The 71,275-nt window shown below is 42.2% G+C and overlaps 2 protein-coding genes and 1 long non-coding RNA gene across 9 annotated transcripts in view; 2 read left to right on the top strand and 1 right to left on the bottom strand.

The window, feature by feature from the left end:
• Positions 1 to 18,757, top strand: part of GSN (gelsolin) — a 68,094-nt gene extending 49,337 nt beyond the window's left edge. For all 6 annotated transcript variants that reach the window (XM_064378387.1, XM_064378394.1, XM_064378388.1 and 3 more), the window contains 11 exons: positions 2,683 to 2,815; positions 4,013 to 4,101; positions 4,271 to 4,486; positions 6,885 to 7,018; positions 10,428 to 10,518; positions 12,525 to 12,695; positions 13,307 to 13,481; positions 14,872 to 14,996; positions 15,218 to 15,295; positions 17,353 to 17,413; positions 18,355 to 18,757. In XM_064378387.1, coding sequence (XP_064234457.1) covers positions 2,683 to 2,815; positions 4,013 to 4,101; positions 4,271 to 4,486; positions 6,885 to 7,018; positions 10,428 to 10,518; positions 12,525 to 12,695; positions 13,307 to 13,481; positions 14,872 to 14,996; positions 15,218 to 15,295; positions 17,353 to 17,413; positions 18,355 to 18,524 — 1,443 coding nt within the window. In that variant the 3' untranslated portion in view covers positions 18,525 to 18,757. The remainder of the gene's footprint in view (positions 1 to 2,682; positions 2,816 to 4,012; positions 4,102 to 4,270; positions 4,487 to 6,884; positions 7,019 to 10,427; positions 10,519 to 12,524; positions 12,696 to 13,306; positions 13,482 to 14,871; positions 14,997 to 15,217; positions 15,296 to 17,352; positions 17,414 to 18,354) is intronic.
• Positions 18,758 to 24,899: 6,142 nt separating this feature from the next.
• Positions 24,900 to 56,719, bottom strand: STOM (stomatin). The gene is made up of 7 exons (XM_012458221.2): positions 56,610 to 56,719; positions 42,208 to 42,311; positions 40,878 to 40,950; positions 39,440 to 39,522; positions 35,186 to 35,389; positions 34,066 to 34,200; positions 24,900 to 27,213 (listed from the first exon to the last, which is right to left on the bottom strand). Exons 1-7 carry the CDS (start codon positions 56,668 to 56,670, stop codon positions 27,013 to 27,015), a joined length of 861 nt encoding a protein of 286 aa, XP_012313644.1. The 5' UTR covers positions 56,671 to 56,719; the 3' UTR covers positions 24,900 to 27,012.
• Positions 56,720 to 56,974: 255 nt separating this feature from the next.
• Positions 56,975 to 68,628, top strand: LOC105721241 (uncharacterized). Of its 2 annotated transcripts, none has more exons than XR_001108280.3 (3): positions 56,975 to 57,257; positions 61,640 to 61,750; positions 68,513 to 68,628. It is a non-coding gene; the product is annotated as an uncharacterized LOC105721241 (long non-coding RNA). The 2 variants fall into 2 exon arrangements; XR_001108281.3 differs by having other exon boundaries at positions 56,995 to 57,180.
• Positions 68,629 to 71,275: the final 2,647 nt, after the last annotated feature.

Here is a 71,275-nt window from a genome sequence, read left to right as displayed (position 1 = left end):
AAGAAGAGCAGAATGGTCTACTTTGCAGAATTTCTGGGAGTCCACAGAGAAAACAGACGGGAAAATAGCTTATAAAATACTTGGGGAAACACTACAGAAATGGTGTGTATGTAGGAAGGTTGGGGGTGTGGGTTATGGTTAATGAGTTCATTTATAATTTCTTCCTTGTGATTTTCACAACTGAATGGAGGCTTAGCTCCAGCTAAGGAACCCTCTTGGCTGAGCTCTGGGAGGAAGCTCAATCATCTCATGTTGTGCCCCAAGCATTTTCAGTAAAACAGCTACGAAATCGGGATGTCGATTACCACCACTGCCAAGAAACACCACTGCGTTATTGATTGTTTTCTGATTATGAAGTAATATGTGTTTATTGTTTAAAAAAGTACTCAAAAATATAAAACGAAAAGTCCATGTAATTTTACAAGTTTAAAAAAACAGTATTATTTTTAAAATGTGTTTTAATTACAAAAATGACAATATCCAGTTAAAAAATCAGCCTCTCTTCCTCACCAGAGAGCACATCTTTGTCCAACCACAGCTTTCTGTGCCTAATTAATTTTCCATATTTTATTGTGAGACAGAGTCTTGCTCTGTCACCCAGGCTGCAGTGAAGTGGGGGCACAGTCACAGCTCACTCTGCCCACCGGGCTCAAGCGATCTCTCACCTCAGCCTCCTGAGTAGCTGGGACTGCAGTTGTGTGCCACCACGCCCAGCTAACTTTTGTATTTTTTTGTAAAGACAAGATTTCGCCATATTGCCCAGGCTGGTCTCGAACTCCTGGTCTCACGTGATCCACCCGCCTCAGCTTCCCAAAATGCTGAGATTACAGGTGTGAGCCACCGTGCCCGGCCATTTCTATTTTATATAACTGGACCCCAACTATTCCTGCTGTTCTGTGGTCTTTTTTTTTGCACTCAACATGGTCAGGAATATCTTTCTATAATAAATCTCAACTTGACCCTTTATAACAGCTGTATGGTATTCTATTTTATGAATGTAAGCATTTAAGCAAATCCTAATTGATGAACATTAGGATGTTCCCGCCTTCTCCAATTGAAGACAATCCCTCTTGGTGTGCCAAGTACAGCATAGCACTAGGGCAAGTTCCTAGACAAGGCACTGCTGGTCACAGGCTGAAGAATGAATCAGCGGTTGAAAATACTGCTTATGGGCTGGGCATGGTGGCTCACGCCTGTAATCCTAGTACTTTGAGAGGCTGAGGTGGGCAGATTACCTGAGGTTAGGAGTTCGAGACCAGCCTGGCCAACATGGTGAAACCCCATCTCTACTAAATATACAACATATTAGCCAGACACGGTGGCAGGCACCTGTAATCTCAGCTACTTAGGAGGCTAAGGCAGGAGAATCGCTTGAAATGGGAGGCAGAGGTTGCAGTGAGCCAGGAGTGTGCCACTGCACTCCAGCCTGGGTGACAAGAGTGAGACTCCATCTCAAAAAAAAAAAAAAAAGAAAATACCAGTTCTGGAGTCAGACTGCCTGTGTTTGAATTCCAGGTCTGTTACTTTCTAGCTGTGCAAGTTACTTAACCACTCTGTGCCTTGATTTCCTTGTGAATGAGACGGGGATAGTAACAGAACTATCATATGCAAGGATTAAATGGGTTCTATAATTATGTGAGTTATAGAAATTGCTTAGAACAGTGACTGGCACAGAGTAGTAAGTACTCAATTAATGTGGAACAACTCTCACCAGGGATCTTGAGTCTGTTTACCCAGAGCCTTGCCAACTGGATAATTTAATATTTGGATTTTATCTTATAAGACATACTTTTTTTTGGAACTTGAATGAACTTTTTATTTTAGAATAATTTTTAAGTTTACAGAAAAATTGTAAAGATAGTCCAAAGAGTTCCCATATACCATTCACTCAGCTCCTCCTTAGCATCTTAGCATAACCAGGTACATCTGTCAAAACTAGGAAATTAACATTGCTTCAATACTATTAACTAAACTATAGACTTTATCGGACTTCCTCAGTTTTTCATTCCAGGTTCCAATCCAGGATACAAGATTGCATTTAGCTCTTTTTACTTTTATTTTTCTTTTCTTCTATTTACTTATTTATTTTCGAGACAGAGTCTGGCTCTGTTACCGAGGTTGGAGTGCAGTGGCTCAGTCACAGTTCACTGCAGCCTCGACCTCCCAGGCTCAGGTGATCCTCCCACTTCAGCCTCCCAAGTAGCTGGGACCACAGGCAAGCGCCACCACGCCTGGCTGCTTCTTGTGTTTTTTGTAGAGATGGGATCTTGCCATATTGCCCAGAATGGTCTCGAACTCCTGGGCTCAAACCATTCCCCCACCTTAGCTTCCCAAAGTGCTGGGATCAAAGGTGTGCGCTGCTGCACCCGGCCTCTTCTCTTTTTTTAAATGATGAAGTAGAATACATTTTCAGCAAACTGTGCACCCAGTTCCCTAAATGTTCCTGCATTTTATCCAGCCCTCCCTTCCCATGTGCAGTTTGTGTTACCCTTGAAGTTAGGTCAGCAGATGTGGTTCTGGCAAAGGAGAAAAGGAAAGAGAAAGTCTAAATGTGTGCAAGAGAAAGCCCAGGTGTTACTCTGCAGTGCCATTCAGGGTGGGGGGTGGGGCAAGTTGGTGGAAGTCTCAGGGCTGGGCAGCCACAGACACTCACGTGCTGCTTCCCTCTGCTTCGTCCCTCAGGTCTCCAATGGTGCAGGCACCATGTCTGTCTCCCTCGTAGCTGATGAGAACCCCTTCGCCCAGGGGGCCCTGAGGTCAGAGGACTGCTTCATCTTGGACCATGGGAAGGATGGGAAAATCTTTGTCTGGAAAGGTACTGGGGACAGTGGAAGGGTCCCAGTTGGCCTGTAGGACCTCGGGTGGGATATCCTGCAGCTCCCGGGATCTCAGCTCTCAGGGAGCGTGAAGTAGAGGCGCCTGGTGCAATGGAAATCAGAAGTCTTGGGCTGATGCCTTGGTTTTGCAGTTGACCTACTGTGTGATCTTAGGCACTTTACTTACCCTCTCTGGGCCTCAGATTCCTGATCTGGGCTAAAATGGGTGTTCCCCAAGTGGATTATAATGTCAGTTTTCTGAGAGGTTAATTGGCATCATGTAGAAATTATGTAGAAAACGTCTAACTGTATGGTCCGATAAGTTTATGGGCAACAACGGATTTTAAAATGTTCAACAAGTTTGTTTACCGTAGGATTTCTAACTTGCTCATTTATAGGGCAGGGGGGCTTTTCATGAAGATGATCTGGGTTGAGAAATGCTATGCCAGAAGTTCACAAACTCTTTGGATAATACCTTGTGGGAATTCTCTTGGAAACTGTTGGCCCAGATTTTTCTTAGGGGCCCTGAGATGTTCTGAGAGGACCCATCAGTATCCTTCCCTGATTCACTAAGGCTCATCCTGGGGAACAGGACAGAGGAGACGTAGGTGGTAGGAGGACAGAGAGAGGGAGAGAGTGGGGAGAAAGAGAGAGAGAGACTATTATAATGATTACTCTCTAGGCCCCTTGGGTCCTGGACCAGCTGATCTGGACCTTGGCCTTGGCAGTGGAAAGGCTGGGGACTGAGAGCCAGCACTGTCTGGCCAGGAGCTGGCTTGGCATGGGAATGTCCTCAGGGTGGCAGCTTCTCACCCACTGAGTGACCTAGGTCAAGTAATTTAATCTCTCTAAGACCCTAGTTTTCTTATAGATACTCAAACAAGGTAACTTTTTAAAAAATCACTTAAGACTGTTTTGTAGATTAAATAATCTACGTATAGTTCTAAATACAAAATACATGCTCAGTAAATGGACCACAATAGTGTTGTGATTGGTGTCATCAGCCAGCCCCCAGGCTGGACTCCAGAAGCTCTAGTGAGTGGTCAGCTCCGGGGGAGTCTCTGGTCTTGGCTGTCCACAGTCTAAGAAGAGCAGGGAGGGAAGTTTGGCTGCTCCTTCTCCTGGACCATTGGAGGTCAGGATGCAGCAGGATCCTGGGCCCCTAACCCTCCATCACTCCCTCTGGCTGCTGACAGGCAAGCAGGCAAACTCAGAGGAGAGGAAGGCTGCCCTCAAAACAGCCTCTGACTTCATCACCAAGATGGACTACCCCAAGCAGACCCAGGTGAGTCTTGGAGGCCAGGTAGGATGGGAAGGAGTGGGTTCTGTTTGGAGGGGATGGGCCAAAGTAGGGTGGGTGTCCTACCCTCAGTGTGGATGGGGTATCTGAGGCTCCCCTGGGAACCCTGCTGGGCGGCCCAGCCACATCCTGCTCCTCCACCTCTCCTCCCCAGGTCTCGGTCCTTCCCGAGGGCGGTGAGACCCCACTGTTCAAGCAGTTCTTCAAGAACTGGCGGGACCCAGACCAGACAGATGGTCTGGGCTTGTCCTACCTTTCCAGCCACATCGCCAACGTGGAGCGGGTGCCCTTCGACGCTGCCACCCTGCACACCTCCACTGCTATGGCCGCCCAGCACGGCATGGATGACGATGGCACTGGCCAGAAACAGGTACCTTTAGGGGGTGGGTGGGTGTGTCCAGGCCCCTCCTTCGCTTTCCCCATGCACTGCCTCTTGCTTCCCCGAGGAGGTTTCTCTCTGAGGCTTGCACAATTTTGGTAGTTGTGATTCTTTGGTGTTACTTAGTTTTTACAGCCAATACACCCTGAGCACCTACTGTGTATCAGACCCTGGGCCAAGTATCTTGGCCCCACCCTGCCCTGAGGAATGCCTGATCTGAGGCGAGCTGACCGCAGCCACAGACCTGTGCGATCAGTGGAAGATGGGAGGGAGCACAGGGGATTGTGGGGACACAGGAAGGGCAGCAGGGGTGGTTGGTCAGAGCAGTCTGCACAGAGATGGGGACCCTTGGGTGGGGTCTCAGAGTAGGAGTAGGGCTTTGCTGCCTGAAGGGAAGAGTGGAGAGTGGTGGACATTCCAAGCGGGACTCACTGTGTTCGGGTAGGAGGGAGCTGTCCCAGGGGGCTAGTGCTGATGGCATCCCCAGGGAGGGGACTTGAATGCCAATTTCAAGAGTATGGACATGATTTTCTAACCAGTGGGTGCTAGTGAGGGGTTTTTCTTTTTATTAAATCAGAAATGCAACAGACTCAGATCTATGCTTTATCTTTTTTTTAAAATTTTTTAATTTTTATTTTTATTAGAGACAGTGTCTTGCTATGTTGCCCAGGCTAGTTTCAAACTCTTGGGCTCAAGCAATCCTTCTGCCTCAGTCCCCCAAAATGTTGGAATTAAAGGTGTGAGCCACTGCACCTGGTCATGTGCTTTAGAAACTCACCGTGAAAATGGGTTGGAATATGACTCCAGGATATCATTAGAAGAAAAAAATCAATTACAAAAAAAGAAAAATGAAAAGAAAACTAAGAAAATGGGCTGGAGGCAGGAAGACAAAATTAGAGAGCTTATGAGGAACTTGCTCTAATAGTTTAGGGGAGAGAAGATGGTGAGCTTGAGACTAAGGGTTACAGTGGAGATCACGGTAAGTGGGGTATGGGGAGGTGTTTAGGAGGTAGACTCCGCTTCAGGCAAACTTGATTCCATTCCTAATGATAGGAATAGTAAAAGTGCTCATTTGTATGTATTATTGTTTTTGGTTTGGTGTTATTAGCATTCATTCATTGCTTCAGTGGATAGGGAGCATGCAGTGAAAATACTCCGGGTAGGGCAGTGTGTTAAGAGCCCTGGCAGTCTGCCTGTGAGACTTTGGGCGAGTTACATAACCTCTTTGAGCTTCACTTTCTCACTTGTAAAATGGGGTTTCATCCTACTCCATCACCTTCAAGAATGTTTAAAATCCAGAGATTCTGGGATTCTGTTTCCCGGGACTCGGACGACTCTGTGTCTCCATAGCTCCACCAGGTGGCGCTGCCGGGCCTCATGACCACTTGGAAAAAGCGGTGTCACGGGAGCACTGCAGAGACCTGCCAGCAGGGGTCACGCTGAGGTCGCCTCGTGATGGCCCTGCCTCTGCAGGTGACCTATATAATCCTGGCAGGCCAAGCTGGTGGCTCAGGCCTGTAATCCCAGCACTTTGGCAGGCCGAAGTGGGCGAATCACGTGAGGTTGGGAGTTCAAGACCAGTCTAGCTAACATGGTGAAACCCGTCTCTACTAAAAATACAAAAATTAGCTGGAAGTGATGGCAGGCGCCTATAAGGCCAGCTACTCGGGAGGCTGAGATAGGAGAATGGCTTGAACCCGGGAGGCAGAGGTTGCAGTGAACAGAGATGGCGCCATTGTACTCCAGCCTGGGCCACAAGAGTGAAACCTCTTCTCAAAAAAAAAAAAAAAAAAAAGAAAGAAAGAAATAAAGAATCCAGGCATCTCAATTATGATAGAGATAATGGTGATATTAGTAAGACAATAATAATAATTAATGTAATAAGAGCAGCTGCCACCTACAGAGCTGTCCCCTCTTGCCAGGCCCTGTGCTAGACTTTCATGAGCAAACCCATTTGAGCCTCACAATACTTTGAGGTAGGTACTATGATTATCCCCGTTTTTCAGATGAGAAAACTGAGGCCAAGAGCGGTTAAGCCAGTTGTCTGAAATCTCATGGCCCGGAAGGGGGTGGGGTCTGATCTGGGGTCTGTGTCTGGCTCCTCCTCTCACTGTGCTACGTTCCTTCGGAGCTGCCTTGATGGTCCTCAGTGAGGGACAGACAGGCTGGGGCAGGGCATGGTATGAGGGTCCTGGACAGGAACCCTGACGAAGAGTCCCAGCCCTGCCTCCTAGTGGCTCTGTGAGTTGGGCAAACTATTTAACTCCAGTCTGAGCCCAAAGTTCATCCCATGGTCTAACCACAACCTACCACGCTGCGGTTTCCTGGCTGGCCTGAGCTGGCTGGTAGGGGTGCTGCACAGCATCTGACCCCAGCTTTGCTCTGACAGATCTGGAGAATTGAAGGCTCCAACAAAGTGCCCGTGGACCCTACCACATATGGACAGTTCTATGGAGGCGACAGCTACATCATTCTGTACAACTACCGCCATGGTGGCCGCCAGGGGCAGATAATCTACAACTGGTGAGGTTCTGGGGCCCTCCGTGTGTGTTGTGGGGGGCACTGGCTGGGCTCTGAACAGGGCCTGAGGTGGGACTGCCACTCTCTGCTGGGAGAGGCTCTCATCCATAGGGCAACACCATTTGCTTATTTCTCCAAACAACTTTTAAACTCCTCTTACCAAATGATTATACATCTATTGTAGGAGATATAGTGAATGTGAGGAAACAAACAGAACATTTCCCACAAGTCCAAGTACGGGGCACACTGGGGATTATCCTCCCACACATATATTTCAAGCCAAAATTATTTTTAAATTATTGTATTACTATGTATTTATTTTATTTATTTATTTTGAGATGGAGTTTCACTCTTATTGCTCAGGCTGGAGTGCAATGGCACGATCTCAGCTCACTGCAACCTCTGCCTCCTGAGTTCAAGCGATTCTCCTGCCTCAGCCTCCCTAGTAACTGGGATTACAGGCGCGCGCCACCACGCCTCGCTAATTTTTTGTATTTTTAGGAAGGACCAGGTTTCACCATGTTGGTCAGGCTGGTCTCGAACTCCTGACCTCAGGTGATCCACCCGCCTCAGTCTCCTAAAGTGCTGGGATTACAGGCATGAGCCGCCACACCCAGCCCAACAATTACTTTAAAACAGAGAATACATTTACATGGTTCAGAAATCAAAACAGAATATAAAGGTATTTATTGAGAAATCTTATTCCCACCCCTGTCCCTCTCTCCCCCATTCTCCAGACCCCATTCCTTCTTGAGTAACTGCTTTAATCTCTTGCTCTAATCATTCCAGTAACTCTTTATGAAAAAGATATACAAATAATTTATAGCCTGGTCTCTCCCTTCCTTACACAAAAGATAGCATATTTTGTATATTGCCCTGCACCTTACTTTTCTGACTCCATTCTTCCTAGAGATCAATCATGTCAGTACATAGAGAGCTTCCTCATTCTTAGCCAGGCGTGGTGGCTCATGCCTATAATCCCAGCACTTTGGGAGGCCAAGGTGGACAGATCACCTGAGGTCAGGAGTTTTAGACCAGCCAGCCTGGCCAATATGGTGAAACCCTGTCTCTACTAAAAATACAAAAATTAGCTAGGCATGGTGGTGTGTGCCTGTAATCCCAGCTACTTGGGATGCTGAGGCAGGAGAATTGCTTGAACCTAAGAGGCGGAGGTTGCAGTGAGCGGAGATCACGCCATTGCACTCCAGCCTGGGGGACAAGGGGGAGACTTTGTCTCAAAAAAAAGAGAGACCTTCTCATTCATTTTTATAGTTGCATAATAGTCTTTGGGCGGCTGTATTATAGTTTATTTAACAGATTCCTTGATGATGCGTTCTTGGGTTGATTCCAGTCTTTTTCTATTACAAGCATTGCTGTGATTAGTAACCTTAAACAAACATCATTTTGAACGTGCAGAGAAATGTCTCTAGAGTAAGTTCCCAGAAGTGGGATTGCTGGATCGAAGAGTAATTGCACTTGTCATTTTGATTGATAGCTCCAATTTCCCTTGATAGTGTTTGTAGCATTTTACATTCCCACCAAGCAACCTGTGAGAGTCCCTGGTTCCCTACAGTCGCACGCGTGGATCGTGTGGTCAGACTTTTGGGTGTTTGTCAATCTTACGGTTTATAAAATGGTGTCTCGGTGTATTTTTAATTTGTATTTCTCATACTATACAGTCTGAAATTTTTGTCTGGCTATTGACTGTTGGATTTCTTCTTCTTCTTCTTCTTTTTTTTTTGAGACAGAGTCTCACTCTGTTGCCCAGGCTGGAGTGCAGTGGTACAGTCTCTGCTCACCGTAACCTCCACCTCTGGGACTTAAGCGATTCTCGTCCCTCAGCCTCCCAAGTTGCTGGGACTACTTGCCACTACTCATTACCATACCTGGCTACTTTTTGTACTTTAATATGGATGGGGTTTTGCCATGCTGCTCAGGTTGGTCTCAAACTCCTCAAGTGATCTGCCTGCCTCAGCCTCCCAAAGTGTTGGGATTACAGGCATGAACCACTGTGCCTGGCCAGATTTCTTGTTTCTTTAAACTTCTTATTTTGAAATAATTTTAGGCTTGCTGAAAACTTGCAAAAGTAGTACAGACAGTTCTCGTATATCCATTACCTGGCAGAACAGTCCCCTATGTTCACATCTTACATAACCATTGCACAATTAACAAAGCCAGAAAACTAACATTGACACATACTGGTTACTAATCTATAGGCTTTACTTAAATTTCCTCAGTTTTCCCATTACTGTTCTTTTTTTTTTGGAGACAGAGTCTCACTCTGTCACTCAGGCTGGAGTGCAGTGGCGTGATCTCGGCTCACTGCGACCCCTACCAGGTTGAACCCCAGGTTCAAGCAATTCTCCTGCCTCAGCCTCCCAAGTAGCTGGGATTACAGGTGCCCGCCACCATGCCCAGCTAATTTTTGTATTTTTAGTAGAGATGGGGTTTCACTGTGTTGGCCAGGCTGGTCTCAAACTCCTGACCTCAAATGATCCACCTGCCTCAGCCTCCCAAAGTTCTGGGATTACAGGCATGAGCCATCACACCCAGCCCCCACTACTGTTCTTTTTCTGATCTAGGATCTAACCCAGGATCCCACATGGCATTTACTCATCATGTCTCTGAAGTCTCTGAATCTATGGCAGTTTGCCTGTCTTTCCTTTTTTTCATAACCTTGACCTTGACACTTTTGAAGAGTACGAGTCAGTTATTTTGTAGAATGCCTCTCAATTTGACAACCCCAGACCTTTAAAAATACCTGGTACAAAATTTGTATGAAGACTTTTTTAAAAATTAGCTACATCAACACATTGATATGTCAGATTTTGTTTGCTTATGTGATGACATATGTTGGTTATGGAAAACGTAGACAGTATGCAAAGAGGTGGGATAGAAAGGCAAAATCCCCCTAAATCTTCCCTCTAAGGGCAATCACCATGGACCTTTTGGTGAACATCTGTGCAGACCTCTCTGCACGTGTTCACAGGAGGCTTAATCGTTGACGTCTTTTCCCATAAATAGGCTCACGTGACACTTGCTGTTCTGTGACCTGCTTTTCCACCCAGAGAAATGTCCTGGCCACTTTCCTGCATCTCAGATTTGAGTCTCAGAGCACCTTCTCTGTGGCTGTTCAGCATGGGATGACCCAGCCAGTCTCCTGTGGGACACATTTAGGATAAGGAAATTCATGCGTTGCACTCAGATCTCTGTAAGCAGGCAAGGTGCTTGGCTGAGAGTGGAAGTGTTGTTGGTGTGGTTCCTGGCTCTCATCACTATGAGAGAGTCCCCTTCTCTCTCTGTCTGTTTCATTACCGGTAACGGGAGATGTGTAGGTTTCTCAGACTCAGGGCAAGGGAGAGGCTCAGGGCTCTGTGTGTACCTTGGTGCTGAATCTCACTTCCCCTTCCAGGCAGGGCGCCCAGTCTACACAGGATGAAGTCGCTGCATCTGCCATTCTGACTGCTCAGCTGGATGAGGAGCTGGGAGGTACCCCTGTCCAGGTGAGCCCAGCCCACCAGCTCCCTGGGCTGTAGCCTGAGCCTTGTCTATCTGTTACTCATCCGTCTGACTCTCAACCATCTGTTCGTTTGTCCTTCCATCCATCCATCCACCCACCCATCCACCCATCCATCCACCCATCCACCCATCCATCCACCCACCCACCCACCCATCCATCCATCCATCCACCCACCCACCCACCCATCCATCCATCCATCCACCCACCCATCCATCCATCCATCCATCCATCCATTCATCCACCCACCCACCCACCCATCCATCCATCCATTCATGGTACAGATATTTATTTAGGGCTTGGATGTGTTCCACACTGCCTCTGTAGCCATGGACATGCAGACACCGCCCTGCCCTAATGGGCTTTGCTGTCTTGGGTGGTAGTACACATTCAGCACACATGTACACTAATGGCTGTGACAGATGCAGCGAGTGAAAGTGATAAGACCTTGGGGACACAGACGTGGGAGAGGCAACATGGCTGAGCATGGATGTGGAGCCAGCACGCTTGGGTTTGAATCCTGTCCTTACCTCTGGACAACTTTGGGCAAGTCACTTAGCCCCTCTGTGCCTCTGTGTCCTCAAAATAGGGGTAATAACAGTACCATCCCACAGGATTGCTGTGAGGATTAAGAGTTAACATTTGTAAAACATTTAGAGCCATGCCTGGCATATAATAAGTTCCTCCCTTATACACATGTGTTAAGTATAAGGACATAAATCCCAGGTAGGATCCTGTTGGATTAGAAAAGCCCACTCCTGTCCCAAGAGGGAACCGTTCAATGGGGGCCTAATGCATGTGTGGGAGTTGGCCAGGCAGAGTGAAGGAAAGCACATTCCAGCTAAAGGGTGGTGCATACGCAAAGGCCCTGGAGTGGTGCATACGCAAAGGCCCTGGAGTGGGCGGGGGCACTGGGTGTTAAAATGAAGGGAAAGTGCCATGATTTGAGGCTGGACAGGTGCTCAGAGGGCCCAGACCACCAGAGGCCACGGTGACGATGTTGACCTTGATGCTCAGAATAACAGGGAGTTGCTGAATGATAAGTCTGCTATGTGGGGATTTCTGGTTGAAAAAGTCGCTCTGGCTAGCGGGGGGCGCTGGAGAGCTGGTTCGTGGATTTGTGGGAAGCAGACTACAACTGTGCTTCCTCCGTCCTACCCGTGGGGTGCGCAGGGCTCTAGATTGGGATCGGGGCTTCATGCCCTGACCTTTGACTGTGATAGTCTGGGTGCTGAGCACTAAATGAGATGATGACCGTCGTAGTTCAGTGCATCCTCACGATGGCCTTGGGAGTAGCATCCATAGCTGCGTTTTACAGAGGAGGAACCCAAGAGGTTGAGATATGTGCCCAAGTTCTCACCATCAGGATGGAGTTGGGTCACAGTGGGAAGCAACTGCCACACACCCGACACGCACGTGTGTTTTTCTTCTGGACGTAGTTAGTCGGGGCTGCGGTAAGGTGGCACACGTGGCGGGGGGTGGGTAGCACTTGTGAGGATGCACATCTTCCCCGCCTCACTCCCACCTCCCAGCCCCTGACTGCTGCCTGCATCTGGGGTGCACTGGCTGTGCAGGAGGGCGTTTTCCAGATCTGGAATGCTCTGTTCTTACCACTCCACTGGCAGTCATTGCCCAGGCCTGACGTCACCATTCTGGAAGAATGTCCACCAGCAATCCCTGTGCTTCTATTTAAGGGAATATTTGCAAACATGGGCTCTCCTGGTTCTTGGACCAGACTGAGGGTCAGCAAGGCACGTCCTCATGGAGATGGAGAGCAGCCACAGCAGCAGTGCCCTGGGGACCGCAGGCAACAGTGTTGTCTCCACCCTTCCTGGAATTTAGTATCCGGGCCTGTGTGTTGTAGGGTCACACTCCCTGCCACACACAGACACAAGCATGATGGCTTCGTCTGGAGGGGTGGGCCCGGTGCAACATAGAAGGACTGAGGCCTGTCCCCAAGGTCCCTGACTCACTCTCCTGTCTCTCTGCCAGAGCCGTGTGGTCCAAGGCAAGGAGCCCGCCCACCTCATGAGCCTGTTTGGTGGGAAGCCCATGATCATCTACAAGGGCGGCACCTCCCGGGAGGGCGGGCAGACAGCCCCTGCCAGCACCCGCCTCTTCCAAGTCCGCGCCAACAGCGCTGGAGCCACCCGGGCTGTCGAGGTAATTCCCAGGTCCTGGACCACAGAAGGGACTGGCCTCCCTGAAACCTCCCAGGCTCAATGGGCAGATGTCCAGGCACAGGATGGGGTGGGGTGGGAGAGGGGGTAAGAAGCAGCTTTTTGTACCTTTTTGGCCGCGGGGTGATCTGTCTTAGACTTCCCCCTGTTTCAAGGATGTCCAGTGTCCCTTGCACACTTTGCACAGTGGACAGCTCACTACCTACCATTCTGTACAATCAGAACGCCATTCCTGATTACATTCCAGTTGGCTACTATCCCTTTCAGGAGGAAGGCACAGATCTGGACGTGATTCCCAGGATGGTCTGGGCAGCCTAGAGGGGAATGGGACTCTCACCTTCTTTGTTCTGGGTGCTCAACTTCTGTTAATGCAGCCCTGAATTCTAGAATCATCTTGGCTAGTCACAGTGCATTAGTGACTCATGGGAGTCAACCAAGGCCATCAGGGTGCAAAGTCTGTGCCCTTAGCTCTGATGGGCTGTGTTCTTCCAAGTCCCCACCTGAGAGCTTGTCCTGCTGCAGGGTCGGCCGGGCTGAGGAGGGGGCTGAGGGCTTTTTGTCTGGTTCCTGATTGACCAAGCTCTACCCTCCCAGGTAATGCCTAAGGCTGGGGCACTGAACTCCAACGATGCCTTTGTCCTGAAAACCCCCTCAGCCGCATACCTGTGGGTGGGTACCGGAGCCAGCGAGGCGGAGAAGACGGGGGCCCAGGAGCTGCTCCGGGTGCTGCGGGCTCAGCCTGTGCAGGTGACAGAAGGCAGCGAGCCAGGTAGGAGCCGGGATGCAGCTGTCACATTTCCCTCCTTTGCTTCTGCATGGGGGCTCTAAATCCTCCCCTCTCCCCAGGGCCTGTCCCCTAAGGTAAGTTAAATAAAAGCAGTTGAATTAAAATGAGGGCTATGGTCAGAAAGAAAGAGGTCTCCAGGAATTAAAGGAAGGAAAGCCCAGTGTGGGAAGGAGCAGTCGGGCTGTGGAAGGAGGCAGTCCCTTGCTAGGAAGCCTTGAAAGGCGGTAGGCAGGACTGATAGCGTCGGAGGGGCAGTGGTCTCTGCATCTCTAGAATCTCCATGGACAGAAATGCCACCAGCCTGCTGTGTCCAGAACGTGGGCCGGGAAGCTCTTCCTTCTGCCAGCAGGCAGTCTTTCTACTGTTATTTCTAGTCCATTCCCAACTGCTTGATGCTTAACAGAAATGGAGAAGAGTGACTTGGTCTAAAGCAGCTCTTGGGCCGGGTGCGGTGGTTCACGCCTGTAATCCCAGCACTTTGGGAGGTCGAGGCGGGTGGATCACGAGGTCAAGAGATCGAGACCATCCTGGTCAACATGGTGAAACCCCATCTCTACTAAAAATACAAAAAATTAGCTGGGCATGGTGCCACGCGCCTGTAATCCCAGCTACTCAGGAGGCTGAGGCAGGAGAATTGCCTGAACCCAGGAGACGGAGGTTGCGGTGAGCCGAGATCGCGCCATTGCACTCCAGCCTGGGTAACAAGAGCGAAACTCCATCTCAAAATAAATAAATAAATAAATAAATAAATAAATAAATAAAGCAGCTCTCTCCAGCAGAACTGTCTATGCACATGGACATGTTTTGTATCTGCCAGGTTCAATTTGGCAGCCACTAGTCACATGTGGCCGTTGAGCACTTGAAATGCAACCAGTGGGAATTAGTGGGGATGAAGAACTGAGCTTTTAGTTGAATTTAATTTTAATGATTTTAAATTTACATGGCTACACATAGACAGAGCAGGTATAGTGGAAAGAATACAGGCATTAAAGTCAGACAAGATTTGCATCCTGGTCTTAACACTTACTATCCGTGTGACCTTGAGTGAGCTGCTTAAGCTCTCTGAGCCACAATCGCCTCATTAGCTGAGTAGAGCTAATGATCCCCATCCTGCAATGCTGTCGTCAGCCTCAAGCCAATAGTAGTCCTGACTGTGTGACAACTGCCAAGTCTGCCCTCTCTGGGCCTCTGTTTCATCACCTTCCAATTCCCTCAGGCCTCTTCCCTCCAGGCCCCTTGGGATTTAGGATGGAGGGAGGAGAGGGAGGGAGAGCAGTTGGTTGGGCTTGGGCAGGGCTGGGCCCAGGGTCTGATGAGATGGGAGAGAGGGGTGATGGCATCGCTCGGCAACTGGTGTGGCTTTCCCTGACAGACAGCTTCTGGGAGGCCCTGGGCGGGAAGGCTGCCTACCGTACGTCCCCACGGCTGAAGGACAAGAAGATGGACGCCCATCCTCCTCGTCTCTTTGCCTGCTCCAACAAGATTGGACGTTTTGTGGTGAGCCTTGCGGAGGTCACACCTCTGCTTTCTCATCGGGAGGTGGGTTCCAGGGGACTGGCCGGCAGCAGGGGCAGGAGAAACGGTTCTGATGGCATGGCACAGAGGAAGGGGGCCTCTGCCAGCTGCAGCCAGCTGTGCCATTCCCTCAGGGGGCAGATAGAGGAAGCCCACCCAGGGGAGGGAAGACGTCCCACTGATGCTCTTTCGTTCCTTCCCAGATCGAAGAAGTTCCTGGTGAGCTCATGCAGGAAGACCTGGCCACGGATGACGTCATGCTTCTGGACACCTGGGACCAGGTGGGTGAAGGACAAGTGAAGGCTTTCTGTGCCAAAGGGAGTGAGAAGCTACACTTCCAGTTCTATGATCAGTTGCTAAAAGGACTTAAAAGAGGCAGTGCCAGGTGTTGCCAGACAAGTCTCTAGGCTACTGGAGGTCCCTTCCTCTTTCTGAGCCTGTTTCCTCATCTGTAAACTGGGAGTGGCGGAACCTCCCTTGCGGGTACACTTGCCTTGAAAGCTGCAGAATGCCATATAAAGGCAACATCATTCTCTCCCAGGCCTTACAGGAGCATCAACTCTTCCTTTAAATCTGTTGGTGAAGGAAGTTGAACTTAGCAGCATCTCGCTTGCAGGCATATACTGTCCAGTATCACCTGGAGGCTCTAGAGGGCTCCTGCTTCTATTTTGAGGCCTCTGGGTTCTGTCTCCATTTAATCTCCTGGAGAAGGCCATTATGTAGGACTTGGCAGGAGACAGTGCCATCCACTCACTCAACCAATATGAATTGGGCACTGCTTTGTGCCAGGTGCTTTGTGTTTGAGATGCTAGGGATGGAGTAATGAATAAAGTAGACATTTCCCTGCCCTCAGAGGGCTTACATTCTCACAGGGGTGTCAGGTCAGTCACTCTTCCCATCAAGGTGGCTTCTCCCAGAGTCCTCAGAGTTATGGAATGGCTGGCCATGAAGGCATAGACTCTCTACTACCTACAGTGCTGCTTCTTGGAATCCCCAGCTGGAAGATCAGGACCAAAAATGGTTGCAGCTTCAGCCATTCAGCAGTTGTCATTGATTGAGCCATTGGCTACTTAATCTGTTTGTTCATCTATTAGGCATTCAGTCAGCCAACATTTATTCAGCACCACTGTCTTCCAGGTGAAATGCTGAGTGCTGAGAATCCTGTGATGAGCAGAATAGAATGTCTGCCTTCAAGAGGCTTCCACTTTAGTTGGGAACACATTTATAAATAAGAGAAAGCCAGGCACAATGGCTCAAGCTTGTAAACCCAGCACTTTGGGAGGCCAAGGTGGGCAGATCACTTGAGGTCAGGAGTTCAAGACCAGCCTGGCCAACATGGTGAAACCCTGTCTCTATTAAAAATACACACAAAAAATTAGCCAGGCTTGGTAGTGGGTGCCTGTAAGCCCAGCTAGTTGTGAGGTTGAGGTAGAAGAATTGCTTGAACCCAGGAGGCGGAGGTTGCAGTGAGCTGAGATTGTGCCACTGCACTCCAGCCTGGGCGACAGAGTGAGACTCCATCTTAAAAAAAAAATAAGAGAAACCAAGTCTGATATTTTATTGTCTAATGCTATTTTATCAATGATAGGTGCTCTCTGAAGTAATATTTTAGATATGCATAAAAATAGATGATACCTAAAAATCAGCTCAATTACATGTAATAGAACTTGTAACAAGGCTCAAAATGGTGACCAGTGGTGGTGAGTTATTTTTATTCCAAGCCTTAGGCCCACTTTGGCCAAGATGCACATAGACTGGCACATCGCAGACTCTCAGTGCATATTTGTTGGATGAATAAATGAGTAAGAATGTGTTTGGCCACCCATTTGTTGAATGAGTGAATGCTGTTGAAGAGCTAACTCATGGACCTTCAGAGAAGAATCTCAAACTCAATGGCTGACGGCGCCTGGTTGGCAATGTTAGTGAGTGAAGCCGACTGGGCTGGGGAGACATGAAGGAGCAGTGGGGTCTGAGGCAAACTACAACTGCCCATCTCAAAGGGGCGACTCCTGCACAGCTTGACTCAAGTGCGGTTGGAAGGCTCAGGCTGCTAGATCCTTCCATTTTTTAAGAGAAGTTGGAAGTATAGATTTTTATGTCATCGATGGTTTAAAAAGACATTGTTGGCCAGCACAAGGTGGTGGGTGAGCAAACAAAACGTGTTTGTAGGTTACCAGTTTTCAAACTCTGTTCCAGATCCTCCAGTGTTAGTTCATGGGCTCTGTTAGTGAGGAGAGGGCTTTGTCTGGTCTGACACGTGGCCCCTCCCCAGTCTTCCTCTAGTCATAAATTTGGTCAGCACCCCTCATGTACCTTTCATGTCTCATCTCGCCTCCAGGTCTTTGTCTGGGTTGGAAAGGATTCCCAAGAAGAAGAAAAGACAGAAGCTTTGACTTCTGGTGAGGACCCGAGTCCCTGGGGATCTGTTACTCATGGGGTAGTGGGAGTGACTTCTGTATAGGTCCAGGACTGAGCATCAGTAGGGTGGGGACTTCCTCCTCTATGGCTAGCCCCCCATAAATTCTGCCAGGGGTAGTGAAGAACAGATCAGTTCCTTCAGAAACTCTGAGGCTTCTGAAGGAACCTCAGGATTTCTGAAGGAACTGATCTGTTCTAGGGGAAGGAAGGAACAGATGAGAAGTAACTTCAAGTTCCCAGAAAACTTAAGAGCTGAACTTGTCAAGGTTTAGATGTAGCAATGCAGGCCAGTAGTGTAATCCCAGCATTTTGGGAGGACAAGGCGGAGGAGGGTCACTTCCAGCCTGGGTAACATAGTGAAACCCCATCTCTAGAAAAAATAGAAAAAAAAAATTAGCCAGCTGTGTTGGTGAATGCCTGTGGTCCCAGCTACTCAGGAGACTGAGTTCAAAGGATTACTTGAGCCCAGGAGGTCACAGCTGCTGTGAGCTGTGATCGCACCACTGTACTGTAGTCTGGGTGACAGAACGAGATGGTGTCTCAAAAAAAAAAAAAAAAGAAAAAGATGTTGCAAAGCAGACTCCTGGTAGTTGATTAGATCTGATTTAGGAGCTGGGAACCCAAAAGTTGGTTCCCATATCTTCAGTAGGGGACTGCAAGGGAAAAGTAATAAGCTTTATGAAGAAGGCGACTAAGCTGTAGCCCCTGTTCCTTCCTGTATTCCTCCTGAGCAGGGTGGTGGAGAACACACATGGGCATCGTGCCTGTAAGGGAAGATGGTGCCCAGGGCAGGGGGTGGGCAGTAGGGACAATAGGACCATAGACACTCTTCTTTGTCAACTCCTGTCCTGAGTCACCCTCTCCCTGGTGAGGGAGGCACTAAGGATTCTGGGGTTTCCTTTTCTTGCACGTGTGTCTGCAGCTAAGCGGTACATCGAGACGGACCCAGCCAATCGGGATAGGCGGACGCCCATCACCGTGGTGAAGCAAGGCTTTGAGCCTCCCTCCTTCGTGGGCTGGTTCCTTGGCTGGGATGATGATTACTGGTCTGTGGACCCCTTGGACAGGGCCATGGCTGAGCTGGCTGCCTGAGGAGGGGCAGGACCCACCCGTGTCACCGGTCAGTGCCTTTTGGAACTGTCCTTCCCTCAAAGAGGCCTTACAGCGAGCAGAGCAACTCTGCTATGTGTGTGTGTGTTGTTTTTTTTCTTTTTTTTTTTACAGTATCCAAAAACAGCCCTGAAAAAATTCAGGGTCCTTGCAAAATTGTCTAAAATGTCAGTGTTTGGGAAATTGAATTCAATAAAAACGTTTTGAAGTGTGTACTCTAGTGTGGCTCAACTGTTTCCTTGTGCCCACCTGACAGTGAGAGCCAGCATCAGCCTTGCCTGAGTATGTCCCTGGTGATTCTGAGAATGCCCAGAGAGGTGCCTAGCATTTTCCCCTGAACTGGTAGGTAAGCTACAACCACCCTGTGTGTGAATCTTGGTGCCCTGAGAAGCGATGCCACAGTGAGAAGCGATGTGTGTAGATTGTCCTAGGGGGATACCTATGTAAAAGGAAATAGGGAGGGGCCGGGCATGGTGGCTCATGCCTATAATCCCAGCACTTTGGGAGGCCAAGGCAGGTGGATCACCTGAGGTCAGGAGTTCGAGACTAGCCTGGCCAACATGGTGAGAGCCTGTCTCTACTAAAAATACAAAAAAAAAAAAAAAATTAGGCATGATGGCACATGCCTGTAATCCAATCTACTTGGGAGACTGAGACAGGAGAATCTCTAGAACCCAGGAGGTGGACGTTACAGTGAGCCAAGATTGCGCCATTGCACTCCAGTCTGGGCAACGGAGCAAGATTCTGTCTCAAAAGAAAGGAAATAGGGAGGGAACCACGGAAGACTGGGAGGGTCATCGGACCCTAGACTCTACCCTAGGTGGAGAAGAAAGGGAAAGAAGGTTGCGTGGAAGTGTCTCATGTGGTCACGTAGTCCAGGAAGATTTGGCAAGGCTTGTGGGCAGTCCTAAAGCCAAATACAGTGTTCTTTTAAAATTTAATGGTATAGTCCCAGTTTTGTTGTTTTTTATTGTGGAAAACTGTGCATAAGAATGAAGTTCATTTATCATTTTAACCATTCGTGTGTATTTCAGTAACATTGCATATGCGGTGTTGTGTAGTCATCAACACTCTCTGTACCCAAACCTTTTTGATACTCCCCAATATAAATGCTCTGCCCATTAAATAATAATTCCCCATTCCTCCCTATTTGCCAGCCCCTGGTAACCTGTATTTTACTTTCAGTCTCAGAATTTGACTACGCCAGGAACTTCATGTAAGTGGAATCATACATTTGTCCTGTGTGTGTGCTTATTTCCCTTAGCAGAATGTTTTCAAGACTTATCCATGTTGTAGCATATATCAACTTTTCACTCCTTTTTGTGGCTGAGTAATATTCTGCTGCATGCGTATACCACATCTGGTTTACCTATTCAGCCATCAATGGACCTTTTGGCTATTATCATGCATAAGGCTGCTATGAACACAAGTGTCTGTTTGATTCAAGTGTTCTTGAGCCAGAGTCAAAGTCAGCCAGCAAAGGAATCATGTTTCTTCAGTAAGCAGGCATGCCTTATCTGCCGCCTGCACTCAGTCACTGGGAGGCCTGGCCTTGGGGCACATGGCACATGTGGGATGAAGTTCAAAGCCAGCAGCCGGAGCCCTTATCAATCATATGCCGTGCGGTAGAAAGCAGGCAGGGTGCATAGCTGCCACATCCTGTAGCAGCTGCCTGGACCTTCCTTGCTACCTCTGGTTCCCACAGATTCATTCTGCTGCCCCAAAGCGATGTGGAGAAATTGCTGCAGCAGCTGCCATCGTAAGAGCTTCCCTGGATGCTCTCAAAGTTTGCAGTCTTCAGGGTATGGGAGAGGGACTCTTCTGTGCCTTCTTGGTCCCCTGGGCCCTGACTCTACTCATGCTGAGCATGTCACATAGTCCCTCTTGGACATTTCCATGTTGTTTCGTAATCTTTTCTCCTGGGAGACTCGAAACCAGTCCAAGGAACCTGCTGGCAGACATTCCCCAGTCCTCCCCTTCTGTCCTTTTGGTCTCTTCTCACTCGTTTTCCCACCTCTTGTTCTGTGTCACCTCCCACCACCAATCCATCCCCATTGAGTTAGGATGTGAAAGCTCTTGTGCATATAATGTAAAAGAACAGAAACCAGTGTGAGGGTTTAAATGATGGGCAGGCTGTGTGTGTGTGTGTGTGTGTGTGTGTGTGTGTTTACACTGTTATTTCCAAAGCTGGCTGATCACCCAAATTGCCCAGGGAACTTTTTAAAAGCATGGATTCCCTGAGGGCCCTTCCTCCAGAGATTCTGATTCATCGCAGAAGTGTTGAGGGTAGAGGAGAAGGAATTTTCTGGGTGAAGCATGGAGGGAGGATCGTCATTTTCAGGCAGAGGGTGCAGCAGGTACAGGCAGAGAGAGAGCTATGAGGGGAGCAGTGTGCTCAGGAACAGACGGCAGCCTGGAGTGGCAGGCCTCAGAGCTGAGAAGTGGGCAGGGGCTTTGACTTGATCCCATAATGCCTGCCTTGCCTACCCCCAAAGGGTTGCTTTCATGGTCAAAGCTATCAACTTGACAAAGTCCTGGTGCAAAAGTGGCATTTACCACCCAGAGCTTCTAGGGCTTTCATGAGAGGCAGGTAGAGGCCTGTTTAGACAGAACTAGCTAGCTTACTAGAAATTTGTGGGAGGTAAAATTTCAGGTAGGCCTACCCATTAATTCTTCATTTCAGTTTATACCGGCGTTCAAGAGTATGGCCTCAAGAGAGAGTTGTGCAATGCTCTGAGAAAGAAAATAGCCTGAGGTCACGGAGATGCTGACTTCATATTTTTCTCTCAAAGGCAAACAAGCCAATCAGGAACACTGTCACTTCAACCACATACTTTATCTGACAGTTACAGACATCATCATCTCCTACAATAGAAAAATCATTGTGAAATAATGAGACAGATGCCAAAGGGACAATGCTAGGATTAGATCCTGTGTCCAATCTTGGGCAATTCAGTTGAACAGATATTTATTTGGTACTTACTTTGTGCAAGGTATTATAGATATAATACTTTAAAAAAACTTTTGGGCTGGGCTCAGTGGCTCATGCCTGTAATCCTAGCACTTTGGGAGGCTGAGCTGAGCAGATCCGAGGTCAGGTGTTTGAGACCAGCCTGATTAACATGGTGAAACCCCGTCTCAACTAAAAATACAAAAATTAGCCAGGTGTGGTGGCATGCGCCTGTAATCCCAGCTACTCAGGAGACTGAGGCAGGAGAATCGCTTGAACCTGGGAAGCGGAGGTTGCAGTGAGCTGACATTGGGCAACAGAGTGAGATTCCATCTAAAAAAAAAAATGCTTTTGGAGCCTCAGTTTACCCACCTGCAAAATGGTAGTATTGTATTTTTAATACCTAGCTGAGGTAGTATAATATAGTGGCTAATAGATGACCTTTGGAGCCAGACCTGGGTTCAAATTCTAGCTCTACCACTCATTAGCAGTGTGATCTTAAGTTCTTTGCAGTTTCCTTAGCTGAAAAATGGGAATAAGAACAATGTCACCCCACTTAGAATTCTCATGAGGATTAAGGGAGGTAATGCTTAGCACAATGTCTGGTCCATAATAAGTGCTCAAAAATGGTTAAAAATAATGAAAGCGCCTAGGCCATAGCAGAACCTAGTATTCAGCCATGGAGGTAAAGACCCAATGTACTGTGGATCAGAAAGAAAGTTTTTGGCTGTAAGCAATGGAGAGCCAACTCAAACCAAATTAAGCCATAAGCACACTTATGTGCTCTCATACATAATCAGTTCGAGTTGCGGAGGCCCTCATGGTTGATTAAATCCGGTAGGCCTGGGTTTCCTGCTCCTTCTCTTGGCCTGGCCCTCCCTCGTCTGGCACTGAAATATCTGTAGGTGTTCTGGCTGCTCCACACCCATGAACAGCAATGCCCAGAGGAAAAGAGGGCTGTTTCTAGAAATGTTTGCAGAAAAGGGAGGAGAAACTGCTCCCAAGTCCACAGAAAACCTTTCCTCAGGTCTCAAGAGCCCATATTGGGTCACATAATCATTCCTGATGGAATCATGGGCTAGAAGGGTGGAATTATTCATAGGCCAGTTAGGTTCATCCCAGCTGCTGGGGGTGAATTCTTCTACTTCTGAGGTCAGAGCTCTAAGCGGGAGGTACCTGAACCAAGTCATGGTTCCTAGGGAGGGAGGAGATAAATGGATGCTAGGTAGACCGCCATTTTGCTGGAGACTTAGGGGCCAGATGCTGAAAATAAAATTAAAAGTAATAGCTCCTTACAGTTCTGTGGCATCCAGCAATTTTCAGAGTGCTCAATTTCCAGTCATTTTTTTCCCCTAGAATCTTTTGGGGAAGATTTGCAGCCTACATTATGATTACTAAATTTCTAGAGTTTATTCTAAAACCTCAGTTTTAATGTGCCTTCAATTTTCTTTCTCACTAAACTCTTCTGGCTATAGAATAGATTGAAAGGGGCCGTATCCTATTAGCAAGTATGACTGGTTTAGGCAAATCCTAGCTTGATCTGAGCCTGGATCTACTGTAGACCTGATGTTAACAACATCACAGGAAGAGAGCACCACTAATATCCCTGTGGATTTTCCTGTGGCCTGGTCAACACAGCCAAATGAGATTATAAATGGAAATGAAAAAAGATGTGTAAAGTGTCTTGCACAGTGCATTCAACCATGGTTCCTTTTGCCTTGGTTCCTATAAAGTAAAAACTCTTCAGGTAACTACATAGCTTTGAAGTTAGGATCTTAGACATGATCTAGCCCAGGATTTCTTAAGTCTTTGGATAGGTTTGGTACGGGCCAGTGTACCCCAAAGGATCCAACTTTGTGTTGTGCACACTATGTGCAGTTTTCAGACAAAGCGCTCTGTAGCTTCCAACAGTCTCAAAAGGTCTGAGACCCAAACAGGGGAACTATAATCTCCTTGTTTTACAGGTGAGAAAAAATGAGGCTGAGAGAACATATGATTTATCTAAGGTCACATTGTAAGGTGGATGGTATAGCAAGAAAAGCATTCCAGAGCAGTGATTTTCAGACGGAAAATCTATGAGGTGCTTATGTGATTTTATAAACATTAGCTTCAAATTCCATGTTCAAAGTGGTAATAAAAACAGACACTTTAGCAAAATGGAGAAATTGAATGTAGACTCCGAATATAAGATTGGAACTCTTTCATAACTAATACTAATTTTTGTTTTTCAAAACAGCCTCATTGTTCTCATTGAGTTACTTTATATTCAGTAAATGTTATAAATTTACTGAATTTATCCTGGCAAAAGACATTGTAAACCTTTTACCAATGCAGTTACCTTTAAAAAAAGGCATTTGCTGCTGAAAGGAGGAGGAAGGGGCACTGGATTCACTATTCACCAGCCAAGTAACTGTGAGACCAGGTTTGTATCAAAAGAGATGATATACTTTAAAAGGCGACATAAGCTCAAAGTCTATGGAACACTGGTTTCCTCTTGCTCAGGCCAGTGTCTTACACATTTGTGGTTACAAATGTACAATCAACTCTCCTCTTTTTGCAATGAACTTTGGCTGAATCAGATGGCCCCAAACTAAAGTTTAAGTTTAGGGCCTGTTTGGTGTGAATATAAAGACAAATAAACTTTGATAGTCTTGGGAAAAGTTGTGATCTATCTATCTATCTATAAAATGGTAGTGGTGGTGTGTGGATGGGGGCACTAGAGGCAGGCCGTGTCACACAAAGATACACTGATACACCTTACAAATCTTTGGCATTAGACAGACCTCGGTTTGAATCCCAGCTCTGTTCCTTTCTAAACATGTGACTTTGGCTGTCTTAACCTTTGAGCCCCAGTGTTCTCATCTACAAAATGATGACAATAAAGTGTCTATCAAGCTATTTTGAGATAAAATGATAGAATGTATGTACAAGTATTTGTGCACAGAGCTGAGTGACTGGTGCTCCCAAATGGTAGCCATTAATTCAAGACAGCTCTTCAAAGGTCAGATGTTGCAGGTAAAACCCATTGGTTTTATATCATTTTTTCTCTCTTTTTAAGTAAAGGGTATGTCTATGTGATTAACTGGGTTACAGCAAGAAGTGGGTTCCTGTCCCGTTTGGAGGAAGGCAAAGGAAAATGAAGCCAGTTAAAGCTTTGTGGTGGGTGTGTGTGTGTGTGTGCATGGATCTCTAACTCCCCAGGGAAAGTATGTGGGCCAGTGCACCAGAGGGGGCCTGGACCTGGGAGACAGCAGATGGTCCACAGCAGCCTGCCCCTTCTCCTGGCCCACAAAGCACACAAAGAACCCAAGCAGCCAGCTCAGAACTGAAGGATCTAATGTATTACTTCTGAAAACTGAAATCCACATATACTCAATGCAGGCTGAAACAGACTCTCACTCCAAAAATATCAGTGAAAGTGCATACACTTTATTATGTACATTGTTGGAAAGGGAGGCCACCTGGAAAAACACTTGCACTGGCACTGTGTCCCTAGAGCTCCTTCTATGCATCCCTCTCAAGTGATTTAATTTCAACCTATGGGGTTATGAATTCACAAGGCAGAGAAGTGAAGATCATCTGGTATCTGGAGACAGGAGAACTCAAGGAACCAAAAGCATTGTTGCTCTAAGTCTCAGAAAAGATTTTCAGTCAGGATATGGAGACTCCTGGTCCTCAAGGGTGAGCCATCTCACACAACAGATAAAACTATCATTTTAAAATTCAAAATATAAGTGCAACTTGAGTTTCAGTTTCAGTTACACTGCTCCACACTCACCTAGGAGCCAGGATACATGGTTGTTCAAGGTTTCCTAAAATAAACTTGAAATTGGGGTACAGGGGAAAGAACATCCATTGGCTGGATGGACAGAGTCGTTCATCTAAGGACAGCTATAAAGGCTAGTGCTAGGAAAGAAAGCTGTTATTCTTAGACTTCCCTAGGTGAACTCAGAGTCTCAAAGTGTTACAAATGTCACCTGCCAACTTTCTGGACCAGTAAGTAGAATGCCAGGTTGCTCAGATTCACAGACATTTGCAAAGAAATCGTGGTCCAGAGGAGCTGACCACTTCCTCTTTCAGCATCAGTATACATGATAGAAGAATGACTAGGCAAATTATAAAGATCTACATCTATATAGATATCATCGGTTTGACAGCATCTGCCCAAGGTCATTAGACATTACAAATCCAATATACTGTGAATTCCTTATACCATGTAATGAATGGGTTTGTAATCGAGATATTTCACAGTGTACCACAGTTAACAGCATGCGGACAGTAAAATATAATGGCTTCCTGAATTTATCTCTTAAAAAAGTATTTTAGTCCTTAGACTATTCAAATCGATATATAACAATTGCATATAGAATGTAGAGAAAATTTGATTGTAAAATTAAAACTATTTAAAACCTGATATATGAAAATAGGCAACAGTGAGAAAAAAGCACTTTTGTGACAAATATTTAGCTGGTTTGAAAGAACACAGAGGAATCATTTACTCATAAAGAAGGCTCAAAGATGTTAAAAAATGGACGTATTTTAAAAAGGGCCACTATACTAGTGAATTTAAAAGTCTTTGAAGGGTTAGGGTGATCTTTTTCATTAGTCTTGACTATTTCCCCTAGTTCTGACAAGTACAGGCAAGAAAATGGCTACTCTCAAGTAAGGATTATTCTGAAATATGGTTTGGATTTGGAAAACAAATGAACATTAGGGAAATTTCCTTAATTAAGACTCTCTGGGCCGGGCTTACACCTGTAATCCCAGCACTTTGGAAGGCCGAGGCGGGCAGATTACCTGAGGTCAGAAGTTCTTGATTAACCTGGTCAACATAGTGAAAATCCAACTCTACTGAAAAAAAAAACAAAAAACTAAAATTAGCTGGGCATGGTGGCACATGCCTATAATCCCAGCTACTAGGGAGGCTGAGGCAGGAGAATTGCTTGAACCTGGGAGGTGGAGGTTGCAGTGAGCCAAGATCATGCCATTGCTCTCCAGCCTGGCCAACAAGAGCAAAACTCTGTCTCAAAAAAAAAAAAAAAAAAAAAAAAAAAGAGGAAAAAAGAAAAAGACTCTCTGGATCTCTGGAGATAAGGCACATGTGACCTAGAGAAGCTGGTTGTGGTGTAAGGTCGTCACTTTGTGCAATCCAGCCAGCGGTGTCAGGTAGCAGTTACAGCCTAGGTTCTTGCCTCTGGCCTGGGTGCTTAGAGGGTTCAGAATAACTCAGTGGAAGTCAAAACAAGGGGGATCTAGCCTACTACATAATAATCTAAAAATACAAACTTTTAACTATTTAAAGACTAACAGATTACTTTATATAAATCACCAGTCTCTCAGTATCTACAAGCTAACAATCCTTTCACCTATTTTTATAACTGCTATACATTCTGGGAACACCACAATTGACATATGGAAAAGGAAAGGGAGGGAGAATATTCAAGCCCTACTCTATGAGTTAAAGGCTAATTTGGTCCCTCACTTCATCCTTGGAAGGGTAGCGCTCATCTCTATGCTAGGCTAGTGGCTGTGTTTTGTCCCTATGATTCCTTGCAGCATATCTATGGGCAGAGGGAAGATAATTGTTGAGTTTTTCTCAGCAGCAATGGTGGTCAGTGTCTGCAGGTACCGGAGCTGAAGGGCTGCAGGAGATTCAGTGATGACCATGGAGGCTTCTTTCAGAGCCCTGGATGCATTCATTTCTCCTTCGGCTGCAATAACCTATGGACAGGTGAAAGGAGACGTTGAACTGGAGAAAAATCACACGGGGTATGTATACCTCAGGTGGTCCACAAAACTTTCCAGGGTGGATGCCAGAATAGTTTAAAGGAAATCAATTTCTACATACTCAGTTTCCATATGCTTCTTTTTCTGAAACTGACTCGCCTGAGTAGTGCCTGGATCAAGACATTCTCTTTTACTATAGCCTTTCTCCCATTTTCCAGGGTACCAAACAAAGGGATAATTCAAAATACTGTGCAGGATTGAGAAAGAAAATAACTTTAATGACTTCATGCAAATCTTTTCACAAGTCAAGAGGATTTCCAATTCTCTGATGAGTATCTTACTAAACTGAAAGCTGACAGATCATTATAAACACTTTTTGTTGAAAGACTGTGATATAATTTTTTAGCACATAAATTCAAAGGGAGTGCTAAGAATTGTATGATACTACTTTAAACAAAACTTCCATTTCTATCCACTTATGTAAATAAGATTTCAAAGTCCTTATATCTATAAAAATGAAAAATAGGAATAAAATTGATGCTGAATCCTGTCTCATTCTAGCATTAATAGCCATCTATATATGTACTATTTAATTCTCATTCATCTTTTGAAGACAAGCATTTCTAGTAAAAATTGACTTCTTGTGCTAGGTGCAGTAGCTCACGCCTGTAATCCCAAAACTGGGAGGCTGAGGTAGGCGGATCAATTGAGGTCAGGAGTTCGAGACCAGCCTGGCCAACATGGCAAAACTCCCGTCTCTACTAAAAGTACAAAAATTAGCTGGGCATTGTGGCAGGCGCCTGTAATCCCAGCTACTCAGGAGGCCGAGATAGGAGAATTGCTTGAACTCGGAAGGTTGCAGTGAGCCACGATCATGCCACTGTACTCAAGCTTGAGCAACAGAATGAGACTCCACCTCAAAAAAAAAAAAAAAAAAAAAAATTGGCTTCTTATTTAGGAGAAATTCTGAAATGTTTGTAGAATCTTGTTTTTAGTTATGGGAAAGTTTTAAAAAATAATTTTAGGAACTAAACGTGTTACAGTAGGTTAATAAAATAATTCATGACAAAATATATGTTAGGGAAAGAATCTGGGGGAAGGGAAGGTGGAATAAAAACTTAAGTTTAAGAATAATAATAAAAAAAAAAATTTTAAAAAGCTCCTGACTGTTAAGAAGGAGTTTACTCACATACTTTTAATAGATAACTAAATCATTATTATGTAAGTCTTACTGGGTACATTTAAAAGAATGATGTTAACAGTTTTATTTAAAAATGTCAATATTTACAACATGCCAGGAATTATATACTTGGCAACTACATAAATTCAAGATGAAAAATTTTACACGCCAATTTAAAATGTTTAATGGGCTTTATAGTTTTTCTAAATTCTATAAGGGGTTTCACAGGCAAAAAAGTTTGAAGCTCACTTGAGTAGTGGAGAGAACAGGAGCTCTGGAGTCAAATGGACTTGAGTTCAAATCCCAAATCTAACATTTAACAGCAGAAGGTCCTCAGAGAGGTTACTGAACATGCTGAACCTCAGTTTCCCATTCTTAAAGCAGACTAACATGCACTTCAGAGGACCACTTGTGAGGAAGACAGAGAAGGTATATAAAGTGTTAAATGAATAAAGGAATGGCAAGTGACGAGACCTGATTTTCAGGTCCAACTATGCTTTAATGCACAAAAGATTCAAGGCAGTTACTTTAATTCATAATCCTAGGAGAAGGAAAGGTATTAAAGTACCATAATTATCAAGATTAAAAGTAGAGTTTCTCCAGGTTATTATCCTCACTTGAATCTCAAAAAATTGATGGCCCGTAATAGTCCATAAATATCAGAATTGGAGGCAACGGTCTTATGCCCAGTGAATTTCATTCACTTAACACAACAAAATTTGGGGGGCTTCTAGGGGTTAATAAGCCCTGCGTAGGAGAAGCTAGGGATAGAGATAGAGTGGAATCCCTAGCCTTCTTCAGCTCCTGGTCAGGTAGGGAAGGCAGACATGGAAGTAGATCATTTCATTCTAGTGTGATATATGCTGACAGAAATAGGTACAAGACACAGTGCTAGCACACAGAAGAAGGCCACTTTTGCAGAGGGTGATGTGGTGAGGTTATAGAAGTTGAATATTAAAGGATAAAATGTTTGCTGTTTAGAAAAAGAGGAGGAAAAATGTTTTAGGCAGAACACATAAAATGGTACTGAGGTATACAAATGTTGGCATATTCCAGAAAACTGTCAATGGCTGAATACCATGCCAGGAAGAGGCGAAATGTGGGGGACGAATGGGGCCAGGTTCTGAAGGGCAGTGAGGGCCGGGGTTTTTGGTCTTCATTTTCTAGGTAATGGGAAGCTGCAGAATGATTTTAAGTAGATAAGTAACCTCCATCAGATCTAGTTTGAAAAACCTCTCTGATGGATGTCTGAGGTTAGAAGAAAAGACAGTGAAAGCTGCTAGTGGAACTGCTTTAGAGTGGTTGGTGTGATTCACAGGTTGTGGGGACAGAGAACAAAATGGTTTGGGGAGCTATTCTCCCTATCAATAGATTTTGGAGACTAGGTATAAGGAGAAAAGGAGAACAGAGGCTGAGACCCAGGTTTCTAGGTTTGGGTTGCATAAGTTAGTGCCATTAATGAAGACAGGCTGCAGAATATGGTACTCACTGAGAGAAAGGTTCTAGTTTACAGAATAAAAACCTTAATTTATCAAAGCCACCCATCATGTCCTGCCTAGGGACAAGTGCCATGTCTGTGAGAAGGGACAAGTGCCAGTTCTGCTCAAAGAAAACCACAGAACTGTATTCCAAGGTAGGCATTACAGAGAATACATCAGAAGTTCCCTGCTATGAGAGCAGCAGGCTCTGATTTTTTTCCATGTCTTCTCAGATGTCCAATTAGGCACTTTTTTCTTTGGACACAGACCAGCTGAAAAGAGATCTTATTTCCCACCACCAATCAATACACAACCTCTTGGCTGGGAAGCCAGACCCACCAGGCTGGGCACACATTTTGTTCATAGAAAAGCCGCTCTGAGCAAGCTGCCAAATATGTGAACACAACACCACCGGCTTTGTCTAAACACAGGCCAAGTACACTCTGTTGACAGAATCTTAGAGAGCAAAGCAAGCTATTTCTGGGTTTGCAAGGCTTTTGTCAAATGTGCAGCCATCTCATGGCAATTGACATTTTTTATTTATAGAACATCATTTTAAAGTCTGGCATTTTCATGTATGTGAAATTTGTACTACCCGTCCCCTTCTGTAGACCAGGTGGTCTGGGCAGAGGAAAGGGCAGAGAAAGGTGATCTGTATTTCTGCACTCCACCCTCTCAATTAATAGACTTCTATACCCAGGAACATGAGCCCAAAAGCACGTGCCAGGCATTTTTCTGAGAGTTATGAAAAGGAAATAAAAGATGATGCAAACACAAAAGATATTACATTTCAAGCCACTAAACACTTTAAAAACCAAACCTAGCATACAGAGAAACACATGGGAGAATCTGTCCTCTTCTGTGACTGGCTTCTTTCACTCCAATTATGTGTGTGAGCACTTACATTCAGTCTCTTTGCTATGCAGCATGCCTTCATGTGAATAAACCAGATTTTATCCATTCAGCTAGGTATGGACATTTGGGTATTCTATAGTCTGGGACAATGTGATGCTGTGAACATTCTAGTACATGCCTTTTGGTAAACATGAGTGCATTTCTGTAAGATTCATACTTAGGATTGGAGCTGCTGGCTCATAGGGTATACAAATGTTCAGTTTGGGCAGACGTTGCCAGACTGTTTTCCAAAGTGGTTGTATTAAGTTACGCTGCCACTAGCAGAATATGAGAGTTCTAGTTCCTCTCTCACCCACACTTGGTTCTTTTCCTTTCTTTTCATTTTTTTCAGGCCATTCTGATAGCTGTCTAGTGTGACGCGTACTTATACTGTGAATTTGCATTTCCCTGATGGTTAATTAGCCTAAGGAATTTTTCTGTAAAGTCTCTTAATCTTTAGATTCTCCCACTCTATCTCACCTTTCCTGTGTAATTTATTTGTTGAAGAAACTGTGGCCCCTTATTTTCCATGAGAATTTCAATATAATAAGCCTATGGTTGTTCCGGGGTTACTGTATCTTACAGAAGAGCTAGGCTCATTCTGATTCTATGCATGAACTCCAAGACAGCACTGCCCAAGTTCATGAGACTGCTTCCAGACTAACCCTAGAGCCCCGTCTAAGTGGGAGCATGGCAATTCAGAATTCTAAGTGGTTTCTTCTATCTTTTCTTATTATTATAAAGGGAAGATAGAAACTTTCTTTCCAAACTCTTAAGAATGCTATGGAAGAGGCTCACAGCCCATCCTGGAAAGTCAGTCTTAGAGGAGGCAGTGAGGAGCAGAGGGGAATTCTAATTTCCACTGCCACTAATCAACTGTGCAACCTTGTGGATGTTACTTAACTTTTCTGGGCTTCGACTTTTCCTTTGAATAGTGGGATGGCAAACAAGTTTCATTTTTTAAAAAGTTTTTATTATTTATTTAATTTCAAAATTTAATTTAATTTTTTTGAGAAGGAGTCTCACTCTGTCACCCAGGCCGAAGTACAGTGGTGCTATCTCGGCTCACTGCAACCTCTACCTCCTGGGTTCAAGCAGTTCTCCTGTCTCAGCCTCCCAAGTAGCTAGAATTACAGATGCCCACCACCACGCCCAGCTACTTTTTTGTATTTTTAGGAATTTCACCATGTTGGCCAGGCTGGTCTTAAACTCCTCACCTCAGGTGATCCACTCACCTCAGCCTTCCAAAGTGCTGGGATTACAGGTGTGAGGCACTGTGCCTGGCCTCAAGTTTTGTTTTTTAAGCTAACTCTAAGCAGTTGAAGGTTGTTACCTGGAGTGCTGTAGAAGGGTTCTGAGGTCAAGTCTAAACTCAGTGGAAAACAGTGCTGTGGTTAATTACTAGCATGGGAATAGCAGGATGGAGAGGTAGCATCTGGGCTAGGTATTTGCCACCTACGAAAGATAATCTCTGAGGATCCTTCAGGCTTTGACATTCTACATAGTATATGTATAATAAATTCTATTATTCAATCTGGTTTGGAAATGAGCCTTTTGGTAACTAACATATTCTAGCACTTCGGGAGGCCGAGGCGGGTGGATCACAAGGTCAAGATATCGAGACCATCCTGGTCAACATGATGAAACCCCGTCTCTACTAAAAATACAAAAAATTAGCTGGGCATGGTGGCATGTGCCTGTAATCCCAGCTACTCAGGAGGCTGAGGCAGGAGAATTGCCTGAACCCAGGAGGCGGAGGTTGTTGCAGTGAGCCGAGATCGCGCCATTGCACTCCAGCCTGGGTAACAAGAGTGAAACTCCGTCTCAAAAAAAAACCAACCAAACAAAAAAACATATTCTAGGTAAAAGCAATTCCTAATTTTCAAAATAATTAGATGATAGGGCACATTTAATAACAAAATAAACATAATTTAATCTTCTATATGTAATGGTTTTGAAAGAAGGCACTTGAGGGTTCTGCAGTATTATCAGGTTATCATCACAAAGCAACAATGATCACAGTAGGCAAATCTAAAAAATTCTGGTTAACAGAAAATTCTGAAGTCACATGTCAAATGAGCTATTATCCTATTCGATGCTGGCTAAGTAAATTATAGTGACTGGTTTATGGCTTAAAGGGCATCCTAAGAAGAGAACAGGGTTCTGTGGTCAGCCAATTACCACCAGCTACTACTATTTTCTAACAACAACAAATTGGTTTGCTCCTTGTGTCTTGGGAGATTTGTCAAGGCCACAGCAACTCCTCCTATGAAAACTGCTCCTCTTCTTCAACCCATTCACAGGCATAGGGCTGTGGAACCATATTATTATGGTATCTTTGCACTTTGACCAAAGTTGGACCAAAAAGAATCTCTCTTCTGTGAATGTGGAATTAGGGCTGGCCTGTGTTCTAGTGTGTACCTGGCAGACATGTAAACCTGGGAGCCAGACATTCTCCAACACAAACTATCTATAGTGAGATGGGTCACAGGGAAGGGATGACTAGTTCCCTGAACTGCCTTCCGGTTCCTGTTTTGGTGAGACTTGCCCCTACTTCCTAACCTTGGGTTTGGTGAGATATCCTCGAACTTGTACATATGATCATCTTTAATGATACTCTTCTCCAGGTTAGGTTAACAAATATTTCCTCAGAGCCTCCCAGAGGGGCCATGCCACCCATGCAGGGTTAAGACATAGGCAGATGATGATGAAAAGAAGGGAGAAAAAAGTAAGACGTCAAAGTAAGAGAATATAAACAAGAGGAAAAGAGAGAATGAGGAATAGGAAACAGTAAAAGGGAAAAAGATCCTGAGAAGAGAAACAGAACAAAAAAGAAGCCAAAAATAAGTAAGAGATGGGTGATATGGATGGAATGATGATCCACTTGCTCTGAAGTTGGAACTGTTAATTTGTCCTTACTAATGAACTGGAAGAATAAAGTATGGTACACACAGTCATAAAAGAATGAGGTAACTCTGTATGTACTGATATGCCCATAGATATTAATATTTAATGAAGAAAGCAAAACACAGGACAACATGTGCAGTATAACCCTCTTTTGTAAAACAAGCCAGTAATCCAAAAACCTAGTCAAATAAAATCCAAATACACTCAACCGCTAAGACTGGTAACCTCGGGGGGAATATGATTTGAAGTTATGGGGAGGGCTTTCACTTCTACTAACTTTACCACTTCAAGATTATTTCAAGTTTTTACAGCAAGCATGTTTTACTTTTATGTAATTATTAATAAAAGAGAAACTCAACAAGAAAAACAAGCTAAAAAAAATATTACCTTGGCGCGGGCCTCACGGGACGCTTCTGCTTCTGCAGCCATAGCTCTCTGGAGCTGCACGGGTAGTTTCACATCCTTAATTTCCACACGCTCCACCTTTATTCCCCAGGCATCAGTGGCATCATCTAGAGTAGTCTGTTAGGAAGAGAGGAGGCAAGCTAAATCAGCTCAGCCCAGCCCAGATGCCGACAGAGGCTATATTCACTGGGATTTAGAGGAGACAAGGTGCTGGGTAGGGTTGTGGAGAGACAGTTACTCTACGGTGGAAGGAATGGTGACGCCGGGGCTGGCTCACTGATCCTGATTCTGTTGCTAACAAGCTAATGCAGGGGTTAGCAAGCTTCTTCTAAAAGGGTTATATAGTGATTATTTATTTGTAGTCTCCATCTCAACTATTTTAAATCAGCTGTTGTAGTCAAAAGCAGCCCTGGATACTATATAAATAAATGGCTGTGGCTATACTCCAATCAAACTTTACTTACAAAAACTACAGCCTGTAGGCTACAGTGTACCAGCTCCTGAGCTAATGTGACTTTGTGTAAGCCATATTTCTTCTTTGTGCTTCAACTTCCTCCCTCTAGAATGGCAGGAATGAAGCCACACGTCTATTTCATAGGTTGTTGTGGATATCAAATACGATCATAGATTTTACCCACAATGAAGTCTATACAAAAATAAGAATCCAGAGTTATAGCACGTTATCTTTTTTGAATAAGCTATGCTTAGCTGAATATCTGTTACTCAAGAAAGACTGGAAAGCACAATAGTTATAATTCATGGGACTCACACACAGAATAAAGCTTTAGGAATACCTACACTACCTTGTGGAATAGCCTCTGTTCTAAACAAAAAGGTTATTACTGATTCTGGAAAAAAATACACACTAAAGAAAATTTTCAAAAAATGTATGCATGAGTTTTACTAACTCATGAACTGCTAATGTGAAAAATGTCCCCTCCCACCAAATTTGAAAAATTTTACTATGAAGCAAAAAAAAAAAAAAGACCACAGACCCCCCGCAACTTGAATTAATAAAAGATTCTCAAACAACTATTGACTCTTTGCTTTGCTTCATTTTTCAATTTCTGGGTGGGGGGAACAGCATCAATGCACTCCCCACCTGCATGTTGTGTGCAATTTCTTCTCTGTCAGAGAGGATCTGAGAAAGGTTCTTGGTGCCCAGAACATTCCTCAGAGTAGTTTGTGCCAAAAGACGGGTCGCTGAGTCAGCATTGGTGATATTTGCCACAGCCAGGGTTGCATTCTGAACACGGTAATAGACCACACCATCCACGCTAATTGTCACCGAATCCTTAGTGAGGATCTATAAGATGAAGGAAGAAATTTTACATCTGTCAACCATTTTTTAAACATAACTGTAAGCAATATTATTCTACAGAATACCTTATAATACTAGCTGATTTTCTTTAGGAAGGTATCAGAAAGCTAATTATACCTTTTAACATTTAATAAAATAAATGTATTTATTCAAGTCCATTAATTCGTTCAGTCATACAAATATTGAGATACCACTCAACAGCAATGTACCAGGTACCAGGGATTAAAGTAGGAAAAAACTTGGTTCCTACTTTGAAGGAGGTTAGGGAACCAAAGGAAGCTTTTAGGGGCATCTGTGGGCGGTAGGGGTGATACCTAAATTGAATCTTGAAGAAAGGAATACAATTTTTCTGAGGGTGTTGGGTGGAGTGGAACAATATTCAAGAGAGAGACACTAGAGAGTTAAGGTGTGATAAACCACAAGTTGCACAATATTACTGGAATGAAAAGTACAGATGAATGTTTTTAAAGAGCAAGGTCAGCATAAAAACATATTTTACAGCATACTACATAAAAATGTTAAACATGACATAATTTTGTTTTAAACTAAAATGTTATCTGAGTGAGAGGCTCCAGGAAAACAGTTACATAAGTCACTTAAACTCACTGGGACTCAGTTTTCTCATTTGTAAAGGAGAGATTAATTATAGTACCCTTTGCATTGTTGCTAGAATTAATGCATTAAATACATTCAAGTGCTCAGAAAAGCACCTGTCACATAAGAGCTGTATTATCATTTCATCTTGGATAACTGTGGTAACTCTTCTGAATAAAACATTTACTTAACTGTAATAAGTTAATTTAGACAATAAAAAAAAAGTCAGCTGGGCATGGCAGCATACACCTGTAGTTCCAGCTACTGAGGAGACTGAGGCAGGAAGATTGCTCCAGCCTGGGAGTTCCAGCCTCTCTCACTCATAATATCAGGTTGGCACCTTTCTACTGATCATTTAAATGTCCTTCTCTCTGTGAAACTTCCTTCACTTACCTGGCAGAGTTAAGCACTCTTCCCTTGCACATCCATTGCACCTCACTGTAGTGACATTATTTATTTGCATTTCTACTTGTCTGTATTTGTTTATTTACTTTTTGTACAGACGGGGTTTCACCATTTTGACCAGGCTGGTCTTGAACTCCTGACCTCATGATCCACCCACTTCGGCCTCCCAAAGTGCTGGGATTACAGGCGTGAGCCACCTCGCCCAGCCTCTACTTGCCTTTAGACTATGAATTTCTTAAGGGCAATTATTTGTAACTCTAACCCTGTCAGAGAGCTTGAAACATAGCGTGTAGTCAATAAATGAGAGATGAACTGAACTGAAATGTGGTCCTAAGAACATTGACTGATGAGGAGCACAGGAGTGAGAGTTAGGAGACCTGAACTGTAGTCCCAGCTGTGCCTCCAGGTCCCTGGATGGCCTCTAGCAAGGCTTTTAACCCACTTGACCCACAGATTCCTCATTTGTGAGATGGGGCTAATAAATACTGCCTAATTCTGTCCCATTTCTGTGAAGATCAAATAAGAACATACTTGTGAACGAAGCCCTTTTGAAAGTGCAAGTAGCTATGTAAATGGAAGGTAATAACAAAACAATGTTATTACATGGCTGTTTAGCCCTGCCAGACACCAAAGCAGTGATCCTCTTTTAGTAATCTCAAAATACTTCTAACATGGAAGAGAAGTGGAGGATTTATAAATAAATGTACAATGTGTTACCATCTTGTATGAAAACTAATTATTTTCCATGACATGATGGGAAAATGTGTGTCATTCCCAAATTTCTTGCCAATTTGACTTTGTCACAGCTGCTTTTTAAAGCTACAGCTTCTCTGTCTACTGTTTATCATAGGCAAGTGTTTATCACTGGGGATCAGAAAAAGGATTGCTTGCCAAGTTCCAATCTGCTTTGCATTCAGCAGCTTACAGGAGAGGAGGGAGCCACTGGAAAGCAGAAGCTTAAACAGCAACTCTGCCAGATGTCTGTAATGTTTATAGTAGAAAATGCTGGAATGCATAGCTACCTGGAAAGGGGCTCCTTCTGAGACTCAATCTCCCTAGACGATGGGGCAACATACAGAGAATACACTGATACTCTGAGTCTTGTTCTTATGAGTAAAATGTGGGCAAAATGATTTCTGGCATCACTAACTTTGTGTGGATTATAAAGTCTTACCTCACCCACTACTTGGATTAGCACCAACAATGAAGTTCCTAAGCTGGTTTCTGGAATTTGTGACAAGAGAAGGCAACATGGTCAGGCTCCATCACCATGTTGAGTAACTGGCCTTTGGCCAGGAAACACAGACAGCATTCTTCTGTCCTTCCTCCTTCATGATGTTTTTAGGTTTTCTGTATGCAATAGTTACTATGCCTCCTAAGGACATGGTTCCCAGGATGGCCATCACTTTTTCAGGGGCCATAAGAGAGTTCATGTACAATTCATTTAGTATGGAGCTGTGGAAAAAGTACTAGACAGGGAATCCAGAGAGCTCAATTTTAGTCTTGGTTCTGCCACTGTAATTTGGAGGAATTCCTTTGTTTCACTGCAACAATATACTTTCTAGGGATTCTGCTGTGAGTTTCATCTACGGTAATATTTGTGAAGTAGTTTGAAAAGTCACAAAATAATCACTAGTATAAAATATTATACGTTTTATCTAAAATGTCCAATAAGCAGTTTCTAATTTCTTTGGTTTCTAACCAATTTTATTTAGAAGAAAACCTTAAGAAGAAAAAATGTACTAAATAGGGTTTTTTATCAGAAACCCATAGAAGAAAAACATGGCAGTAAAAATGGCGATAGTAACAACAATGATGATATTATTATACTTACATTAGCATTACACTATGTTTTATAATAATCATCCCTTGGTATCTGTGGGAGATTGATTCCAGGACCCCCAGAGGATACCCAAATCCAAGGATGCTCAAGTTCCTTATACACAGTGGCACAATACTTGCATATAACTTATGCACATCCTCCTTTATAAAGCCTTTCTAGAGTACTTATTATACTTAACATAATGTAAATGTTACGTAAATAGTTGCTATACTATGCTGTTTTTAAAAATTTGTATTATTGTATCACTGTCTATTGCTTTTTCCACCAAATATTTTTGATCCATGGTTGGTTGAACCCATGTATGTGGAACCCATGGATTAGGAGAGCCAACCATATAATCTATGTACATTTTCCTGTATACTTTAAATCATCTCTAGATTACTTGTATTATCCAATACAATGCCTACATATCACTTCATTCATGTACATTCAATGCCATACTTATGCATGGCAAATTGAAGTTTTGCTCTTTGAAACTTTGTGGAGTTTTTTTCCTAATATTTTCCATCTGTGGTTGGTTGAATCCCTATATACAAAACCCATGCAAGCAAAGGGCCAACTGTAATAATAATAGTAAAAACTTCTATAGCACTTACTATTTATCAGCCATTGCTCTAAGCATTTTGCACATATATTTCACTTACTTCTCAGAACCATCCTATACAGTAGTTCTTACTATTGCAACCTCTATTTTCTGGATGAGGAAACTGAGGCACAGAAAAGTTAAAGAACTTGCTTAAGGTCACCGAGCTGGAAATGCTGAAGGCAGTCAGGATTTAGTCTATGCTCTGGCCGGGCATGTGGCTCATGACTGTAATCCCAGAACTTTGGGAGGCCAAAGTGGGAGGATCACCTGAGGTCAGGAGTTCAAGACCAGCCTGGCCAACATGGCAAAACCCTGTCTCTACTAAAAATACAAAAAAATTAGCCGGGTGTGGTGGCACAAATCTGTAGTCCCAGCTACTCAGGAAGCTGAGGCAGGAGAATCACTTGAACCTGGGTGGCAGAGGTTGCAGTGAGCTGAGATCACACTACTGCATTCCAGCCTGGGCGACAGAGCGAGACTCCGTCTCTATTAAAAATAAATAAATAAAAATTTAAATAAATAAATAAAGCCTATGCTCTAACTATGTTGTCTCTCATTGTAAAGCACTTTCACATATTATATCTCAGTTATTCAAAGAAAACCTTACCTCCTGAGGAGGAATATCAAATGAAATAGTTCTCATGTCCACTTTGATGAAGCTGTCAGTGCATGGCAGAATAAAAAACAAACCTGCAACAAAGATACACATATTATAGAGACACCAGCAACCTAATCAGTTCACCTCTCCGTTTAGTTTTAAGAAAATCAACCTAATGAACTGAAAAGTCATTAGTTCATCTTCATGAATGAGCCAGAAGCCAGGAATGATAACTTTGATTCCTCTTGCTTACTTCCCACATTTGACTGCCCCCACTAAGGCCTGCGGAGTTCATTTCCTTAATCCATTGTTACTATCACTCTTCCCCTCCCCACTAAAACTGGGACCAACGCAATCGTTTCCCGGGGCCATCTTTCTATTTTTTGCAGTTTCTCTCCTATAATCTATTTCCTAAGCTGCAAGCAGAGCAATCCCCTCTAAAATACAAACCCTCCACCATGCAGGGTCCTGCATGACTGCCTTTGTTGTCCTCTTCAGTCACTTTCCCTCTCTTCCCACCCTATACTCTTGCTGAACTGATCTACTTCCAGTTTCTTCAATCTGCAATACTCCCTTCTATGTTTGCTATTTTTGCTGCAAACACCTCCTGTTGGTTAATACGTTTTCAGACCTCAAGACTTAGTCAAGATGTAACTTCCAGAAAGCCTTACCTCAGCCTACTACTAGTTAACACTGTTTCAGAGCTCAAGACTCAATCAAAATGTAACTTCAAGAAAGCCTTACTTCAGCCTACTACTAGTTCGGATCAATAACACTTCTCTGGTTTTGTCTTTTCTCACAGCTCTCTGTGAGTACTTAATCATATCACTTATCACATAGGGTTGTAGCTATCTGTTTCCTTGTTGATATCCTACCACTAGATGGGAAGATTATTGAGGGTAGGGACTGTGTTTTAGTCTCCCTTGAATTCCCAGAGCCTGGAACACAGTAGAAGTTTAACTGAAGTTTGCCAAATGAATGTAAGTCTTTCTTCCGTAGAGATTCTCATGCTCAAACTTGTATAGATGTAGCTATTCTTGGCTTAAGAGGTAATCTTATCAGCTCAAATGGGAAGGGGAGGGGAAAGGTAGGAAGGAAACGGTAACAAAAGATTGGCTAGAGCAACTGCTATTGTTATACAACTTCTGCTGCATGAACTATTTTCTAAGACAGAGTAGAAGAAGCCCTCATAAGGGAAATCACATCAATAAAAAAATTTCCGGCTGGGCACGGTGGCTCATGTCTGTAATACTAGTGCTTTGGGAGGCTGGAGTGGGATGATTACTTGAGGTCAGGAGTTCAAAGCTGCTGTGAGCCATAAGCATGACACTGCCCTCTAGCCTGGGTGACAGAATGAGACCCTGTCTTAAAAAAAATAAAAATAAAAATAAAAAAGTAAAAAAGAACTTTAGTTTGCAGATAAACAATCCAGAATCCCAGTACTGACCAGGTCCTTTGGCTCCTCCTTGTAAAATGCGACCCAATCTAAAGATGATGGCTCTTTCATATTCTTTTATAATCTAGAATAAAAACACAAATGATAATTTAACATAAAGAGTACAAACATATACATGCATGGCTTCTTAAACATATGTTTTTGCTCGAAACAGATTAGATGCCTCATCTATTTTCTTTAGATCCAAATCATATCTATAACATGTCCAATGTTTACCTTCTCAAAGCATGATATTTTTTATTTTTGTACTGATTACAAAAGCAATAGATACTCACTGTATAAATTTAGGAAGGACAGAATAGGATACAGAAACAAATTCATAACCTCACTTCTGAGCTGTTAACATTGTTATTCAGTTACTCATGCAGGCCTGGCACGGTGGCTCACACCTGTAATCTCAGCATTTTGGGAGGCTGAGGCAGGTTGATCATTGGAGGTTAGGAGTTCAAGACCAACCTGGCCAACATGGTGAAACCCCTGTCTGTACTAAAAATACAAAAATTAATTGGGCCTGGTGGCGGGTGCCTATAATCCTAGCTACTCAGGAGGCTGAGGCAGGAGAATCGCTTGAACCTGGAAGGTGGAGGTTGCAGTGAGCCGAGATAGCACCACAGCACTCCAGCCTGAGAGACAGAGTGAGACTCCATCTCAAAAAAAAAAAAAAAAAATTGCTTATGCATTGTTAATTCAAAAAAAAAAAACAAAAAGCTGAAGTCTTCACAATTTTTCTTCTGATTTCCTTAAGAATAAATTGATCTGAAGATCCTTGGAGCATATTTTATCTTCTTAGAAATATATAAATGATAGTCATATATCAAAGTATTAACAACTTGCTAGAAAATAATAACCAGCACTGAGGGTACTTACAATGTGCCAGGCATTGTGATAAGTACACTTAGACACACTAATTCATTTAATCCTTGCAATAGTCCTGTGAGGTAGGTATTGTTACTTTCTCCCATTTTACAGGTGAGGGAACAGCAAAGGTCACACAGTAAACAGTAAAGCCAGCAGTCAGACCCTACAATTCTAACTCTAAAGAACTTGTTCTCTCAGAACCATCTCACATCCCTGACCCCATGACATTTTTGATGGTGATCCTTACTTTAGCCCACATGTAAGAGCAATGGCTGAAAAGAAGTTTTAAGGTTCCATTTTAATAGGTGAGTAGTATAAATTTTCCAAAAGAAAGATAAAGAAATAAGAATTACAAGAGAGAGACAGTATCTCTCTGTCTCTTTCTCACACACATGTATACATGAAGTAGGTTTATGGAGGTAGGAGTTGACCCCTTCCCAGAAGTGAATGAAATGTTCTTTACCTTTATGCACATCCATATTGAGAACGGGAAAGTTACAACTGTGAATAAGAATGAGACAGCCACCAAAATCCAACCACAAGGTCCAAGGCCCGTCCTAGGGCTGTCTGTTGAAAACAAAAAATACACAACTCTCACAGCTGTTACTAGCATAATCACCACCATCTTTATCCTTACCATACACTGAACACCTACATGCTTGGCATTAGGCCAGCTGTTTTACATGAATTTTCCCATCTAATCCTCATACAGCCCTGAAGTGTAGGTACTACTTTCCCTTATCTACGTAACATCATAACACAAGTATATTTCCACATTACTCATTACTTTATCCAGCAAACATTTATTAAGCATCTACTATTTATTAGGCCCTGTGCTTTGTACTGAAGTGACAACAATGAGTAAGACCCAATCCCAGCTTTCAGGGTTAAAGCTTAGTGGGGAAGTCAAACACATAATTATAATATAAGGTAGTAAGTACAGATATAGAGTATCTGTTCAGAATATTTTCAAGACACAGAATGAGTTAACTCGTGCAGTTAGGATGGAGGTGAAAATGGAATGGGGTGGGGAGGTGATGGTGCCTGTCAGAGTTTTTTGAAGGATATAATGGTAAGAAAATATCAATGTGGCAAGTACTAGAGCCAAAAATATATATATATATATCAGTGAAAAGAAAGGGCAGGGGAGGCTAGGCACAGTGGTTTATGCCTGTAATCCCAGCAGTTTGGGAGGCCAAGGCAGGTGGATCACTTGAGGTCAGGAGTTCGAGACCAGCCTGACCAACATGGTGAAATCCCATCTCTACTAAAAATACAAAAATTAGCTAGGTGCGGTGCCAGGTGCCTGTAATCCCAGCTACTTGGGAGGCTGAGGCAGGAGAACTGCATGAACCCAGGAAGTAGAGGTTGCAGTGAGCCGAGATAGCACCATTGCACTGCAGCCTGGGCAATATAGGAAGACTCTGTCTCTAAATACATACATACAAGAAAGAAAAAGAAAGAAAGAGAGAAAGAAAGAAAGAGAAAAGAAAAGGGAAGGAGGGAAAAGGGCATTAGGGCATTTTAGTTCGGGGTACAATATGATTAAAGGTGAAAATCATATGATATGAGTATAACGTTGTTTAGAGCTTTTTAAAAATTATACCTGTAAAGTATTTCACTAGATTTATGCAACATCATTTATTGCCCACTTCCTGATTACACAGGTTGTTTGATTTTAGTACTATAAACAATGTTGAAATGAACATCTTTGTACATAGTTTTCCTCTCACATTTCTAATTGTTTCCTGTTCCTGTAATATGAAACGGCTTTTCTGTCTGATAACAAAAGTAATACATGCAAAAAATTCACAGAAGTATAACACAGGAGGGAAAAATTACTTTAAATTCAGCGCTATTTTAGTACATTCTTTCAAAAATTTTCCTTGTGTACACAACCACATTTTTAAATGTTATTTTATTTTTCTTTTTGAGACAGAGTCTCTCTCTGTTGCCCAGGCTGGAGTACAGTGGCACAATCTCACCTCACTGCAAACTCCACCTCCTGGGTTTAAGAGATTCTCCTGTCTCAGTCTCTTGAGTAGCTGGGATTACAGGCACCCACCACCACACCTGGCTACTTTTTGTATTTAGTAGAGATGAGGTTTCATCATGTTGGCCAGGCTGGTCTTGAACTCCTGACCTCAAGTGATCCACCCACCTTGGCCTTCCAAAGTGCTGGGATTACAGGCATGAGCTACCACACCCAGCCTTAAATGATATTTTTTTAAAACAAATAAATAAATAAAATGTGTAACCTATTTTTTTCCCTCTAGCTATTTTTCTTTCACCTTCTTTTTTGGCCTTTGTGTTTTTGAAGTTACACTTGCATAAAGTTTAAAAAGTTAAACCATTACATAAGATTAGTACCCAAAAAGGGCATTCCCAAGCTCACCTCTTCCAATTTCTTCCTCGTAAAAAATATTTACTATTTTGACCATTTTAATATTTACCTCCATGTTTCTAAATAATATGCTACATGGCTGGGTGTAGTGGCTCATGCCTGTAATGTCAGTACTTTGGGAGGCTGCGGAGGGAGGATCCCTTGAGCCCAGGAGTCTGAGACTAGCCTGGGCAACATAGAAAGAATCCGTCTCTACTTTTAAAATAATAATAATAATAATATGCTTCTGCCAGGCACGGTGGCTCATACCTGTAATCCCAACACTTTGGGAGGCTGAGATGGGAGGACTGCTTGAGCTCAGGAGTTTGAGACCAGCATGGAGAATATAGTGAGACTCCCATCTCTACAAGAAACTTTTTTAAAAAATTAGCTGGGTGTGGTGGCACACACCTATAGTCCCAGCTACTAAGAAGACTGAGATAGGAGGATTGCTTGAGCCTGGGAGTTCGAGGCTGCGGTGAGCTGTGATGCACCCCAGCCTGAGCAACAAAGTGAGACTCTATCTCAAAAAAAAAAAAAAACTAATTAAATAAAATGCTTCTTTTGTTACTTCTTGCTTTTTCAGTTTTGAGCACTATTAACTTTCTACTATGGAAAAGGCTTGAGTTCTCTTTCTTTTCCCCGCCCCCACCACCACATACATATACCCATCTTCCCAATATAATTACGTCAGAACTTCATTTAGATCAACATCAGATTTTATGTTATGAATTTGTAAATACAATTCAAAGCTAAGCCACGTAGTGAGGTATTACTGGTTTTCTCTTCTTGTCACATTTTTGTTTTTTCTGGAGTTACTGTCTTATTTTTTCCCTTTGCTCAGTTTTCAATGTACTTATTGATCCAACCTTAAATCGACTGCCTAAATTTCCTCTCAAAAGGATCAGGTATACTATCAATTTCATCTTTTGAAAGAATTCTCTCTCAGAGCCTTGTGCAGATTTCCCTCATCTGGTGTGCACAGCTATCACTCCGCAATTGCTTTCACTATCATCCTGGAAACTCCCATCACCTCATATGTTGTGTTCCTATTTTCTGTATCCAGTGTCATCCTCATTTTTAGTTTGCTTTTCCTTTCTGTAGAGGACATAGGGACTGAGAAGGCCAAGGGATATAATAGGTTTTCTTTTAAAGGGCAAAATGGCAGTGAGATGGGGCTTGGAATAAATAGGAGACCAAGAAATAAGCAGAGTGTTCAGGCTGGGAATATGGGAGAAAAGAGAGACACATGGTCAAGTGCTCTAAAACAGGATGAAAAATCAGAAATACAGTGAGTACTTGGGTTATATGTGACTTTGTAATTTTCTGATCCTGTATCATAATGTGAGGTAAACATCTTCATGTATACTTAAATAATCTAAAGCAATCCTGGAGGTTTCTAAGTTATAATTTTGGGGGTACAGACATAATCATTGAGAGAATATTCAAAGCAGGGCCATAGCACTGTTTGTGGAGAAAGCTTTAACTAGTGTTACCATAACTGATCATAACAACGGTGGTTGTTTTGAGGGGTTTTCTATACTCCAGGCATTTTCTAAAATTACTTTAGACATGTATCTCATTTAACTAAATTTTTTTCTCATTTAACTCTTACGACAGCCCTGTGAGGGTATTTTTAGCTCCCTTTTATACAAATGAGTTAACTAAAGCAACATTTAACTTTGCCAAAGTCACACAATGGAGGACCTGGGACTCAAATATGGGTCATCTTACTCCAAAGCCTGTGTTCTAAATCAATTCACCCCTGAATAAAAAAATTCTCATTAAAGATGTTTTCATGGTTGAAGCAGTTTCTCAAGACAGTATCCAAACTGGAAAAGCATGACTGGAGTTCTGAGAATGAAATCCAATATTTTTACAGAGGAAGTCCTCTTAATTCCAGCCATGCCTATTTATAGCAAAAGACAGTTTCAAGGCTCTGTGCCAGACATATGTCTAGCTTTCCAGGGTGAAATAGATTCCAAACAAGGACAGATGGACCACAAACACTTATTCATCTGACAGCATTTGGTGCTATTTCAAATACTGTCCAAGTCTCCCATAACATAATAGAGTAAAAGTTCCCTGAGGGCAGGGTGTTGCTTATTCACTTTTATATTCTCAATGTCTAGCACAGTATCTGCATAAAGTAGATACAAAATAAAATGCTTCTCAGTAAGTTTTCTAGCTAGATAAGTTTTTTTTTTCCCCTGAACCTCAATAGCATTTTTTGAAAATTATCTATGGCACTTACATCTTGTCTAATCTTTTTAAAATTGATCTCCCAAAGAAGGATTTTAATCTTTTATTATTTTAATCTAATATTTAAATTTCTTGTGCATTTATATCCCTTATTACACTGAGGTTTTCTGAGAATGGAAAGTAACTATGTTTGAATTTCAGTTCTGATACTTCTTAGTTGTATGATCTTTACCTCTTTGAACTTTAGTTTCCTTACTGGTAAAAAGTAAAGATTATTAGACTGGCCTTGTAGAATACAGATAATGATCAGCAAATTTAGATGATACTTTTCTGTAATCCTATTTTACTTAAGTGTTTGTACCTTCATGAAGAAAAATGGGAAAACAGCACTTACCCTTTTAGATCAAAAGCTTCTTAAACAATTTAATTTGCCCTTTGTTTCACAGCTGCCCCCTAGTCTGACTGGTTGGGACATTCAAAGACTCTCAAGAAGTTCATTTATGAGGAAATCTACATGAGTACAAGCCAAAAAGTTCAGCCCAGTTTTTCTGTGTCAGTTCCCATTGTCACACTGTGTTTTTTAAAACCCCAGATGTGTATATGGGATTGCAAATCACCAGGAACAAGGAATTAAGGACACATTTTGAAGACTGGATTTGGTCTTTCACATATCAAATGCTTGGCTAGAAATAATCAGTGTATACACTGGGGAAATGTCATTTCCATATTTTTCTAATGCCTTTAAAATGAAAGTATTCTATTTTAAACTCTCAAAATTCTTCCCCACCTGGTTACAGCTCCAAAAGGTACACAGTATCTAAGTTGGGAATGTACCACTAGAGTTTGAGAATGAAATCTGATGTTTTTACAGAGGAAGCCCTCTTAATTCCAGCTGTGCCTATTTATAGCATGTTGTTATAAATTTATAGCTCAAAGAGGTGAAGCTTAAACTCTAGCTGGCTTATAAATGAACCCTTAGTCATCTACCACTTTGGGAATAAGAGGAAAGAAATTCTCACTCACTACAATCTCATGAAAATCATTTCCTTCAAGTTTCCCATTTATTACTTTAGGACTGAATCCTTTACCAGTTTTATGGGGAAAGGGACAAGTGGTCAGTGTTCCTGAGATGTTTGGTTAATACATTTGTTGATATTTTGCTGGGTGAGAACATTCCTAATTAGGGAACCTATGATACCTGGTTGTAAATACTACTTTGCCATGGTTTAGAGCAATGGTCCCCAACCTTTTTGGCACCAGGGACCAGTTTTGTGGAAGACAATTTTTCCACAAGAAAGGGTGAGGGAGCGTGGTTTTGGGATGAAACTGTTCTACCACAGATTATTAGGCATTAGATTCTCATAAGAACCATACAACATAGATCCCTCACGTGTGTAGTTCACAACAGGGTTCGTGCTCCTATGAGAATCTAATGTTGCTGATCTGATCGGTCTGTGGCCTGGGGGTTGGAGACCCCTGGTTTAGAGTATTTTTTTTTCTTTTATTACCAAAATGGCAGTAGAATAAGCTTTTAAATAATCAAAGAAGGGTCTGAATATGGACATAAGCCTATATATACATTTGAATTTTTGTATTGAACATTCAAATTGGGCTTACCTCCAGGAAACTGACATAAATTTTCTAAAATTGCTTTTTTACTTTAAAAGCAAAAGTTACTAGAAAAATTAGAAATCATAGCTCAACAAACAGGAAAAAGAAAATTATCTATACTTTATCTCTGGATGTTTTTGCCTTGATATATATCTTTTAAATCTTTTCTATCCTGTTATTTTTTCAATAATGAAAGAATGGTATACACAGTGATTTAAAATCTTCTCCCTCCCACCCATGTTATAAACATTTTTTCACATCAGTACATATTCTTTATCATTATTAAAGATTAATTCCATTGTTTCATATGATGAAATTTGTTGTGTCCAAATTTCCCTTAGAAACTCTACTTCATTGAATACAGTTTTAGCAATGTTTCTGTACATGCTTATTTTCTGTGTAAATTAATTTTTCTGAAAAGATGAAATTATACAATTCTTAAAATTCTCTCATTCTGAAGGTACCTTTTATTACTACTCCTAATAACTACCATTTATTGAATTCCTAAGACATATTAGCCACATGTATTACATACATGAGTATTTATAATGTTTACAAAAATCTGTGAAGTAGGTGTAAAATATGCCTCCTGAACTTCCAAAGAAATAAGGCTAAAGATCTTGTAGAAAGAAACAAAAGATGTAATCCCAGCTACTCAGGAGGCTGAGGCAGGAGAATTGCCTGAACCCAGGAGGCGGAGGTTGCAGTGAGCCGAGATCGCGCCATTGCACTCCAGCCTGGGTAACAAGAGGGAAACTCCGTCTCAAAAAAAAAAAAAAAAGAAACAAAAGAAAACCAACCAAATCATGAAACAAATGAAAAATGACAAGCTGTGTAGTAATTTTTGTTGGGTAAGTTTCTGGAAAGGCAGTAAAACGTTCTTTCCAAGATGACAACACAGACTGATTAGTCCAGAGGGCTGTAGTTATTTCCGTTCCCCATCAGATGATTTACTTTCAGATCTATTAACCTTAGCACTACTGGAAATTGTGTGGAGGAATAAATCCACTAATCACTGATACTTTATTATTGTAAAGTTCAAAAGATAACTGGATTTCCTCTGCCGAGAATCTGGTTGTGAGTGAGTCACAAGCATTATTGTACACAAAAAGGAAAGGATGGGCTAAGGAATTACTGAAATACCTAAACTGCAACAGTTAATGGACACTCTTTTCCTTCTGCCTTCACACAGTGCAAATAAAACACTTCATGTTGTAAACTGAACAGCACTGCTGTGCAAGACAGAATGGCTGGAAATTTAGTCTCAAAAATACATGCTTTTCAGTTGTAGCAGCACTTTTTAGGGGTAAAAGTAGGTCAAAATGAAAAGTCTTGGCAATTTTTGAACTTTCTTTTTAAAAACATATGTATTCAGAATATAAGTGTTATTTTGGCCACTATTATTCTTCATCAGCGATTCTGTCAGGATTGGCAAACTTTTCCTGTAAAGAACCAGGAAGTAAATATTTTAGGCTTTGTAGTCTGTTGCAACTACTCATTTTTACTTTTGTAATACGAAAGCAGCCATAGGTAGTACTAACGTAAATGGCACAGCTGTTCCAATAAAACTTAATTTATGGACACAAATCTGAATTTCACATAATTTTCATGTGTAATGAAAAGCATTCTTTTGTTTTTTTAAACCATTTAAAAATATAAGAGTTATTTTATAACTTGTGGGACATATAGAAACAGAGCCAGCTAGATTTGGACCATGGACTGTTATGACTGCTATTCCTGTTTTATGTCAGCCAACTATTTATCTGAGGAGGAAGACTTGCATAAATTAAATAATGCATTTGATCATTCTTCCAGCTATTCAAATAAAGGTACATTTCCCAGCTTCCCAGTTTCTCTCCTTTGCTTGTTTTGAAACAAGGCCTTTATAAAGCCTGATAAACAAAAACTTATGGTGAAAATAAGCAAAAGGGTAGGTAAAATAAGTGAATATAAATACCTCTTCAATTAACCAAATTTTTACTATAACTAAGTTTTTCAAATGACTGGAATTTTAGGAGAAAAACACAAAGAAGGGAAGAACATTACAGAAGCGAAGGAAAATAAGAGAAATAGAGTAAAGATGGGAGAAACAAAAATGAAGACAGCATCTTACAAAGAGAGATAGAATAAATAAAGCTAGAGGTGGCCGGGTGCAGTGTCTCACACCTGTAATCCCAGCACTTTGGGAGGTCGAGGCAGGCAGATCAGGAGGTCAGGAGATCGAGACCATCCTGGCCAACATAGTGAAACCCCGTCTCTGCTAAAATACAGAAAATTAGCCGGTGTGGTGGTGTGCGCCTGTAATCCCAGCTACTTGGGAGGCTGAGGCAGGGGAATCGCTTGAACCCAGGAGGTGGAGATTGCAGTGAGCAGAGATCATGCCACTACATTCCAGCCTGGTGACACAGCAAGACTCCATCTCAAAAAAAAAAAAAAGCTAGAGGTGAGAAAGAAGCAGAGTTTATCACATAGCAGGGTCTCGATAAACATATGTTAAAAAAAAATGATGGTGTTTAATTAGAGATCAAACTTGCAATTCATTTAAGACAGGATTTCAAAGCAAACAAGCATATATTGTAGCCTGCCTTTCAAATTATTATTTTAATTAGGCACAGCTTAGTTGTTCAAATGCCCTTATCCTTAAATCTCTAGAGAAGAAATTATTCTCTGGGCTAGAGTATCTACAGGCCAGATAGCATCAAGTTAAAAACCATGACTGAAGACTGTAACTTTTCCTCCCTATTAAAATCCCTCTATAGCTATAAATGCTAGACCAAAAGAAATGATACTGATGAAACATTATGTGATTTGAATTACAAAGCTTAATATGTGTTTACTATGAAATCCTAAGGAAAAGAAATAGACTAATACTTCTAAGAAAGATTTTTAAGAAGTTGTTCTTTGCTTAGCTCAAAAAGAATAAGGAAAGTAAATAAGCATAAATATCTCATTTCCCAAATATTTTAAAGATTTTCTGTAGTTTCCCTTCATTCAAAAGTTTCAGGCCATAAAACGGGAAAGAAAAGGTGAGAGTAACATCAATAATTTTAAATTAAAGACCTCTCAGTCTTAAATAATGCCGCAATAGCACTTTACCCTCTTAAAACAACATTTATCACACTTATTATTATATTCAGTTGTCTGTCTTCATAAGATTTTGGTTTTATGAAAACAGCATAGCATAATGGGTTCACAGATGGCTCTGCCACTTACTAGCTGCATGATCTTGAGAAAGTACCTTATTACTCATCTATGCCTCAGTCTACTCATCTAAACACAGGGTTAATAAGAGTACCTTCTCAGAGCTAATATGGAAGATACTTAGTGTATAAAAGGCACTCAAAAAACATTTGTTAAATACTTGCTGGAGTCGTTTCTTTGGGGGAAAAGAAAAAACAAAGACTGCCTATTACAGAAGACAAACTGAAACAGCAGACAGGATCCAAGAATATAGTACAGAATTATCTCCTGTCCCAAGTAGTTGTCAACTGCTTTCCTCAAGTGTTTTCTTTTTTAAAAAATCAGATGTTTTCTAACTGTGAGGTTAGAGAATTCAGGACAGTAGAAGGATGGGCTGAACATGGCCCATGTCTGAAGTACCAAAACATTTATGTTCAGGAAAATTGGAGAGAAAAACAATTTCATAATGGGTATTAAGTTAATTAAATTTCATCTAGGCCTGAAATACACGAAAACAGAACAAAAGCCCTCCCACTTTTTATGTTTTTTGTTTTTTTTTCAGCTCTTTTACTTGGACATCTTCAAATTATCCACAGTTAAGTTTTTCTCATATAAGTCTTTGGAGGGTAACATCATTTTCATTTAAAAATGGTTAATGGAAGCAAAAGGAAACTAGATCATAAAGTTCTCAGTTCTTCACTGTGGTTAACAGCTAAGCAGTGGCTAAAAGCTTGCGTTTTGGGTATTAGATTCCAAATCTACCACTAAATCTTCTCATCAGTAAAATGAAGGAAAAGAACAGTACTTATTTCACACAGTTGTGAAGATAAAATGAGAAAATATGTAAAGGGCTTGATACTTAGGAAGCAGTCAACAAACAGTAGGCATTATTATTACCACAACTTTAAGATCGTTACTGATAAGTTTACAGGAAGAAACTTTTTATTAAGTGAATTACCTTTTGGGATCTGGGCACCATGGAGAAAATGTCAACTAACAATCTGCTTAGGGACTCTATCTCTGGAGGAGAAACAGACTATACTTGGGGCAGTAAGTCAGAGTTCTAAACTTTCTTGGACCATCCTTCATACAAATCTCTTAAGTGATGGTAAAGTGATCTCAACCCAAATCTTTTAATTATAAATTCTGCTTTCATTTCACTATACTCTACTACCTTACCATAAGTGCTCACTTTAAGTGGACCACAAGTTTGGTATAGTTTTCATTGTCTGAGACTTTAGGACTTTATTGGTTGCATCTTCAAGGATAATCTTCTAAAACGTGAGGCCAAATGCTTGGAGTTCAAGTTTCTTTACTAGTCCCAGCAAACAGAGAAAGATTAAAAAAGAATGTAGCAACAACTGTGTGTCAACAGAAAATTATCTATTTTAATTATTAGCAAGTGTGTCAATATAAAATTATCTGTTGACACACACTTCCTTCTTTCTACTAACCATGACCTCTAACTTCTCTTTCCATGCTTTAAAAAATAAAAGGAGATTTCTTACTAAGAATAATATATTATCTTGGCAACTATAACCCTTTTATTGATAATATAAACCAAACAAATAGTCTATCTGTAGTAATAGATAATAAACATGATGCCATGCCCTAAAATCACAGTATGGGTTATAACAAACTTAATAAAATAAACAGTAAACAGAAAAACTGCTCCACCAATATAAGGCTAAGGTAAACACTTAACAACATTACTTATGCCATGGGATTTTTATCTCCCTGTCTGCCTCCTTTCTCTTTCAACAAATGTTTTTGTATGCCTACTATGTACTTGATATTGGGCTATTACAATGAAGAAGGACATAATCTCTGTTTTCAAAAGTGTGGTCTAAAGGCCAGGCATGGTAGCTTATGCCTGTTGTCCCAGCACTTTGGCAGGCTAAAGTGGGATTGCTTGAGTCCAGGAGTTCAAGACCAGCCTGGGCAACATAGTAAGACCCCATTTTTACAAAAAATAAAAAAATTATCTGTGTGTGGTGGCACATACCTGTAGTCCCAGCTACTTAAGGAGCTGAGGTGGGAGAATCACTTGAGGCTCCAGTGAGCTATGACTGCACCACTGCTCTAAACTGGGTGATAGAGTGAGACCCTGTCTCAAAAAGAAAGAGGGTAGTCTAATTATGGGAGGGGAGGGGACTGATAAATATAATATTATGTAATAAACATTATGATAGGGATATGCACAAGATACCAGGCAGATGCAGAAAAGGGTATTTACTTTTTTGTAGTTACAATAGTTTTCAGGAAATTGCTTTTCCATGCCTTTTTAAAAAACTGATTTTTGAATCCCATCTATATCACTTTATCAACATCTTTAACTTTTTTTCCTCAAAGCTGACTAGGAATCAGTGACTCTTTTACTACGTAAAATTTATACCATCAGGTAGCACCAAAAACCTATTTAATAATAAATAAATATGCCAGCCAGTTTTTGTAGGCTTAGTCTTCCATAAGTTAATTTATGACCAGTGATGGAATAACTCGATTAATTATTGAAGTTACAAAGTTCTCCCCAGTCTGACTGGCTATAACAACTGATTAAAACAATCAGTCTTGTGATTTTTCTTATTTTCAGATATTCTCCCAAAGGGATTTATTTTGTTGACATGGCTCTTAATTACAGTGATACATTCTTTGCAACTCACTTGTATTATTTCATTACAAAGTGAATACACTGCCTTTAAGAAAAACTAGTCTTGCCCTTGGTCTGGTCCTATTTACCTACTTAGGATTAATTCTCAGCAAAGACATAAAGAGGCAGAGTTTAGGCTTTTATAATTCCACTGCTTCCCTCACAAGCAGACTCCTGAAAGTTTTCACTGAAGCTGTTCCTCCAAGCTTTTTTTGTTTATTGTCTCTCAACTTCAGAAAAGTACTGAAGTTAGACAAGATTCTATATTCGTGGTATGCATCTCTGGGACAGGGAAAACGGTTCAGAAAATCAGATAGCTGGGGTTTGAAACCAGGCTGAAAATTTTAGAAACTGTGTGATTTTACCACTCTGAGCCTCAGTTTCATTATTGTGAAATGGTGAATAATGGCTTTTTCCTTGTAGAGCTGTTACAGAATGCAATTAGATAATGTTTGTAAAGCACTTAAACTGTGTATTGGCGCAGGGAAAGCATTCAGTAAACTCTAATAAATTCCAGCAATGGTTTTCCTAGCAGTGCCAAATTTCTAAGGTTTACATTAAAAAAGAAAAACATGGACTATGCAAAATTTTATTTGTATGTCTAATTTTTGAGAAGAAGCAGTGGTTTTCATTAGATCTTGAAAGATTTCTGTCTAAAAGTAGTTAAGGGTAGAAACAAGAAAAAAACCTGAAAGTTAACTTGTCTGCTGCCGGGCGCGGTGGCTCACGCCTGTAATCCCAACACTGTGGGAGGCCGAGGCGGGTGGATCACGAAGTCAGGCATTCAAGGCTAGCCTGGCCAAGACAGTGAAAGTCTGTCGCTACTAAAACTATACGAATTAGCTGGGCGCAGTGGCAGGTGCCTGTAATCCCAGCTACTTGTGAGGCTGAGGCAGGAGAATTGCTTAAACCTGGGAGGCAGAGGTTGCAGTGAGCCAAGATTGCACCACTGCACTCTAGCCTGGGTGACAGAGCGACAGAGTTAGACTCTGTCTCAAAAATAAATAAATAAATAAATAAATAAACAAACCTCATCTGTAAATAAACATTAAGCACAAAGATCATGTTTATTCCCAAAGAACTTCTCTAAGCAGATTTCCCACTGCAGTTTCCCACCAGGAGGTCAGAGTACTGAGGAATGCATGCTACACCCACGTTCTTATCTAGGAAAAGACAACTAACTATCGAAGAGGCAGTTACCACACAAGTTTTTCCTATTCAAGTTTTAGAATCAGTCAAATCTAGATTTAAATACAAACTATGTGACTTTAAGTAATTTAACTTCTTTGACTATCAGTTTCATCAAGTATAATATGAGGATAAGGAAACCTAGCACATCATCTGTCGTGAAGATTCAATAAAATAATATATACATAAAATATGTGGTACTGGCCGGGTGCAGTGGCTCACAACTGTAATCTCAGCACTTGGGGAGGACAAGGTGTGTGAATCACTTGAGGTCAGGAGTTTGAGACCAGCCTGACCAACATGGTGAAACCCCATCTCTACTAAAAATACAAAATTAGCGGGGTGTGGTGGCGCATGCCTGTAATCCTAGCTATTTGGGAAGCTGAGGCAGGAGAATCACTTGAACCCAGGAGGCGGAGGTTGCAGTGAGCCAAGATCACATTCCAGCTTGGGCAACAAGAGCGAAATTGTCTCAAAAAAAAAAAAAAAAAAAAAAAGTGGCACAGAGTCTGGCCTATTTAGTTTTTTGTTGTGGTTGCTGTTATTCTCATCAACTCCTCCATGTTACACTTTCCACTTGGTTAGATAATCCTTCAATGTTCTTAGCAGAGAAATAAAGATTTCTATAATTCCTTTGATGCTCCTGGGAAGGAAATGAAGACAGGGATCCCTGGGAAAGGGAAATGGAACTTAGAGGTAAGATGTGTGGATAAACCTGCTTTACAAATAATCAGAATAGATGACTCCAATGCTGTGTTCTTTGCAGGGTGCTGGAAAAGCCCACCCAGCTCCCTAAATTGCTTTCACTGCCACCCTGCCTGAAATTCCATCGTTAGAAACACTGTAATTCGTCTTGATCACTAGCAGCTCCTGAGTGGATACCAGGACTCCTGGGAGGTCCACCACCTCTCTTTATTGGGACCCCCCTCCCCAGAGTGCCAGTTTCTCCATGGGGAACGAGACTGCGCCACTCGCAGCTGCTGCCTTGAAGACTAGTAAGGCAGGTTGGGGGTGAAGATGGGGGAACTCAGGGTTCCTGGAAAGGAACAAAAGTCGGGAAGGAGAGTTCTTCAAAACGCAGAGGAAAGCTTAGGGGGGAAAATGGGGCAGAAAGTGGAGCCAGAAAGAAAGGTGAGAACAAAGTCAGAGCAACTTTTTCCTTCCGTAAATCGGTCTAAGTTTCAGGAGGTGGGGTTGGGGAAGGAGGGGGTTCACCCTGGGGCCGGGCCAGGGCTGGGTGGAGGAGGTGGCCTCCGAGAGGGTGAGTCGGGAAAGAAGGGGAGTGGGCAAAGGGTGAGACGCGGGGTCCCGGTGCCCCCCTCGCTGGCTGCCAGTTCCCTCTGCGTTTCCTCGTCTGCGTGCAGGAGATAGTGCAGCGCTGGCGAGGGACCTGGCATCTGGCAGCCGCGAGATAACCCGAGCCTGCGCGATGGGAAACGTGCTGTTGGCACCCCGCTGCCCCTCCGTCATGACCCCAGTCTGCGAAACAGGGTTCGTGATGCTTAGTTTACGAGGGAGGAGCCGCGGCTTTGAGGTCTCGTCCAGCCCGAGGCAGCGGAGACTGGCCTGGAGCTCGGCTGTCAGACCGCGGAGCGCACGCCGCGGGCGGGGGCTCGGTCCAAGGGGGAGGGTAAGGGGACTCGGGGCTCACCCTTGAAGGAGACGGGGAGCCGCTGGGCTTCGGAGTCCACTGTGTGCCGCTTCTCGGCCATGCTGCCCGAGACACAGTCGCACTCCCCAGTCGTCGTCGGCGAAGCCAGAGCCGCGGTGAATGCCCTGAGGGGCAGAGGGCACAAGACCCGGGTTGCCGCCCCGCCCCGCTCTAGGTCCCGGCCCCCTGGAGAGTCGGCCAATCAACGCCCAGGACAGAGGAGAACACACCTCCGACTCCCCGCCCTCCGGTCCCTCCAGAGCAGCTGCTTCGCAGTCACTTCCCGCTCAGGCTGAGGGGCGTGGCCTGAGAGGCGAGATCCCCTAAGGCTTTGGGGACTAGGCCGGGCCCCTGCGCCGGAAGGGAGGGCGGAAGCCAAGGGACGTGGAGCTGAGGGTGAGGGTAGTGGGTAAGCGGCCGCGGGGGATGGCCTGAAGAAAAAGTGCCAGTGAGTTGCCCCGCGGGGTAGAGGTACTTGGACCCAGAAGCGTCGTCTGGGCCAAGGAGTTAGAGGGAAGAAAACAGCGCCCTCGTGACGGAGGGAGATCTGAGTTGAGAGGAGAAGGCTCAGGTAAGGGCGCTCAGGTCAGCCTGAGCTGAGAAGGCAGGCAGATCAACCCTCAACCGAAGTGAACGAACTCGAGTGAGGTGTGTGAAGAAAAAAAAAAAAATCAAAATGTATACATTTGGAAAAGGAGAGGAAGTCAGGCGCGATGGCTCACGCCTGTAATCCCAACACTTTGGCAGGCCGAGGCAGGTGGATCATCTGAGGTCAGAGGTTCGAGACCAGCCTGGCCAACATGGTGAAACCCTGTCTCAACTAAGAATACAAAAATTAGCCGGGCGTGGTGGCGCCCACCTGTAGTCCTAGCTACCTGGGAGGCTGAGGAAGGAGAATCACTTGAACCCGGAGGCGAAGGTTGCAGTGAGTCAAGACTGCGCCAGTGCACTCCAGCCTGGGTGATAGAGACTCCGTTTCAAAAAAAAAAAAGGCCAGGAGCAGTGGCTTATGCCTGTAATCCTAGCACTTTGAGAGGCCAAGGCACCTGAGATCGGGAGTTCGAGAGCAGCCTGATCAACATGGAAAAACCCTGTTTCTACTAAACATACAAAATTAGCCGGGTGCGGTGGTGTATGCCTGTAATCCCAGCTACGCGGGAAGCTGAGGCAGGAGAATCGCTTGAACCCGGGAGGTGGAGGATCGCGGCATTGCACTCCAGCCTGGGCAACAAGACCGAAACTCCGTCTCAAAAAATAATAATAATAAGGAGAAGAGACTTTTATGTCTTGTAAGGGGTTACACCCTACGCGGTGGCCATTCTGCAGGCTGGGAAACGGTCAGGACCAGAGACAGGCACTTGGTAAGAGGAGGGATTGGGGTTTACCCGAGCTGTTCAGCAGCTTTAGGCTGAACAGCTTGGGTAAACATGCATATTCAGCGCCGACAGGAGTAGCTATGAATATTCATGCAGGTGGTCCTGACACATGCCTATAGAGCAAACATGCATGTAACCATACAACCCATGTTCACTTTGAAGAGTTACCATTTAAATATTAAATGCCTGGGCTACATTTTTGTATAAATGCCCCATTTATACCAAAAGTAAAAGCAATAGCCAGGTGTGGTGGTGTGCGTTTGTGATCCCAGCTAGTCAGGAGGCTGGGGTGGGAGGATTGCTTGAGCCCAAGAGATGGAGCCTACAGTGATCTATGATCAGATCTCTGCACTCCAACCTGATAGACTGAGACCTCATTTCTAAAATATAATAATAATACATGTATTACAGTCAGGCCCTATGTGTCAAAAGGTCTTTTCAGGACAGGAAGGTGTGCAAGTATGCAGTCTGTGTAAACTAGCCAGTGCCAATCCATGGTTGTTGATCTTCCTATCAGGAGAAGGTTACTGAAATCAAGTCTCTTGTCCAAGTAAAGCTGTAGTGATGGCTGGTGGAATAAGGGTTCAGTTAGTTTGCATCTGTTGGATCTGCAAATTGTTTTAATATTGCTTGTCTTAAGGCCAGTGCTTGTTTCGCTGCTAGAGAAAGAGAAAAACCTTGTGGCAGTTAGAACATAGTTTATTCTCTAAGCGAACGGATGTGTGACTTAACCTTTGCCTGGCATGACCTTAGGTATAATTTGTTTATAATTTAGTATGTTATTGCCACAGAGTCTCTTCTGTCGGTCTTACAACTTGTATTTTAATGTTAATGCTGGTCAGCTGTTCTGTCTAAACTCCAATAAGGAGAAGGTATGATAGGTGTGTCTGACCTGTCCTGTCATTGGCTGGGAACTCAGTTTTAAAGTTTTCTGGAGTCTTCTTGGCCGCAAGAAAGTTCATACAGTTGGTGGGCGTCAATTATTCAAACAAAATCCTCTTGGAGCATCTTCCATGTGGCAGAGTGTGTGCTCCTGGTTAGGGATGCAGTGGGCAAGCGCCTCGTGGAGTTTACCTTATACTCTAGTGGGGAGATGGGCAACAAACAACTAAGTAAATCATTACACATGGTGAAGGGAGCTGTGGAAGGAATGGAATATTCGAAGAACAGCAAAGGTTAGGACAGGGGAACACCTCTGTAAGGAAGTGGCTTTGAGATGTCACCTGAGAAATGGGAAGGAGCCAGCCTGGGGAAGGGGAATAAGCAGTGCAGAAGGTGGGAAAGGGTATCCCAGGCAGAGGGAAAAGTATGTTGCAGAGACATTCCCAACCTCAAGCCTCTTGGGTTGTGGCTGAAGACCTCACATTTGGAAACCAGATTGTGTTTGAATTAGACTTGTTCTATTGCACAATGTTCAAAGTATGTTAATGTACACAAGGTGCACTTTTAGAAACATTCAATTTTGAAAAAAGTACAGATTCACAGGTAGTTGCAAAGACAGTACAGAAAGGTCACATGTCCTCTCTACCCAGTTTCCCCCAATAGTTACATCTTACTTAACTAGAGTATCAAAACCAAGAAACTGACAGTGGCACAAAATGTATTTATAGTTCTGTGCCATTTTGACACGTGCAGATTGATATAACCACAGCAACTGATACAGAACTATTCCATCACCACAAAGATCTCTCTCAAGAGGAGCACTTTTTTCTTCTTTTTTAATGTGCTCAGTAGTTGGCTGTGTTCTACCCAACACCATGTAGTACTTAGGTCATATGAAATGGTAGACTTTCTCTCTGCTTTTATAGTTCTAGAGCTTTGTGACTTTTGGGACGGAAACTGGAGGAGACACAACAGGTGTTAAGAGAGGCATTAAGATGATCTTTGCTCCAGGAACAGGCTACAATGTGTGATCAAAACCTGACTCAGAGCTCACAAGTATTCTAGTCAAATACTGGCCAAAAACTGTTTGTATTCCTGCGGTAGAGTGCAGCTTGTGCAGTCACTTTGTTTATTAGCCTTCTGGAGAAGATAAGGAGGGGAGTACGGTAATTTAATGATCCCTTCTCTCTAAATCATCCTTGAGAAAGTCCATAGCTTCATTTTTTCCATTCTGTAATGAATAAGCCCTCAAGGCATGAACTTCCCGTTTATCCTGTTATTCCCAGGAAAGAGGAGCAAATGCACAAGAAGCTAATTAAACCCTTCACTAGAGGAGGCCTTGATTACAAATTGCATATTGTGAAAAAGAATTTAGGTTTCACTTTTGTTGGAAAGGAAAATGGCATTTCAAAATGAATTTAATGTCTGTACCCCTATCAGTTACCTAAGCCCAAGTCTCAAGACAATCCTAACAGTGTCCGTTCTGGAGAATTACAAGTGTCTCCCTTTGGGACAGAGACTTTGGTAAATACTTGTTGGCTCTGGTTTGAGATTGCATCAGTTCTAAAACTAATTCCTGGCCCTAAACTAAGAACTAGCTTTGACTTGATTTTTAAACTGCTTTTAGAATAGAGTTTCCAATTTTTGATTTAAATATGCTTACTTTCACTTGCCCATGAAATTGGTGTATTCTGGCGTTCTCATGCATATTCTGTATAAATGCATTGATTAAATGTACTTTAAAAATAAATTTCTCACTGTTCAGTTAAGATTAGAAAAAAAATAAATATTAGTGCATCACTTTCTCCTTTTGGAGGATTTTTAATCTTAAAATTTCTCCCAGTAATGATTAGATTTTTTTTTTTAAAAAGAACGTTCTGGCAGGGCTCAGTGGCTCATGCCTGTAATCCCGGAACTTTGAGAGGCTAAGGTAGGCAGATCACTTGAAGTCAGGAGTTTGAGACCAGCCTGAGTAACATGGTGAAACCCCATCTCTACTAAAAATAAAAAAAATTAGCCAGGCATGGTGGCACATACTTGTAATCTCAGCTACTTGGGAGGTTGAGGCAGGAGAATCGCTTGAACCTGGGAAGTGGAGGTTGCAGTAAGCGCAGCTTGCGCCACTGCACTCCAGCTTAGGCAACAGAGTGAGACACATCTCAAAAAATAAAATAAATAAATAACATTATACTTTTAAAATGGAGACATAAAATTGTGAGTACTTTGAAGAGAGAATTACGTATTACCTCTAACAAAATTTCTATTACAATTTTGGTGAATTTTTTCCCAATTGTTATTTAAAGGATACTTACATATAGTTTGAAAATCAGAGTAGATGTTCCATATTCTTTATGTTTCATTTTGCTGTTATTTGCCAAGCATATTCAGGGTACCAAATTAAGTATTGATTGATGGTAACAGTGATAACATTAAGACATGGAGATCAGGTTAAAACAGATATGCACCATGAATCCATAATTGAGTAAGTCAGAAGGAAATTTAATTAGCCTTTTTCCTGTGTCCATTGCAGTGCTTTAATAAGAACAACAGAGAAGTCTTTTTTTTTCTTTTAATTTGCTAATCCAGGATGTTCTCAATGCTTTTATGGATGTCAGCTAGCTAAATACCTTGAGAGAATAGCAATACCATCAAGTTACATCTGTCTGTGACATTTTCTCTATGATGGGACTAACAAATTTGATCTGTATTAACTGATTTTAATATGTATTAAGTCACACTTACTGCACTACAACAAGATTTTTGTCTTCTTAGCTCTTCTCTTCTTCAGGAAATTACTCCAGGATTTGAATTGTCACAAGAGATTCACCAGAGGATTTTATACACTTGGGCTGTGGCAGCAGATTAATTACACCACAACACCAGGTAAGACACCAGGAGTTCAGATCCTCGGGACTTTTGAAAATAAAAAGCATTACTGTATTATTGGTGTTATTTATTAGTGTTATCTATGAAAATAATCTTATTAATCTGCTTTTTTATTAGTTCACTCAGCAAATATTTATTGCATACTAACTACATGCCAGGCATTGTTCTAGGTGTTTGGGCCACATCAGTGACCAAAAAAGACCAAAATTCTTATCCTCATAGATCTTACATTCTAGTATTCCTTTCCAGGTGCATTAGTTGCTAGGGTTTCCACGACAGACTGGGTAGCTTAAGCAGCAGGAATTAATTTGTTTTACAGTTCTGGAGGCTAGAAGAAGTCCAAGATCAAGATGTTAGCAGGGTTGGCTTCTCCTCAGGACCATGAAGAAAGGGTCTGTTCCAGGTCTCTGGCTTTGACTTGTAGATAAATGTCTTCTTCCTGTGTCTTCGCGCTGTTTTTCCTTTGTATGTCTGTGTCCAAATTTCCTCTCCTTAGAAGGACACCATTCATATTCAATTAGGATCCATCCTAATGACTTCATTTTAACTTAATTACCTCTTTAAAGATCCTGTATCCCAAGATAGTCACATGCTGAGATATAGGGGGTTAGGACTTTAACATGTGAATTTTGGGGAAACACAGCCCATAATATCACACATGACTACTGTGTATCCACATCTTTGTATTGCCTGTTTTCTCCTATCCACATCCCTGAGATATCCAAAGCCATTTATGTTTACTTGCAAAATGTGTCCAGTGACCTGTGATTATGAGTGATTATTTTTCTAGGTATGACTTATTATTATTATTATTATTATTATTATTATTTGAGACAGAGTTTTGCTCTTGTTACCCAGGCTGGAGTGCAATGGCGCGATCTCGGCTCACCGCAACCTCCGTCTCCTGGGTTCAGGCAATTCTCCTGCCTCAGCCTCCTGAGTAGCTGGGATTACAGGCACGCGCCACGGTGCCCAGCTAATTTTTTGTATTTTTAGTAGAGACAGAGTATCACCATGTTGACCAGGATGGTCTCGATCTCTTGACCTCGTGATCCACCCGCCTCGGCCTCCCAAAGTGCTGGGATTACAGGCGTGAGCCACCGCGCCCTGCCGGTATGACTTATTCTTTTTAAAATTTTACTTTTTAATTGACAGATAATAGAAATATCCAGCCTGGCCAACATGGCAAAACCTCATCTCTAATGAAAATACAAAAATTAGCCAGGTGTGGTGGCAGTCCCCTGTAATCCCAGTTATTTGGGAGGCTGAGGCAGGAGAATCTTTTGATTCCAGGAGGCAGAGGTTGCAGTGAGCCAAGATTGCCCCACTGCACTCTAGCTTGGGCAACAGAGAGAGACTGTCTTAAAAAAAAATAGAGGTATACATTTGGGGGGCACACGTGATAATTGAATATATTTGTATAATTTGTAAAGGTCAAATAAATATAATTGGGATATCTATCACCTTATCTTTTATTTATGTTAGAAACATTTGAATTATTCTCTTCTAGCTATTTTGAAAGATATAAGACATAATTTTTAAGCTATAATTAGAAAGTTCTTGGTTAGGAAGGATTATTCTACCTGGAATGATGCTTCATCTAGTGTTCACCATATTCTACTACTTTTCTTAAAGTTTTAAAAATGAATAAAGGGGAACTATGTTGAAGAAGGGGTCCTTTATTTAACAGTTCGGTTGTTACAGAGCACTACAGATTCATAGTAAAAAAAAAATTGTATCAAATATCATATGTGAGAGGAAAGAGTGGTCTATATAAGACATTACTTTTAATAATTCAATAAATAACATTACCATCATTTACTGTCACCACCAGTTATGATGTACTTTTATCCCGTTAGGAGACTGAGAGTGAGTTTAGTCATTTACCCAAAATTTCACAAATCTTGGTGAAGCACAGGTGAGTGGTGTAGATATTGTTTGCCCTACGTATACTGTGTAACTCCTGAATTTGAGCTCTTAATCATTCATAATAAAAATAGACAAAAAGATGCAAACTTGTCCTGATGCACTTTTCAGATATGAACACAAGTAAGTGTATACCTAATTGGATACTGAAGTTTCCCTTCAATTTTGGTGCATTTTAATCTTTATTTTATATTGAAATGTTACCAACAGAGATAATTCAGTATTTGTATCATTATTGATATGTTGTGTCAAAATGTGTCTGTCCATCTTAGATAGTAAATTTATAAATGACAGGACTTAATCCACAACCAAATCAGAATATTATAGTTTATTTCATATATATCTTGAATTAAATAGAAACAATTAAATAACTGTTAAAAAGTTTGGACTTTCCTCTTTGTAGTTTTAAAACATAATTTTTGTTTTTCTCTTGTACAAGTTGAATGGGGCAGCTTGACTGCTTGGAGACATCAGGAAAGGCTTCCAGGGAAAGCTGAATTTTGTAGGATCAATATGGGTTAGAACAGGGTACTTCAGGAATACAGAAAAGTCCTTGTAAATGCATAGGGGTATGTCAGAACTTGATATTTTTGGGTAAATGTAAGTAGTAACATATGCAGGCAGTGGTGTTGAGAAATGACAGTGGATTAAAAGGCTAGTCCAGATTTAAAAGGTAACTATGAAGCTGCTCAAACTGCTTAACCACGGGAGTGGAATGAACATATTGGACTTATCAAAATATTATATAATAGACAATCTAAATGGGCTTATATCTATTAAATAATTGAATTAATAATAAATATAATTTCTAGAACAGAAAGCACCAAGCCCAGATGGGCTTACTGGCAAATCCTACCAAATGTTTAAGAAAAATATTATACCAATGCCCTACAATCTTTCGGAAGATAGAAGCAGAGGAAACACTTCCTAACTCATTTTATGAGGCCATAATTACTTTAATACCTAATACCAAAATCAGACAAAGATATTAGAAAAAAAGAAAACTACAGACCAATATGTCTCATGAACATAGATGCAGAAGTCTTCAACAAAATATTAGCAAATTTAATCCAGTGATATATAAAGGAAATTATGCATTATGACCAAGTGCAATTTATTCTAATAATGCAAAGCTGGTTCAACCTTTGAAAATCAATTAATGTAATCTGTCATATCAATAGGCTAAAGAAGAAAAATCGAATGATCATATCAATAGATGCAGAAAATACATCTGACAAAAACCAGCTCTGATTTATGGTCAGAACTCTCAGCAAACTACTAATAGAGGGGAACTTACTCAACTTGATAAAGAACATGTGCAAAAATCATTCAGCTAACATGGTACTTAATGGTAAGAAATTGAAGCTTTCCCATTAAGATCAGGAGCAAGACAAGATGTCTCTTTCCACCAACCCGTTTCAACATCATATTTATTGGAAGGCCTAGCTAATGCAATATGACAAGAAAAGGAAGTAAAAAGTATACAGATTAGGAAGAAGAAAATAGAACTGCCTTTGTTTGCAGATGACATGATTGTCTATGTAAAAAATCTGAAAGAATTGACCAAAAAAAAAAAAAAAAAAAAAAACCCTCCTGGAGCTAATAAGCAATTATAACAAGGTGGCAAAAGTTAATTGCTTTCCTATATGCCAGCAACAAACAAATGGGATTTGAAATTAAAAACAACATCCCATTTACAATAGTGCCCCCAAATTAAATACTTAGGCATAAAACTAACAAAAATAGACAAGACCTTTATGAGGGAAGTTATAAAACTCTGATGAAGAAATAAAAATCTAAGTAAATGGAGAGAGATTCCATGTTTATGGATAGGAAGACTCAATATTATCAAGACATCACTTCTTCCCAACTTGATGTATAGATCCAAGGCAAACCCAATCAAAATCCCAGAAAATAATTTCCTGGATATCAACCAACTGATTCTTAAGTTTATAATGACTGCAAATGCTTTGGGTTCTTTACTTGCAGGATGACTGTATCAGTCAGGATACAGTCAGGACAACAGAAACCACACTTGGTATTTCATTTTATTTTTCTATGATGGAGTCTTGCTCTATTGCCAGGCTGGAGTGCAGTGGTATGATCTCGGCTCACTGCAACATCCGCCTCCTGGGTTCAAGCGATTCCCCTGCCTCAGCCTCCCGAGTAGCTGGGACTACAGGCGTGTGCCACCATGCCTGGCTAGTTTTTTGTATTTTAGTAGAGAAGGGGTTTCACCGCGTTGGCCAGGATGGTCTCGATCTCCTGACCTTGTGGTCCACCCGCCTCGGCCTCCCAAAGTGCTGGGGTTACAGGCGTGAGCCACTGTGCCCGGCCTATACTTGGTATTTCCACAGAGATAATTCAATATAAGAAATTGGCTAAGGAGTTTTGGGGAACCAAAAAAGCAAAAAAAAGTTGAAGGGGCAGACATTAAACTAATATAGATACAGTAACTATAGGAGGAAGCTACTACTCCTAGGGTCGAGGACACAAAAGGAAGTTTGCACAAAAGGAAAGTTAAAGGAGAGGTATCTCAGACTTCTGAGGAGGGGCCACTGCCTAACTCTTGCTGGCATCATTGGATGAGGCATGTTGAGGCTGGTTCTAGGAATTCCAAAAAAGTTGAATATTAGAAATGATAGCCACTTGTCAGGAAGGAAGCGTATCCTATCTCACTCTTTCTGCCTTGAAGAACTAATAGGAAGCCAACTGGCAAAGTAGAAATATAGTTCTCATAGTCCCAGCCTTGTTGTCATAAAGAAGAGTTATATGAGTGAGTTTGGACTGAGAGACAATGGCATAACAACTGGGACAGCTCATTACTTTGCTTATTCAATATTCATACACAACTTTCTCTGTATATTTGAGCTTCCCATACAGCAATATAAAAATGGCAGCTTTTTCTTTAACAAGATACAGCTATCCTTTGTACAAATTGACACTCTCAGCCAGGCGCAGAGACTCATGCCTGTAATCTCAGCACTTTGGGAGGCCGAGGCAGGTGGATCACTTGAGCCCAGAAGTTCGAGACCAGTCTGAGCAACATGACGAAATCCCATCTCTACTAAAAATAAAAAAAATTAGCTGGGTGTAGGGGTGCATGCCTGTAATCCCAGCTATTCAGTAGGCTGAGGCACGAGAATAGCTTGAACCTGGGAGGTGGAGGTTGCAGTGAGCTGAAATCGTGCCACTGCACTCCAGCCTGGGTGACAGAATGAGACTCAAAAAAATAAAAATAACAATAAATAAATTGACATTCTTACCCTTTCTCCATAAAGAGATGATCCCAAATGTCATTACATTAATCTCTGGATTGTGTGTTAATTACTCTTCAATTCAGTAAAGTCCCTTATGAACCTTCTATAACCTGAAGATGAAATTGTAAAGTTAACAATTGCCATTAATTTTTTAAATTACAGTGGGAAAGGAGAAGACAAATTTGTTAATATATACAGAAATACATAAACACACATATACATTAAGCAAGTAAGAAATAATGCTTAGTTATTAGTCTTTATTTCTGTCTAGTCAGGAGCCTGTGGTTTCATTTCATGCTTCCTGTACTCTGAGCCAGCATATACCAAGTGGTGTGATCCAAACTCTCATTCCTGAAGGGTCTGAATCTTCAGTGGTCCTGTCTTTTCTTGGTTATTATAGTTTTTAAAATTAACTTTTACTATCAGCAGTGGGAACACAGGGGTGCCATGCTGTCATGAATGGCAGCATCCCCATATATAGTCCTTCCTGGTTTCACTTTGTAGCAGCAACCCAGTGTTTCTTTAGTTGTCAGGATCTGTCACTCTAGCCAGTAATTCCTTTCTTTGTCCATTGGTTCAGTTGTATATGGAATCTAAAATGGCCATTTAGCTGTTAGAAACTCAATGGAAGCATTCTCTCTTGGGAATTAAACGGAGTTCAAGTTACGGGAAGCAGAATTCTGTGAAGAAGTGTAATAATGAGAGAAGCCACTTTCCCTTCTACTTCTTGACTATGGACCTGTGTATTGTGGCTTTGGGAGAAATAGTGCCATACATTAGTCAATGACTAAAAGCATATATTGTTCTTTGAAAACAGAGTTCCAACCTTACAAAATGTTTCTCAGCTCATGTTGCAACTGAGTCTTTAGTAGGCCATCCCATTGTTATATCGGGCCAGATACTTTTAGATGGTGGGATATGCAGTATGACTACTTATTTCCATAATTTGCAAACTCTAATTACACTTCTAAGATGTGTTCCTTAGAAGCTGTGTTGAGTAGGATACCATGATATTGAGTAAGGAATTTTCTGGTAGTGCTGGCAGAAATGCAATAGGCAGGAAAGGCAAATCAATACACAGAATAGGTGTCTATTTCAGCGCAAACAAATAGCTTTCATTTCCATGATAGAAGGGGTGCCTTATAATCAACCTACCAACACACAGTTGCCTGATCCCCTTGGGAAATGGTGCCATATTGGGGATTTACAGTTTAGATTCTGCTCTTGATAATATGGGCACTCAACTATGCCAACAGTCATATTAGCATGGTGAGCACTTTGTTGGGTCTGTGCTTCATCTCTGCCACTATGGCCATTTTGTACACAAGCCCAAAACAGAAGATGAGGAAGGATGCTGACTGATAGTCCCAGAACAAGTCACTTTGCTCATCCCTATTATTGAGGCCTCCTCTACAGTGGCTGTATCTTGGTAAGCGCTCACACAAATTCCTTCACATTTAGCACTCATTCTGAAAGATCTGTGCATGTGTCTCTTCTTCAATTTTCCTTGTTATCAGTCTTGTTCTTTTCCATTACGTGACCAGGTGACCAAAGCATTATTCACTGTCCACAGATGAGTGTATACCTGTACCACAAGCTATCCCTCCTTCCTGGCTGAGAGGACTTCAAGGTGTACTGCTAAAACTTCTGCCTTCTGGGAGTTTCTTCACCATTTCCCTTCAGCAGCATCTCTGAGTGAGTATACTGGTACTAGTGTCATGTGGACACCCTTCTGTAAACCAGGCCCAAGTTGGTTTAAAATTTTTTTTAATTTTTCATTTAGAAAATTTTAAATGGACACATAATAATTGTTCATATTTATGAGGTACATAGCTATGTTGTGATACATACAATGGATAGTGATCAAATCAGGGTAATTAGTATATCCATCACCTCAAACATTTATCATTTCTTTGTGTTGGGAACATTCAATATCCTTTTTCTAGCTATTTGAAACTATAAGATACTGTTAATTATAGTTATTCCATAGTAGTATAGAACACTGTAACTTATTTCTCCTATCCATTTGTATCCTTTAACAAATCTCTATCTCCCTCTTCCCCCTACTCTTCTCAGCCTTTAATATCCTTTATTCTACTTTTTACTTCTATGAGATCAACTTTTTTTAGCTTCCACATATGAGTGAGAACATGCAGTATTTGACTTTCTGTTCCTGGCTTATTTTGCTTAATATAATGTCCTCCATTTCCATCCATGTTGCCCTGAATTACAGGATTTTATTCTTTATTATGGCTGACTAGTACTCCATTGTATATTTATATACCACATTTTTCTTATTCATCCATTTGTTGTTGGACACATAGGTTGATTCCATATCTTGGCTCTCATGATAATGCTGAAGTAAACATAGGGATGCAGGTTTCTCTTCAATATGTTGATTTCCTTTCCTTTGGATAAATACCCAGTAGAGGAATTTCTGCATCATATTGTGGCTCTACTTGTAGTCTTTTGAGGAAACTCCAGACTGTTCTCCCTACTGGCTGTACTAGTTTACATTCTCACCAAGTGTATGAGAGTTCCCTTCTCTCTGCATCCTTGCCATGATTTTTTTTCTTTTATAATAGCCATCCTAACTGGGGTGAGATGTTATATCATTGTGGTTGTGATTTACATTTCCCTGATAATTAGTGATATTGAGCATTTTTCCATATACCTGTTGGTCATTTGTATGTCTTCTTTTGAAAAATGTCTGTTCAGATCACTTGCCCATTTTTTAATCAATGTTTATTTTTTTATTTTTATTTTTTGCTGTTGAGATATTTAAGTTCCTGCATATTCTGAATGTCAATATCTGGTCAGATGAGTAGTTTGCAGATATTTTCTCCCATTCTGTAAGTTGTCTTTTCACTGTATTGATTGTTTTCTTTGCTGTGCAGAAGTTTTTTAGTTTGATATAATCCCATTTATTTTTGCATTTGTTGCCTGTGCTTTTTAGGTCTTATTCATAAAATATTTTCCCAGAGCAATGTCCTAAAGCATTTCCCTTCTGCTTTTTTCTAGTACTTTTTTTTCCAGTACCTAATCACGTAGTCCTCAATAATCTAGTACTTTTATAGTTTTGGGTTTTACACTTAGGTCTTTGATCCATTTTGAGTTGGTTTTTGTGTATGGTGAGAGATAGGAGTCTAGTTTCATTCTTCTGTGTATAGATATTCTGTTTTCCTCCCAGCACTAGTTATTTATTTGAGACAGGGTCTTGCTTTATCACCCAGACTGGAGTGCAATGGTGCAATTATGGCTTTCTGCACCTCAACTTCCCAGGCTCAAGTGAGCCTCCCACTTCAGCCTCCCAAGTCACTGGGACTATGGGTGCATGCCACCAGGCCTGGCTGTTTTAAAAATATATATTTTGTGTGTTTGTAGAGAGGGGTCTCCCTTTGTTGCCCAGGCTGGTCTTGAACTTCTGGGCTCAAGCAATCCTCCCTACTTACCCTCTCAAAGTGTTGTGATTACAGGTGTGAGGCATCATGCTTGGCCCAGAACTATTTATTGAAGAGACTGTCCTTTCCCTAATGTATGTTCTTTGTCCCTTTGCCAAAAATCAGTTGGCTGTAGATACACAGATTAATTTCTGGGTTCTCTATTCTGTCTCATTGGTCTATGTGTCTGTTTTTATATTGGTGACATGCTGTTTTGGTTACTATGACTTTGTAGTATAGTTTGAAGTCAGATAGGATGATGCCTCCAGTTTTGTTTTTTGCTTGGGCTTGCCTTGGATAGTCAAGATCTTTTGTGGTCCTATATAAATTTTAGACTTTTTTTCTGTTTCTATGAAGAATATCATTGGTATTTTGACAGGGATAAGGCCCAAGTGTATTTCCCCCTTCTTTCAACAGGTCATAAGAAACTCCCTATAAAACCACAAATGCTGGTTGAGGGAGAGGCCATAAGGCAGCAGAAGTAGGTACTGTGGAGGTCTGGGCCACTTGCTCATGTAACTTACTTGTGCTCTGAGCTTGCTTGAGAATCTGATCTTGCACATATTATGTCTATTTGCTAATGGATTGCTGCTGCACAACATTATAGCTAGGTCTTGTTCATAATGGGCAAGTTAGGTCATGTAGTAGTTAGGTCATGTAATAGGAATTCCATGGTTAAACAGTTTATACCAGGGCATAATAATGAGCTATGAGCTGCGTCTTTAAGGGAGCAGAGTAGGGTATGTTTCTGTTTGCTAGCTATGTGTTGTGTCATTTTCCTGCTGAGGCTTGCCAGAGGAGCTATGTAGCACTCTTACCACAGACACTTGGAGCACCACTGGGTAGACAGACTGGAATGGCACTGCCTTGACCCACTGTAGAGGCTTCTCTTGCTT

This window comes from Aotus nancymaae, unplaced genomic scaffold (assembly GCF_030222135.1).
Source record: "Aotus nancymaae isolate 86718 unplaced genomic scaffold, 86718_ANA_hifiasm-v0.15.2.pri h1tg000003l, whole genome shotgun sequence".
In the NCBI taxonomy this organism is placed as follows: Eukaryota; Metazoa; Chordata; class Mammalia; order Primates; family Aotidae; genus Aotus; species Aotus nancymaae.
The sequence above is the reverse complement of the archived record's forward strand: the minus strand, read 5'-3'. Positions and strand labels throughout refer to the sequence as shown.

Bases quoted from the DNA above. Each gene is read 5' to 3' on its own strand.
- STOM (XM_012458221.2), bottom strand. From the start codon at position 56,670: ATGGCCGAGAAGCGGCACACAGTGGACTCCGAAGCCCAGCGGCTCCCC. The intron at 42,312-56,609 runs GTGAGCCCCGAG...TGTTTTCAACAG, and splicing joins GCTCCCCGTCTCCTTCAAGG to ACAGCCCTAGGACGGGCCTT. The intron at 40,951-42,207 runs GTAAAGAACATT...TTTTTATTCTAG, and splicing joins CAATATGGATGTGCATAAAG to ATTATAAAAGAATATGAAAG.